Source organism: Mixophyes fleayi, chromosome 2 (assembly GCF_038048845.1).
Source record: "Mixophyes fleayi isolate aMixFle1 chromosome 2, aMixFle1.hap1, whole genome shotgun sequence".
NCBI lineage: Eukaryota > Metazoa > Chordata > Amphibia > Anura > Limnodynastidae > Mixophyes > Mixophyes fleayi.
This window is the reverse complement of record NC_134403.1, coordinates 268,650,838-268,722,926: the sequence shown is the minus strand read 5'-3', so window position 1 is coordinate 268,722,926 and position 72,089 is coordinate 268,650,838. Positions and strand designations below refer to the sequence as shown.

Sequence of the window (72,089 nt, the reverse complement as noted above, 5' to 3'; positions counted from 1 at the left end):
GGGGAGAGACTGCAACACAGGATGTACACGGGCACCTTAAACACGATCCACAGTAATATGCACAATATATATAAATGACTGAACAGGTCTGCAAATGTAGAGAGTCTCTTGAAGCAATCCAGCACAAGATAACACAGTCAATGATGGCAATAGACTCAGCGGATTGCAGACTCCAGAGGAGAACCAATATAGTCCAGCAAGATATGCAATACACCAGCACAGTCAATGAGAAGTATGCATACCGTGGTTCAGAAGTAGGCAGTCAGATAGGAGTGCAGCGATACCTGAGCGGCAGGAGGCCGGCAGGATGAGAAGTCCCTGGATGTATGAGGCAAGGGTCTAGTAGGTGCAGGGCACAGGTAAGTAGACCAACAGGGACACGAATCCACAGGAATCAGTAAAACGTGGAACTGGACTCATGGAGGACCCAGGAGAATGGAGATGATCTAGCAGAGGAGTAGCTGATGAGATACGAATCCAATGCTGACAGGAGGGTAGAGACCAGCGGGACACAGGAAGGCGTGGAGAGCGGATCAGCAGTAGATGGACGATAGCGCTGGCAGCAGCAGCAGGACTCTGCGGACACACGGGAGAGATGAGATGAGGCTGACGTGCACAGGAGCAGCGGACAGGAATCAGCCAGCAGTCACGATGATGAACACAGGCGAGTTGCAAGCTGGAGACCGTAGCGCACGGAGGCAGCGGATAGGAATCAGCTCACAGTCACGATGATGAACACAGGCGAGTTGCAAGCTGGAGACTGTAGTGCACGGAGGCAGCGGATAGGAATCAGCTCACAGTCACGATGATGAACACAGGCGAGTTGCAAGCCGGAGACCGTAGTGCACGGAGGCAGCGGACAGGAACCAGCTCACAGACTTGATGATGAACAGGTGAGTGGATGTGGAGAGAAGGCTGTAGTGCACGGAGGCAGCGGATAGGAATCAGCAAACAGTCACAATGGAATATGATAGCGTTGAAGTGGTATAGAAGACTGTAGTGCACGGAGGCAGCGGATAGGAATCAGCAAACAGTCACAATGGAATATAATAGCGTTGAAGTGGTATAGAAGACTGTAGTGCACGGAGGCAGCGGATAGGAATCAGCTCACAGTCACGATGATACAGTTGATGGTAGAAGTGGTATGAGAACCACAGTAGTAGAAGTGGTTTGGAAACCACAGAGGTAGAAGTGGTTTGGAAACCACAGGAATCAGCAGCGCTGAATACACAAGGAAACACAGGAACACCTTCAGAGACTCATGGGGAATGAGACTCCAAGATCAGGCAACGTGGTGTTGACCACAGGTGCTTAATATAGGGAGTGTTGCCTGATCTGCCAATTGAGTTAAAGGGACATACACTGAAGTATAGGAAAGGGCTGCGCATGCGCAGACCCTCAGGATGGAGGACGGCCACGGTTCCTAAATGTCCGGGAAGAAGCACTCACAGTCCGGTGAGTGACAGAAGCTTCCAACTGCTCACTTAGTATTCTGGTTCCTCTTGAAGATGGGTGTAGGCTGTACCATTTGTATAGGCCCCTATCTTACCAGATGGCATGACTGTGGCCCATTAATCCAAATTTCTCCTCATAACACCACTTCTTTAGCCACACATTGAAATTGCTAATACAATGAGTTCAGTCTTCACCTCTGTGTACTGGCAATACTGCTGAAAAAGTTACAATGGTTGCCACCTGCTTTAGAGCAGTCCCTAACTTTCTAAATTCATCTTTTACTGCCATGGCTTCAGCATTAGCCAGGTCGTTTGTCCCTAGGTGGACAATGACATCCACCTCCCCATCTTTTCTTGCTGCTTTCACAATTCTTAACATGCGCTCTTTATCGCTTGAAGCTGTGGCTCCATGTTTGCACCTTACTTGTTTCTCTACTTCAGTAGCTTTTCCCAGATGTATGCCTCTTATGATGGAATCCCCCAAGAGAAGTGTAATCCTATTTGGAGATTTTATTTTCCTGTTCCTATAGCTAGTAGAAGTCCCCATATCCTCATATTGTGTATTTCCTATATTATTTATACATTCCAGCCCTGCAAGAGCAGCATGTGAGTTTTTCAATGTCACTGCTTGTGGAATGTTTTTGTGTCCCTCTGGATATTTCCCTCTTTCAGAGCTCACAGTAGTCCAGGCAGAATGTCTTCTGGGGGCTCTCTGAGGCAGTGGTGGTCTCAATGATACAGACATTCTACATACCTCAGCCTGCAGTTTGGCTATATCCTCCCGCAACAAAGAAAATTGCCTACAGATTGGACAGTAGCTGAGTTTCCAGAATATTTCCCACAAAGCCAAAGCATTGCATCCACTGCACTGCACTAGTCCAAACATTGTATCAGATGTATTGCAATATATGTGCACCTGTTTCTGTATTCTAACCCACCTGATTTTGTTTCAAACTCACAGTTCACTTAAGTTTGCAAGCTGTTTCCCTTTAGGGTGCAAGCTAGTACAATGACCCCGACGACAACCCAAATTTCAACACGTACCATGCCTTACACACACTAAACTGGGTGGTGCAGAATTTCTTAAAAAATGAGAGGTCGTCAAGAGGTAGTAACAAGGTAGATTTTCACAATTTATATGCTTCAGCGACTAGAGGTACAGCAACAAGCCATCAAGACCTACACATAAAGCCATGATACAGGAAGGGGCACATGTTATCTTACTCCAGGACACTGGAGAATTCTTACTGTTTTATGTAAGCTACTGAAACCATTTGAAATTGTAACAAATGAAGTGAGTTCAAACACTGCCACCCTGCGTCAAGTCATAAACCTAATCAAACTACTGGAAAAAGCAGCTGGAGAAGCTGAAGGAGGAGTTGAAACTTAGCAATTCTGCAATGTTTGTTTGCACCATCATGAAATTGGATCACTTAATTTGGCAACCATGCTTGATCCTAGGTTTAAGTAATCTATAATGCCTTTCTTTCCAACTGATACAAATTTTCACAGAAGCAAACTCCTTGTGATGAAGCCGTCTTTTCAAGTCACACATGACATGTCCTCTTCTTCAGCGTCTTCCAAAAATTCTGACAGAAAAAAATGTATTGTCACGCTTGTCATGGCTGGACTATGGATCCCCAGGCTCTGCTGGATACAGTAGGGCTCAGTCACTCACGGGCGAGTATAACAGGTTGGTGGTATTCACCAGGAACCCCCGCAAAGGAGTATGGTCTTAGCGACACCTAGCCTGCAGGTCGCGGTCCTGCGAGAGAGTAGGCAGCAGAGTGGTGTGGAGGAGAAAGGAGATACTAGGAGGCTGACACTGACACCAGAAGATAAGTGGTAGAGACACTGGAACAGTGGTGGTTCAACGCCGGCCACAGAGATGAGAGCAAGGTGATGTGGTGGTGGTAACTCGGGACAACAGATAAGGAATCACAGGAACAGTAGTAGCTCTGAGAGGCAGTGGAGAGAGAACCGATGCTGGCACAATGTAGTAACTCAGGAGATGGTAGCAGAGATACTTGGAACAGCGGTAGTTCAATACTGGTCACAGGGCTGAGAGCAGACTGGTGTAGTGGTGATAACTCGGGACAGCAGCTGAGGAGTATCAGGAACAGTAACTCAATGCGGCTGCGAGGCTTATCTTCCTTTCTCGCCGCTCCTCTTCTGCCTCCCCTCTCTGCCTTGCCCTTCACTGGCTCCCCTTCCCTTACAGAATCCTTTTTAAACTTCTTACCCTCACATACAAGGCTCTCTCCAACTCCACTGCCCCTTACATCTCCAATCTCCTCTCCATCCACACTCCCGCCCGGCCCCTGCGTTCAGCCAATGACCGTCGCCTCTCCTCCACTCTGATCACCTCATCCCACTCCAGAATTCAAGACTTCTCCCGAGCTGCCCCCCTGCACTGGAATGACCTCCCACGGTCCATCCGTTTGTCACCTAACCTGTGCTCCTTCAAACGGGCACTCAAAACTCATCTCTTCCGCATTGCCTACCAGCCTTCCACCTAACCCTCTCTCCATGCTCACTCTCCTCAGTAGAGGGGAGCGCTTGCTCCACTCCTCCGACATCCTCTGTGCCTGTCGTCTGTCTACCCTCCCTATAGGATGTAAGCTCGTATGAGCAGGGACCTCCCACCTCCTGTCTCGCTACCTTCTCTTCTGCTCCAACCTCCACTCACTTGCCTTGCCTGGAGCCTCTGAAGTTTTGGTACTACTCGTTTATTGTATTGTACTGTTATTCCCTGTACTGTCCATTGTTTGTATTGTGTACGGCGCTGCAGAAACCTTGTGGCGCCTTATAAATAAACGATAATAATAATAATAATAATAACAGTAGTAGCTCTGAGAGGTAGTGGAGAGAGAACCGAAGCTGACATAATGTGGTAACTCAGGAGATGGTAACAGAGATACTTGGAACAGCTGTAGTTCAATACTGGCCAAGGAGCTGAGAGCAGACTGATACAACCAAACGCAAACCACGATGAAGACAAGAACCAGAACCAGAGCTGCAGGAAGTGAGCTTGAAGAACAGGCATCAGACAGGTGAACACAGTGGGTTTAAATAGTGCTCCATAGTCCCATAGCCAATGAGGGAAGAGAGGAGGTCTCGAAGGAGAACAGACTCTGCACCTGTGCAGATCTAACTGCAGGATGGCGTATGGTGTGAACCTGATGCCAGGTTATGCTGGTATCATCGTCTGTGAGAGGCAGGTAATGAGACAGGAGCCCGTATATGGGACCGGAGCATTACAGTTATCTTTTCTAAGAGTCACACTGATGATGAGTCAACAGAGCATAACAATGTAAAAGGTTATTATCTGGTAAGGCTTAAAAGGAATGGCCACCTAATATATGTCTCAATCCGATGCACCTTGTATTAGTAGAATGGTGGAGGATTACTTTAATAATAATGTACAAATTAGCATCTCAGACAGTCCCTTTGAATTCTTGAAGGGAAAAAAAGGCCTTTTGGAGCCCCTTGTACAAACTAGCTATGGTGTACTTAAACTGCCCACCCACCAGTGTGTGTACTCTGAAAGGCACAGGTGGTAAAGTTGTGAGTGATCGTCGGAGGAGATTGCTCACCAAAAATGTAGGAAAACTGGTATTCATCAAAATGAACTACAAATTGTATGAGGAATAGCGTTCTTAATGCTAATTACAAATATGTAACTCCAGTGGGGTTTAACTAATATCGTGTGGTGAAGATCTTGATATCAGTATCAGGATGATGATAAGGGTGATGACATTGTCACCATAGAGGAAGATGACCACTGTTAGCCAAATTTCCATTAGTAATTTGTTAAAATCCCTATCTATTCTCCAGTTCACCAACCAACAATCAAATTGATCTCTTTTGTTGTGGCCCAAGCAAATCAAGCACTTCAGCCACAAAAGTGACAGTCCCTGTCGCTGATGTGCATGTACTTTTTAACATATGGGTGGGTGGGTGATCCCAAGGACAATTCCAACTTGCACTATTTTACATTACGGTCTTGGTCTATCATCTTGTGTAAAATGCTATGTGGTCAACATCTAGACATTCATTTGGTCAACATTCAGAAAGTTGACAATATTAGGTCGACAATTCAGGTATCGACAGTATTACTAGGTAAACAATTCACAGTATTATATAGTTAATTAGGGTTAGGGCTATGGTTAGGGCCAAGGCTAAGGAAAGGATTAGGGATAGGGTTAGGTATAAGGTCTATCTTTCTTTAAAATAATCTTGGTCACAAAAACCGATCTTCACTGCTCCACAAAAACTTACTTCTGTGAGATCACCTCTCCAATGCTTGTGTAAATGTCTGTTCTGCTGCAGTCATTTGGTTCCACAAACTTATGCAGCAGGGCATTCGTGAAAATCAAGGTGTACTACATTTTTAAAGTAGTATTTTTGCTTGTGAACAATTGTTCTGCCCTTCAGAAATGGTCTTCGTGAAGTCTAATGACAATATCTCCTTTCAAGGGGAATGGAGAGTTTGTCCATTTTGTCCAATTAGGTGTGAGGTGTGGTTGCATTTATTTGTAACTTATTCTGTACGTACAATGGACTGGGCTATTACTCTTCTTTTGTCTATTATGAATGGACTAGAGGCATGGAGGTCATTCATTGCTTGACCAAACACTTATTGCCCTGCGGGGTATGAAAAAGCCCCAGTGCATTCACTGAAAGACTGATAATGACTAGGAAGGGAGCAATGCCATTTTCTTACTCTCACTACTTCTAACAGAGGCAACAACACTGCACTTATTCTGGTTGCTGGCTATCATTATAAGTAATGCGGGGCCTCGTGCTTTATATGAATAATCCTCTCAGGCTGGATAGTACTAAATCTGATTTTTGAATCTATAGGAAACCTATTGTTTTCAAAACAAGCACTAACAACAATTAAAGGGTGGGCAGCATGACACCCCCTTACAAATTCTATAACCTATTCTAAACCTATAATACCAAAATCGGTGCGCACAAGTCAAATCAATAGGATAAAAAAGTCTCAGCGCATTTGTTCGTGAACAGCCTTTGTTTCACTGTTTGTCAAAACACCAGCAAGATAGAATCTGCGCGTCCTTCCCTTCTATTTCCCGATCTCCACGGGGGGAACAACCAGCACTCCTAAAACATCAAAAAAGAAGGGGCGCTTCCATGGTGTGTTAAAAGTTTTATTCCAAACAATAAAAATACACGTACCAGATGGTAGAAATATTCAGGCATAGATAATATAACGGCTCAAATCTGATATCCAATACGAACAGCTCAATCTGAAGTGGCTCGAAATCAGAGAGTCTCCACAGTCACCTCGTGAGGTGACTGTGGATACTCTCTGATTTCGAACCATATCCAAAATCATGGCCACAGCTCCCACACTACAAGCTGAAAATGAAACTACCTATTGTTCATAAATCTTGCTACATTCTTACAGGAGTTCTCTATGTCAGATTAACCTCAAGGCCGTGGGCTTACATCTTACAAAACTGCTTTTCAGCAGAAAAATGAATGATCTCTTTTAGCAAATAATATATCTATGTGAGTTACAAAAATGGCCAAACAAGGGCTTTATAAGGCCTTAACAAAAAATCATATTTAACACTATTAATATATTTATTCACACGGACATGCAGGTATAAGATTTTTTTTGTTTCATTTGTTGATAGTGTCTCTTTAACGCAAAAGTACTACTTTTACTATTTATTGTGACCTATTGTGGTCAGTTAGTTGGTATGACAGTTTATCATATATTTAGATTTTTTAATTTATAAAGTTTCAGTATTTTTGCAGTGCTATAGAACCTCTGTCTATCTTTAGACCATAAACTGTTTAACACTAGTTGACATACTGCAGGTGCTGCATAATCTATAGTTGAAAATATGCAACATTATTAAAAAATAAGTATTGGTTGTATATTGTGGGTGAAGTTCTCATCAGAGCAACACTTATTTTCTAGAGGTTTATCCCACCTTATACCATACTTGCCAACCTTTAATACATTTCTTCCGGGAGCTGCAAAGGGGGAGGTGGGCGTATAGGGGCGGGGCCTCAGAAATTGCGTCATTTTAGCCCGCCCCCGTGATGTAATGACGCAAATCGCATCATTTTACAGCAGGGGCGGGGCCAAACGCCACGATTCCTGGTGAATCGCGGCGTTTGAACCGATTTCTGCCCACTTCACTAGGAAGTGGGCAGATCAGGGAGATTGACAGACTCTCCCGGGAGTCCGGGAGACTCTCGCAAAATGCGGGAGTCTCCCGGACATTCCGGGAGAGTTGGCAAGCATGCCTTATACCCTTTCAATAAGCTACAATAACCTAATGGACTTCACCCACCAAATGTTATAGAGACACATTAGTCCTACACCCACTTAAGATCAAATCACCGACTGACAACTTTATTACTGAGGAACTTGTCCTTGTCATTGTCCTTCAACAGTCTAATGGTATGTAAAACAGTAAAACTGCAAGAGAAAAAAATGCCCCCCCCCCAGTGCAGTGTTCATGTTTAAACAGGAAATGGCCTTTAGAAGTGATTTGTAAATGTTCTGTATTAAGAAGACAATGTATTTTATTTACAGTGCAGTGTTTCCAATTCATTTTAGTCTACCTCGCCTTATCTTAATGCTGTACTCTAATACTCCACTATTATATAGCTATAGATGACATTGCTACATATCTTGCTGATTGCTTGCTTGCTGATGAGAGGTAAGTCTTTTGTGTGTTACCATCATTATAGAAAAATAGGATTGTTAGTTGATATTGAAATCCATGTCAATACAATTATTTGTCATTATCAAAATGCTGGGTTATTGTGATAATATATGGCTAATGTTGTCCAGATATCTGACAATAACCACCTAAAATATTGTTATAACATTTAAGATGTTCATATGCAAATAATGTATACAAAATGAAAGTTTGTTCTATTGGTACATATGAGCACATAGTCATCAGACCAGTTCTAGTGTGGCCAGAGTTTAAACAATTGTTAAAGTCAATTTATTAAAATTTTAAAACTTGTTTAACCAGTATCTCGGGTATGACCAGTTGGTTATCTACACAGTTACCATGGAGAAAGACCCAAGCTTCAAGAACAAAGAACTTAAATGCTGGCATATACCGTAGCTAACTTTGTTATTGGCCTTTGACCCATAGGAAAATGACCAGTGTAGCTGTGACTGAAACGCCTGTTATACAATCGACCTCCCTGCATCTTCTTGTGTATAATAAATAACTCAGTTCTGTCCCTTGGGCAGCAGAGCATTCTAGCAGAATGCTCAATGCTGGTACTAGCCGCGTTTGCGCACTATAAAGTCAATACTATTGTACTTCATTTTGAATTTAATTTGATGTACAATTGTTTGAATGTTCAGTTTGGATTACAAAATGGAATCTGGATTATAAAATGAAATCTAGCAGCCATTATTGTAACAATATGCTATAGTTTTAATGAAAGTAAATTTTGCAAGAAATGTTTATGATTTTCACGCTTCATGGAAATGTACCCTTTTGCACAAGGCCGTGCTGTTTTGTACTAGTGATTATTTAGAAACATTTATAAGATAATCAATGTCTCCAAAGCCTCAGAGACAAGGCCTTATGTTTTAACACAGTGTGGTTATGGATACACATTCTTTGAGTAGAGGTACATGTAATTAATAATTAACAAATCAGTGTAAATGCCAAGCTAAACGCTCCTCTGTGCAAGGGTGCCAAGATTATTGCTTACAAAACTTATGTAGAAATGTATTATCATTACCTTCCACACTAACCAGTTTAGAGGGCCGTGATTCACGCAAGCTTGAATAAACTTGATTTTTTTATTCTCAAATCATCTCCTGCTTTGAAAACAGCTATAACAAATTTTATTTGCAAAATAAACCTTTTGTGCTTAGGAACCACAACCTGATAGGACATCCACTTATTTACCTTTGTTACAATAATCCTGGTTTTTGTACTACTGATATTTTGGGCTATCACAGAAGTGTGGCTCATATCACTTATATGTACTAACATGTCTACCAAGAGACCAATGTGTTGTGAACAACAGACAGGCACTAGGTGAATACAATTGTTATTTCTATCAATGGTCCCAGTATACTGAACAAGAGTATCTAAGACCCCTGTCCATGTACCAAAATAACACAACTTTTAATTATTTTACAATAAACCTTAATTGAATAATAGAAACCTTTGTTCACCATTTTACTTAACAGTATATAAAACCTTATTTTCATATTTCTTGATCTTACAAGAAAAAAGACCCACCTGCTTTCTGAGAAATAAGAGCAGGATTTCCCGGGACTCTCTACTAAGCAACCAGGGTGGGAAACAACTTGTGATTGGCTGGCAGTGAAGTCAGTTTGTCATTTATGGGGATTTTTCCATTTCTCTTTCTTTTCTGATTTGGGCTACATCAAATCAAAAAAGAATAAAAGAAGATTTTTGCAATCTGACTGTGACAAATCAAGAAATAAAAAAAAATTAGATATTAATAAAGAGGTTAACAAGGGTTTTGTGGTATGATTTATGTAATGAAAGTTTATTTTAAGATCGTGCCTCTGTATTATCAATTTTTACTCTCTTGGAACCATTGGGGTGGCAAAGCTGCCACTACCAGGGGTACCTGGCGCTCGTGGACTCCATGTTATAGTGGAAATCAGCCCAGACTGTGTAACGCTGGGGCTGTGAAGATTTCAGGAGGGGGAATGCTGCCCATTTTTTATTATATATATTTAGTATTACAAAGTGCAGCTTCTGTGGTCTGAGTAGTGCTAGCTATCAATCACTTGCTGTTCTCTGCTTTTCAGCCTTCATTCAGACCACAGATTCTGCCAATTCATTAATTTAAGCAGGAACACAAACATAGTAATTTGATTCACAAAGCATGTTATGCATGCATTGCATACTTTTCTTTCATCTGATATATGTAGCAAGATTTTGTCAAGTGTTGTGCCATCTGGTGGTAGAAAACAATATTGCAGGAAATTTCAATACAAAGAATTGGATAACACCTTTGATGCAAAATGTGTTTCTTTAAAAAGTCAATGCTCCTTGCATAAATTAAGTCATTCTGTGTTAAATGCTAATGTAACACTTGCTACATTTGTCTGTTCTAGAGAAAATTTTCCTTTTTTTCTGCACATTAAATGGTATATTTATTAAACCTTCCCATAGCAATCAACCAGATTATAGCTATTATTTATCTAGTACATTCTATAAAATGTTAGTTAGAATGTGATTGATTTCTGAGGGTAACACCTCACGTTTCCTGTTTAAAAGGTGTGTTAAAACTACCCTAAGGATTTAAGTCAAACCCAATTGAGGGTGTTTGCATTTACTGAAAATGGCATTCCTGTACAGATTTATGAAGGACTGACTTTGCCAATGCCTTATTTATTAGAAAGTAATGAATAGAGATGCTCACTGACCCCCGTGTTTTGGTTTTGGTTTTGGTTCTGGATTACCTTCGTATTTTGGTTTTGGCAAAACCGCCCTTGTGTGTTTTGGTTTTGGTTTTGTTTGGTTTTGTTTTGCAATTTGTTAATTTTTTTGGGCTAAAATAACATAATTTAGTGCTCCACCTGTTTCTTGGATAAGTGAGATAATGCTACAGCTAATAAATGTCAACGAGCGCTGACCCCCCTGGGATGTGTGCTTTTATCAGACACACACCAATCCAGGGTGCCAGACAACGCACTAAAAAGAGCTATTGAAATCCATAGTAAAAAAGGCAGTTGGGTGTCTAACTGTATATTACACCCTACACTTATAGTTAAATATAAAAAATACAGCCTGCAAAGACTGTAGGATCAATAGAAATGTCCAAAGCAGATTTTCTGTTAGGGTCTAGATTATTCCCATACATTAAAATTGAAATAGAAAAAGAAGCGGCCTGCAAAGACTGTACCATAAATAGAAATGCCCAAAGCAGATGTTCTGTTTGGGTGTATATTACACCCAAACATTATTAGTGCAAATTATGAAAAAAACTGTTAAATCCGTGCTAGGCCCTCCTTAATTCTACAGCTAATAAATGTCAAAGAGCGCTGAGCCCACAGGGATGTGTGCTTTTATCAGACACAGACCAATCCAAGGTGCCAGACAACGCACTAAAAAGAGCGATCGAAATTCATAGCAAAAAAAGCAGTTTGGTGTCTATCTGTAAATTACACCCTACACTTATAGTTAAATATAAAAAAAACAGCCTGCAAAGACTGTACGATCAATAGAAATGCCCAAAGCAAATTTTCTGCTAGGGTCTAGATTATTCACATACATTAAAATTGAAATAGAAAAAGAAGCAGCCTGCAAAGACTGTACCATAAATAGAAATGCCCAAAGCAGATGTTCTGTTTGGGTGTATATTATTCCCAAACCTTATTAGTGAAAATAATGAAAAATACTGTTTAATCCCTGCTAGACCCTGCTTAATTCTACGGCTACACACACCAATCCAGGGTGGCAGACAGCAATCTAAAAGAGCTATTGAAATTCATAGCAAAAAAGGCAGCTGGGTGTCTGTCTGTATTTTACAACCTACACTTATAGTTAAATAGAAAAAGAAGCAGCCTCCAAAGACTGTAACATAAATAGAAATGCCTCAAGCCCCTTTTCTCTTTGGGGGTAGATTACACCCTACACTTATAGTGTAGGGTGTAGTCCGCCATTAGAAAAGTGTCAGTACTTGGATGTATTTGCCGGTAAAGGCCTTCCTCATGGAAGATGTAGTTCATTTTGATGAACATCATCTTTTCCACATTTTTCGGAAGTAACCTCCTACGTCGATCACTGACAATGTTCCCGGCTATGCTGCATTCTCTTTCTGAGTACACACTGGAGGGTGGGCAGCTTCTGTATTGCAAAGCAAGTTTGTACATGGGTTTCCAAATGGCTTGTTTTTCTTCCCAGTATGGAAAGGGACTGTCTGACATTTCCATATCAATTAACTCTTGAAAATAATACTCCACCATCCTTTGCATGTTAATAGTAGGATTGGATGGAGTTATGGGCAACATCACACATTTTTTGGTAAAATCTTTCAAACCAGCCCAAATGTCAAACCGTTGTGGTCTTCCACCTGCGTCATTCCTGCCTCTCTTTGGAAAGTGCAATTTTGTGTTAGACCCTCACGTGCTGCCACTGGTGCAGGACTTACACAAACAACTTCATCCTCATCAACATCCTCATTAGCGCCCTCGTCGGCTACACAAATCTCCCCCTCATCCTTTTCTAATTCCAAAGTGGCATCCTCAATTGGTGTATCATGGGCTACACTCTGGCTGTTCAGGCACACATCAGCAGAAATGCTGAAAGGGTCTTTCTTTATGGGTACACTATCAGAATGGTTACGATTACAGATACCACTCGTTGATGGACTCTCCTTAGGGATTGGTGTAATTTCTGATTCTGAGCATACATTTTCCTCTAATGCCTTACTGTTTTCTTGCAGCTCGGCTTTCACACGTAAAAGTAGTTGTGCACCACTTTTGGACTCCAAATTACTTGGTCTTGCTTGGTCACGAGTGACCTTACAAGAAGAAGGCTCAGTAACATTTTTAGATCTCGCACTAATAGAGAAAGGCGAAGGCCTCTTTCTTTCTTTGCCACTGCGTTTGTAGAATGTCATGTTGGCAATTTTTTTTTCTCAGCAGTTAACTTTTCATCAGTTACAGCTCTTTTTCTCTTCAACACGGTAAAAGGTTTTTTTGTGTGTGTTTTTTCCCCTGACTTAAAAAGACTATGTACTTTTACATAGGCTTTACCAGATGACGTACAGGGAAGACTACCATTAGGACTGGTGTCTGCAGCTGCTTGCTGATCTTGCTCATATGTGGACTGCTGTGAATCCATTTTAATGAGACCCAAAGCACTTGTAGTGCAAATACAGAAATATAGAGTGCTGGTATATTAGAATTTCAGCACCAGAAAGTTGCTTTTTTTCAAAGAGGGGGATATCTGACACTCCAAACACTTGTAGTGCAAATTCAGAAATATATAGTGCTGGTATTTAATAATTTCAGCACCAGAAAATAGCAGTTTTCAAAGAGGGGAATATCTGACATCCCAAACACTTGTAGTGCAAATTCAGAAATATATAGTGCTGGTATTTAATAATTTCAGCACCAGAAAATAGCAGTTTTCAAAGAGGGGAATATCTGACATCCCAAACACTTGTAGTGCAAATTCAGAAATATATAGTGCTGGTATATAATAATTTCAACACCAGAAAATAGATTTTTTAGAACAGGGGAATATGTCACACCCCAAACACTTGTAGTGTAAATTAAGAAGGATATAGTGCTGGTATATAATTATTTAAACACCAGAAAATAGCTTCTCTACAAGAGGGGAATATCTGACAGCCCAAACACGTGTACTGTAAATTAGGAAAATGTCTCCTACTACTCTCTTCCTGCTCTAATTACTCCTCCAATTACTGCTCCAATTACTGCGACCGTCACCTAACGCTTCCCTCTCCCTCTCTCAAATGGCGCTGAATGTCTGTGGAGGCGGCTATTTATTCATTCTAAAAATCGCGAGATCCGAGAACCGAGATCCGGCGATGTCACGATGACGTTTTTCCTTGTTTTGGAATCCGAATAGGCGGGAGAGTACCAAGTTAACTCAGCTCGGGACTCGCATTCCGGAAGTTTGGGCGGGTTCGGTTCTCGGGGAACTGAGCACGTCCATCTCTAGTAATGAAGGACTTCAGCTTCACTTTGTCAAAAAAAAATCAGTAGAGGAGCTGAAAACATAAAAATAATGTCAAAATAAAACTATAAATACACTAAAATAGAAAAATGCTCAATTTCAGGGCAATATGCCTGTTTCAACCTGACATGAACTGGAGCTGTGAAACTTGTTCCCTTACTATTTTGGCTTTAAACATTCTGTATTAAGAAGACAATAGTTTTTATTTACAGTGCAGGGCTTTTTGGATCCTTTTAGCCCACCTCACCCTAACCGCAATGATTGCTCTATTTGGATACATTATTTGTCATCTATGCTATAAGATATAGCTAAAGATATAATTATTATATTTCTTTCACTGATGAGAGATAGGCTTTTTGTGTGTTACCATCATTATAATAAATAACAGCATCAAAAATGCTGGGCTATTCTGAAAATAATTGCTAATGTCATCCACATTCCTGACAATAACCACCTAAAATATTGTTATAGCCAACATTTTAGATTTTCATTTGGCATATATTGTATGCAAGATTAAAGTCTGTTCCATTGACATTTATGTGTATGTAGTCACCAGACAGGTCCAGGTGTGGCAAGAGCTTAAACTGTAATCCTGGTTGCAGTATTACTGGTATTTTTGGTAATTACAGAAGTGTTCGATCACACTGCTATGTATTAACATGTTTACTAAGAGGCCAGTGGGTCCTGGACAAACATATAATCACTGGATGAATGCAATAGGTATTCTACCTTATGAGAATGCATACAATTATACAAAACAACTTCCTTGCCTAGATAATGAGATGCATCCTTTGTGGCAATACAGACTTGTTTTGCTCATTTCTTATTATAGCTACTTTATTCTATATATTATATTTGAGACCTACATATAGGACACCATTGAATGGGCATTTTCACCTAAAGTTTGCTTTATTCTTAATCATCCCAGTACTTACAATCAGGTTTGCCACCAGAAATTGCAGGGCCCAGGACAAATGTAATGTTTATTTACCTGTCTGCTTCTCCTTTTCTCTGCTTGTTCTTGCTGGCTCCTTTTGGCTCTTCTCCATGGACAGTTTCCTGATGTCATTAGTTTTGTGACGCCAGCGACACTGCAGAGAGCCTTTCTGCCTAGTCACGGCTCTCTGTCTGGGAGCTGGGCGCTTCTTTCTCTGGAAGATGTGCACATGGGGAGCTGGGACTGGAGCAGGTGGTGGCAGAGGGTGGGAGTGGATCAGGTGTGCTGCCTACAAGTGGGCCTGCTGTTGCATCCCTTAATTCAAAGCAGAGGTCACCCCACCACCTCACATCTTAGGGGCAGCTGCTGCCTTGAAAGAGAGCCTGCCAACTAACTTAATTCACTGCAGGAGCCCCCCTCCCCTAATAAATCTGTTTGGGCCCAGTTTTGGTTTGTCTCATATTGCTCTCCAGCCTCAAACTACTGTACTCCCTTAATGGCGGTCCTGCTTACAATTACTGGGGACTTAAACATTTCTAAGCCCTTGAGAATGTGACACATGGCTAGGATTGTTAGGAATGTTAGTCAGCCACATCCACTGTTGGTTTGGCTGCATTACTTTTCCAATCAGGAGCCTGCTCTCATGTCAAAGACTGTGTCAGGTTCCACCGATGAGTGATCAGAAATTATTAGGGAGTACCAGATGAAGAAATCAACACCTCATTGCAGTGTCGGAGAACACAAGTATTTGAAAACTCCCTATATGATCTGGCAATACTCTCTGGATATAAGGTTCTTAATTTATTTGCCGAGTGATCGCTTCCAACTACGAGACTGAGCAATCTTACAAAATATCTCGGTCTTCTTTTGGTGGAGCACAGAGGATCGAGTGCTCTTATTTGAGATCTCGCAGTCTCATTACGGATACCATCACACTGTATAATCATTTTTCAAGGGAGATTACACCTCAACACTATAGAAGAATACTATAAACGGGTGAGATCATACAGTTTTTTTTCATTTGGAATTAGGTCTTCTAATACAGACCTGTGTTTTATTTTGTCCTTATGGTGACTGGCCAGACACCTAATCAATAAGACTCTCGAGGAATGTGTTACACTTTGTATGATGAGCTCATTATACAATATATGCTATAAAATAGCTGCATTATATATACTTTAAGGTTGTATCTATAATATTTTATGTATATGAGATCTGCCTATTTTTTTTCTAATAAACCATTTTTATTTTTATCTCTTTGGGCGCACCCTGTTCTATTCGTTTATTTAAATGATTAGTACCAGAACCTTGCTGAATTTGTAAACAGTGGGAATCCGAGCAAAAGGGGCCCTCTATTAACAAACTAGTGCTGATCCCCTGGACCATCTTCCATGATTTTTGTCAGGCTCCGTACTCGCACTTTTCCTGCTGTGCGGGGACGGCCGCCTGTGCCTTTTGGTCGAGCATGTCCTGGCAATGGGAGGCAGCCTCTCACGGACAGTTTGGTGTCTCCTGGCTCATGCACACATGCGTGTCTCTCGCTGCTAGGCAATGGGATGCTTCTGGTGCTGCTGTCGGTGATCAGTGTCACCAGAGCCTTATCAGGTCTATCAGGCCCCTATTTATAGCAGGCTCTGGCACCATTAGGGTGCCAGAAAATCAGGTGTATACCTTGCTCCAGCGTTCTCCTCTGTCGCTTCTTCCAGTTCCAACTACCTGTTCCTTGCATCAATTTTCTCCCTGGATCCCGACTACTCTTTTGGATATCATTTGGTTTCATACACACTCTCCTGGTTTGACCTCTGGCATCCCCTGACCATTCTACGATTCTGTACCTTGCATCCCAGCTGGCCTTGAACTTTGACCATCTGACTATTCTCTGTTCACTATCTACTTCACTGGTAACTGACTTGTAGAACCATGACCTGCGCGTCCCTTCTAACAAAGCTCATACCTCCTTGCAGGGATCCCTGGTGTACACAGGAGGATCGTTAGACTTTGCACCCCCTATCTCAGTGTTGCTGATACTGTCAAGTAGCCACCATCCTTCACCTATTATTGTGACAATTTGACTTCTTAGCGGCAAAACAAAATTTAGACCCTAATGAATATCCAGATAATGAAGACAGTCCAGGGCTGGCGCTTCCATTAGGCAAATCTAGGGGCCGGAATGAAGTCACCAGTGATTTTAATTACCCTGCTGTCCCCCTACAAGGAGCGCTGGTAGTTAACATGAAGGAGAAGCAGCCTGCACCTTACATATTAAGCTTCTGACTGCTGCAACTCCGGGTCAGTGATACACTGAGACTGTGACTTTTGGCTCTGATATCATAAACAAGAGCCATACTTCCAGTATAAGGAGCTGAGGATGCCGCCGCTTACGTTTGTTGTTGTGAGGTGAACGTTGGGGTGCCGTTTAGGGTGCCCCAAGGGCTTATATAGTAAGTCATCTAACAAATTGTTATCGTCATGCAACTAAAAACTATCTGTTTTAAATCTGAAAATGTTTTGATCAGTTTACTTATCTCAAGTTTTAGTATGATAAAAAAAGACCAAGAAACATGAATGTGTGTATTGTGTACATATATTATTTTTTTTAAACCTGCATATACATTTAGAAAAGCAAAATACAACATGCATGTACGTACAAAGCATATTCTATTACAATAAATCAGCAAAATTTGTAACATTTTTATTAGTCTGGCTACAGATAGGCGAGCACCAGATTATTATCCTGATGGTGATCTTACTGACATAGATGTAATTGGTTGTTGTATCTAGATAGGTGGCAGCTTCTAATTGTAAGTAAATACAGCCACTTATTTAGATATCTCCCTGTTTAGGCTTTACTGTGGTAAGGTTGTTATTTATCAGGATATAAGTTAATAAACAGTAAAGATGTAGTAAAATTTATTACACTGAACTACACGCAGGGCCGGATTAACCCGAGGTCTAACTGGGCTATAGCCCAGGGGCCTCGGGCATCCAGGGGGCCCTTCAAAGTCCTCAGCAGCATTATTGATCGGTCCGGGGGCGGGGGCGCCCCCAGCCCGATCAATGCTGCTGAGCACTGTCATTTTAGTCCTCCATCCCCGGCGCCACTCAGTAATCTGCTTACTGAGGAGATTACTCCTCAGTAAGGAGCTTACAGCGCGCCGCGGAAGGAGGACTGCACTGACAGGTAAGTGCTTGGGGGGGGCCTCGCGGCAGGCGACTCACATTGGGGGCCTCGCGGGGGAATGGAGAGCCCCTTAGCCCAGGGGCCTCCATTCCCTTAATCCGGCCCTGACTACACGACAGGACACATAGTCTTTTTTGCAGTTTAGTTCATTTGTATTTTCTGAGCTCCTCACAACTAAACCAAGCAGATTTTCAAAGATTTTCCACTTTCCCTAATCATGGTGCATCCTTTATTGCAATGAACTCTGACTAATATACAGTATACTTAAAGGTGTACATTATACTTCATTATCTCAATCCCTGTCAGACATACAGATGGAATTAACAGAACTATTGAATACTATATAAAACTATGTCATCTTTAGATCACTTTTAGCTACTGCCTACCAAAACTAGTAAACCCATGGAAGATTGATATTTCAATGTTAATAGTACACAATATCAGAAAACAGATTTTAGAAAGTTTGCTCCAAATCAGGGCCACGCAGATAAATATTTCTTTGGACTCATTAGTGAAATAATCTTGAGTCTCTGAAAATAAAAATAATGCAAAACTTAATACACTGCACAATGTCAACAAACTAATAGATATGTTAAATTAAATTAACACCATTACCTCACTACAGATTCTTTACCACCACCAGTGAACAAGAATTAAAAACAATGTAGTGTAACAGCAAAAAGATCACAGCCATTTGTTTTATTGACTTTTGTGATTAAATCATATGTCGTACAACTATATAAGCAGAGACTAAAAAATTCTGGCGCTGATAGATGTAAATTCAGAATATTACAAGTGAAAGCCACAATCACAGCTGTGAAGGATTAGTGAAATCCTAAAGGGAAATACAATATACAATATAAAAACATGCTCACAGAGCGCTGAGAGTGGCATTCACTCTATATACATATATAATTCGTTGAATACAAAGTATCAAATAAATAAATGATTTAATATATAATGTTGCACAATATGATTAAAACAATGTTCAATGATATTGAATTAATAATTCTCATGATCAGTGCACTGATCAAACATATCAGTAAAACATACATACTACAACGTCTTTAGAAGCAATCTGGAGCTACTAAAATATTGAAAGAACAAACCAATATAGAGTGTGATGTAAATGAGAGGCATAAACCATGCACCCCTAAAGTGAAAAAGGTATGTAAATGCGAATAAACATCTCAATTCATCAGCCTCAAAATAAATGTCTCACAAATAGCCGTAGAATCCAACTCAGGTGTCGGCTTGAAAAAATCCACTAACTCGACGCTGACATGGGCGGTAATGAATAACCTCCGTTCAATATTATAAAAGACTTGTTCTTTCCTATTATGAACCAATGTGAGTGAAGGAGGCATGAAGAGGTAATACTAAAATGTAACTCCATGCTATCTCAACAGATTTCCTGAGCTTCCTGTTCCAACTGTAGTTTCTAAGTAAGCTTAGGCTTAATATGGTGTTAATTCAAAAAAGAGGAACTTAGAACTATGCATTTACGAGAAATAACTGTATAGGCGCTTTTACTGGAAATAGTAATATATAGATTCTATTGGCTTAGAAGAGGGCTGCTCCCTCTCACTACCGTTTGTCCTAATGTATATATATGTTTCTGTGACCTAATAAAGGTAGAGCTTTTATATGTAACTCTCAGGCCTGGCCTAATAACTTCTCCTTGGGTGATTTATACCAGAATACGTGTGAACAAGAATTTAATAGGACTTTAATGAAGTCCAGTGGTAGGATACCACTGACATTTCTTGGTGCTGAAATCCCGGGAGCCTGATGACCAGTTAAGGGGACATCTGGAACCATCCAACGGCTGACAACTCCCAACTACGACAAATCCGTGCGGTAAGCTATTTTTGTCAAGCGATTTTAGCCAAAAATATGCTTCGTACTTGAGATTTGTCTGTCGCATGGTATGTTACCCCTTTTCTGAGTCTATACGGTCCCATAAACCCTGTCTGTTCACCTGGTATAAAATGTTTCAGTCTAATTTGTAAAATTATCAAACAGAATTGTTATAATTTACATTGCAATATTTGTCTGAATCCTCTAAATAAGAGATATCAACAGCATTTGTTTCTCACTCATTTTGGTTGTTTTTAGATGGATTGTTTTTAAGTACTTTGTTGAGGGTGAAAAATAGGGAAGTTTTGTTGTGGTGAAAATACTTGGTCTCTTACCTAGATTTAAATAATAAGACGTTATTATTTGTGATTGGGCAGAATAGAGGTTACTCTCATAAAATTGTGTTGAAGATTGTGATTTCTTCTTGATTATGGGGGGTTCTAGCTCAAAAGTCGTCATACCTGGCCCAAATCCAATTGAAAGGATGAGGGACAGGTTTGGCAAGCCGGCTGTGAAAGGTATAGAGAAAGTATTACGGAGAGATAGTTTTGAAAAAAATGGCTAATTTGATGTGAAGAAATGGAAGGATTTTAGATCCAATCATAAGGAATGTATTGATAAACATGGTTTTGGTTACATGGTTCATATGTGGATTGTAATGAGTGAGGAACAAGGGAAGATGAGGAACAAAAGAGGAAACAGGCGGAATTTGCAATGTATAATTCATCAACATGTTATTTGCCTCCCTTGTATGACCCCAACGAAAACATGAGCTCAGACATAGGCAGGAGTCAGCCTCAAGCCTCAATCCCAGAGGAACAGATGAAGGATTCTCCTTCAACCTCAGCTCAATCCCCATATAGTGATTTAAGTAAAAGTATATTGTATAAATGTTGTTCAAAATGCAAAAATGAATACAGCGGTACTTTTTTGTAGTGAATGTCTTGTGTCAGAAAGTAAACAAGGCAACCAGACCAAAAGGCATAAAAAAAAAAGAATTAGCCAATTTAGGACCTTACAATAAACATGGTCTTAAAGAGTTAAGTTTCAAACCTAACACAGATACTGATGCAGAATCCTCCGCTATGGTGGTAATGGCCCCAGTTAGGGATATACTGACAGAACATACCCATCCCGCAGCAGTAGAAAACCGTGGATAAGTGCGCAGTCTGGGATTTGTTTTGAGTGTGGGAAGAAGGGACACATGAGAAAAGACTGTCGCCAGTGGAAAAATAAGAGACAGATGCAAAATAGGGCTAGAGAGGCACAGCTGTCAAACTCCCTAAATACAACCTCAGATTGAAGTGCAGGCACCCCTGTTCTAATCTCCTCTGCCTCTGACCCTAGTCCCCATCGATCACAGAAAAATACGTCACATTCACATTGCCTGGGGGAAAGAAAGTTAATTGTTTAATAGATACAGGGGCAAGCCAATCTTTACTAAAGGAGGAGGATGTACTACCTTAAATGTTGTCCACAAAGAAGATTAAAGCTACAGCACTGACAGGGGCTCCTGTCACTTTAAGAAAAACTAGAACTTTACCCATGCAGATAGCAAATCATCCAGCAGAGATCCCAGTTGAGTTTATTGTCAGTTCTACTTGCCCTGTCAACTTGCTAGGTGCTGATGTATTGTCTAAATTACAAGCATCTATTAAATACACTCCAAATGGTATTATTTTCTCCACACCCCTATCAAATGATCAATGCTCCCAAATTGGTGGAGCGGTGCTTTTGTTTCTCAGTACAAAACAAGGAGAAAAAGAACAGACCTTCCAGAATCTGTCTGTGGAAGACTGGACTGAACTAGGGGTGCCGGAGAAACTCTGGGCAACGGAGAAAACAGATGTTGGACTTCTAAAGGTGCAACCGGTGAGTCTGCAAATGAAACCAAATCCACACACCCTCTTGAACAGCATATCTCCTCAGGCAGCATGGTTTACAGTAATAGACTTCGCAAATACATTCTTTTCTGTGCCCATTACAAAGACTCTCAGCTTTTTCTAGCCTTCACACATGAGAGACAGCAGTACTGTTGGACAAGATTTCTACAAGCCACCAGCTCATCTGAATTTACTGCTGCAATGTCTCAAGTCCTCAGAAGATGGCTACCTCTCTATCCAGATGAGACACAGCTACTCCAATATGTAGATGATCTACTGCTGGCATCAACCACAGAACAAACATGCAGAGACAAATCCATATCCCTACTCTGCTTTCTAGCACAGGAAGACTGCAGAGCCTCATTGAGCAAACTGCAATTCGTAAGTACAAAAGTTGTTTTTCTTGGACATTGTATTTCACAGGGCACCAGACATCTTACCAGTGACAGGACAAGAGCTATTATTGATGCTCCCACACCAAAGACGGTATCAGAAATCCGAGTATTCATCGGTCTCACTGGGTATGTGAGAGAGTGGGTGCCAGGAGCATCATTACTACTGCAATCCCTTTATGATGCTACCAAGAAAGATGCAGACAATAATGAAACAACACAACGGCTTCGTGAGGAAGCAGTGGAAAGGATCAAACAAGTCATCTGCTCAGCACCAGGGACTACCTGGTTATGGTAAGCCTTTCAATCTATTTTGTCATGAAACAAAGAACCACGCTCTGGGAGTGTTGTCCCAAGAATACGGTGACAAACAAAGACCCATCGCCTACTACTCCACACCATTAGACAATGTAATGAAAGGCTCACCTAACTGTGTCAAGTCTGTAGCAGCTGCAGCCATACTGAAGGAAAAGTGTGCAGACGTCGTTCTAGACCATCCATTCATAATACAGGTACCCCATGCTGTAACTGAAATTCTTCATCAGGCTTCTACTAAACATCTCTCTGCAGCACGCATCACCAAGTATGAAGCAGCTCTCCTCAGTGCCAGCAATGTGACAATAAAAAGATGCACTCTTCTGAACCCAGCCACACTTCTCCCAGTTGAATTTGTACCTGACGTTACAAAAGGAGGGAGTAATGAAGAAAACGAAAAGAGACATGAGAAGCATGATTGCCTATCCTTAATGGAACAAGAGGTATAAACCATCATGGAACCTGTCTGAAGAATCACTAAATAATCCAAATTTTAAATTTTTTATTTTTCGTTGATGGCTCAAGCTAGTTCATAGATGGCAAACATCACCCGGGTTATGTGGTGGTCACCCTGCAGGAAGTGATCGAAGCAGAACCTCTTCCATCCAGCTGTTCTGCACAAGCAGCAGAACTCATGGCAATACTGAAAGTGAAGGCACATACACAAGGAAAAAGTGAGGAAGAGAAAGGAAATGCGTTTGCAGATGAACAAGCAAAAAAGGCAGCTGTAAAGCAAATACCAACCATCTACACTCTCCTACCAGCGACACCAGAGCAACCAAATTTGGAAAAATTACAGAACATGCAGCAACAAGCATCCAGAGAAGAGAAAAAGGCCTGGCAGAAGATGGGAGCATTCAAATCATACACAGGACTCTGGCAGACAGGTGAACTGTTGTGTCTCCCTAGGGCTCTCCTTTCTCCTATGTTGCAGGTTGCTCATAGTCCGGACCACAAAGGAAAAGAACAGATGACTTCACAAGTCCAAGAACATTGGATAGCACCTGGATTCTATGTGGCAGCTAAGTTGTACTGTGATCAATGTTGGGTGTGTGCAGAAAACAATCCAGGTAGGAGAACTAGAACGTAGAAGGGTCATACACCCAAAGTGTTATTTCCCCCAAGAACTACAACACAAACATGGGAACATGACATCATATGTGAGGTCCCTTACTAAATACTTGTCTGACATTTAAACCCAGGTACAGATTTCTCAGCCTGAGAACGAAAGTGTGGAACCACGTGGGCTAGAGATCGGTGATTGGGTCTATCTGAAGGTACATGTAAGAAAGGCTTTAGAACCGCGGTACACAGGCCCTTACCAAGTGTTGTTGACCACGCCCACCTCAGTAAAACTTAAGGGAAAAGATTTCTGGGTACATGCATCCCACTGCAAGAAAATAAAGATAACCATCCAGACAGGCCAAAGCAATGGCTAAGGGAAGTACTGTTTTCATTTTAGTAATTGCTATACAAATAGCTGTATGTATCTATTCTTCACATGAGAAGGCAGATTGCAGGGGGAAGACAGGCTATGAAAAATGTGTATGCAATAATTGTGATGAACTAGATAATGAAGAATGTAAATACTGTGGGAAACCCTCTTAGAAAAGATGTATGGAATGGTGTAGCCTTCCAATGGAGAAATCCAACACCAATAGTAATAATGTAGATAGCAAAAGCAGACAGTTGCATGAGGTACTAAATGAACCATGGAGCAATGCCTTTGTCCAGATGCACTATACGGCAGCAAAAACGCTGAATTTGACTAACTGTTGGATCTGCACACATTCCCCTTTGTTGGCTAGATCCATGAATTGGATTGCGGTTCCCCTTAGTATCAAAGAAGCCAAGGTAAACCTGACCAAATTAAAGAGAGTAAATGTAGAGCAATATGTAACTCTCTCCGTAGCAATTCTAACTACACTTTATGCAAAACCAGTTGATTTTTGTTTAACAATTCCCCGGTTAACAAAATCTGAGTCTAGGACAATGACAGCCACGCTGGGGAGTGTAAGTATGGATCTGCGACCAAAAAAAATTCTTCTCTTGGAAATACACAATGTCACGCAGCTAACACAACATTTGGGGAGGCAGGAGGGTCCCTTATTCAGTGCAACGTTTGCGATAAGATAACAAAACAAGGCCATATGCATTGTCAAGGCACAAGCTACTCGGGGTAAAATTACAGAGATCATACCCTGAATGGTTAAACCAGTCGGAATGTTGAGGAAATGAGACTATGTTAGGTATCGATGGAACCAGGCATTAGGTCTGTTAAGATTAATTGGACTTCTGATTGGGAAGATTCCAGGTACCCATTATCTCCCAGGGAATATTTATTTCTTATGTGGAAAAAGAGCATATAAATGGTTGCCCTATGGGGTATATGGTAACTGCACAATAGGAAAGATCTTACCCAGCACATACTACATAGATAACATGATTCCAGGTTATTATGACCCCGCAAATTTAAAGGCAAATGATATAATAAAGAGGTCAGTGCCCTCAGCCCCGAAATCCAACACCGAGTTAATTAACCTCCCCTGGGTAAATAGATGTTGTTTGAAAAAGGCTTTCTCGTACATCACAGATGTAGCCAGTCTGATTGACAACATAACAGATTTGTATGATGAAACGTTCAAACTAATGATAAAGGAGATGCAAGTGATTGCTAAAGAGGTACAGGCCCACAGGCTAGTCTTGGATTATCTCACAGCAAAAGAAGGTGGCATGTGCATGATAGTAAAAGAAGCATGCTGTAACTACATTAATCAGACATATGATGTAGAAATCGCTATAGAAGAATATTTGAATGAGGTAAAAAGATTGAAGGAAGACTTTGCTAGTAATCATAAGGAAGAAGCATGGATTTCAGGGGGATGGTGGTCCTGGCTGAACCCTTCTTACTGGTTTTCTGGAATGTTTGGATGGGTGTCAGGCATTCTGTTAATCATAGCAAAACTTGCAGGATTTGGTCTATTGATATATGTACTAATCAGGTTGTTTCTCTGTTGTGTTCCATATGTGACTAAGAAAATACTGAGAATTGGAAAGCCCAAACACAAGGGTCCCAGGGCTGACACATACCGGCTCTGCGAACCACTAACAGAGACTCTTCTGATCAGCAGCAAAAGGCAAATGAGCGTACGGCTGCACTGCAAAAAGAAGCTGACAGACGTGCTGGAAAAGATCGAATTTCAGACTCCGAGACCCACCTGTAGGAAAGGGGTGTTTTAGTCCCCCAAGATAAACCAGGATCCTGTTGCACGGGACAGTCATTACCCCTCACCTGGTAGTTATGAACTCTAAAAATCAGATGATTAGCATCGACACGTGAGGTCAGACGTGCATGACATTAGCATCGCCTGCTACTCTCGGGGAAGGAATCCTGGGTTATCCTCTGGGGAATAGGAAGGAGTTAATTTAGTATTAAAAGGAGGGTCTGAAGGAGACATGAAGAGGTTAATACTAAAATGTAACTCCATGCTATCTCAACAGATTTCGTGTGCTTCCTGTTCCAACTGTAGTTTCTAAGTAAGCTTAGGCTAAATATGGTGTTAATTCAAAAAAGAGGAACTTAGAACTATGCATTTACGAGAAATAACTGTATAGGCGCTTTTACTGGAAATAGTATTTGATATATAGATTCTATTGGCTTAGAAGAGGGCTGCTCCCTCTCACTACCGTTTGTCCTAATGTATATATATGTTTCTGTGACCTAATAAAGGTAGAGCTTTTTTACAACTTGATACATACATTTCCTGTCTGTGTCATATGTAACTCTCAGGCCTGGCCTAATTACTTCTCCTTGGGTGATTTATACGTGTGAACAAGAAGTTAATAGGACTTTAATGAAGTCCAGTGGTAGGATACCTCTGACATGAGCAAATCTCCTATACGCAGTTTGTTCAAATATAAAGGTCTTCTTCACAAATGGGAAAAAATATATGTGCACATCTAAAAATATTGACCAAATTCCTCACTGTGATGAACACACCATGAATTCTCAGATGCCGGGATCTTTCTCCAGCAATATCTTACTGCGTGAAACACTCCTCTATGGGATCGCACCACACAGTTCAAATATTAGGACTAATCTCCAATACTCACGATACTGAAATGTTGCCAAGGTAAAAGTTCATGTGATATGGTTATCCAGCCTGGATATAGTCGCCGTCCTTAGGGCTGATTACCTACTCACTTCTTAGCGGCCAAACCACACGATTCCAACTGCTGAATATTAACCCAATATCGGCACTTTCACAAATACATACTTGTGGCAAATAAACACTTGGAGATCTAAATCTTAATGTACGTTCTTATTATTCCATCCTAACGCGTTTCATCACACAAAGTGATTTCTTTAGAGGATATTTCAAATAGTATACTATTTGAAATATTTTTATATGTGCACTGATCCTGAGATTTATTGATTCAATATCATTGAACATTGTTTTAATCATATTGTGCAACATTATATATTAAATCATTTATTTATTTGATACTTAGTATTCCTCAAATTATATATATTGAATGCCACTCTCAGCGCTATGTGCACGTTTTTTATAAACTATATAAACATGTTTACAAGAATTGATTAAATATATATTTTTTGTTTAAAGACTTATGTCAGAAACACATAATAAAGATATGGAATTAAACCCGTAAGGTCAGAAATGTATACATGTATAAGATGTAAAAAAGAATCTGTCTAAATTCTTAGGGAAAAAAGAGTGGGTCACTTACATTGGCACACAGGGGGGTTGCCATCCCAGACGCCATCAGCTGTACATTTTCTTTTTGAATTCCCAGTCAATTTGGTTCTGTAAGAAATTAATACATTGTCACTTCTAGAATACAAGAGAAGTAATCAATCCAAAATAAAAATATAATACTAATGGATATATTGAGAGACAGCAATTAAAATATACATTTAAATTTTGCTGCACCTAAATGATGGTTGCCATACAGGATTTCTTGATTTTTCTAAGTATACCTTAACAAGCGATGGATGAACATAAATTGCTGTGATTATGTAGTCATAATGTAAAGCAGTATATGTGGGTTAATGCACCGCCTATTACAGTGTTGGCTAACTACAAGTCCCAGCATGCTTTGTCAATATATAGAAGTTTATTGCTGGTAGGGTATGCTGGGACTTGTAGTTTACAAGAGGTTACAGAGGAGTTCTGTGACCATATAAAAGCAAGCAGCTTCAAATTCAATGTTTCTTATACAAGCATGTAACGTCTAGCTGACTAGCTAGCATCCTTAGTTTCCATAGTAGGGGTGCATTAATTCATTTTTTAGTAGTTTCCTACAAAAAAATTAAAAATTCGGGTATGTTTGTTACCAATTTATTAGGTAAAATTTTTTGTATATTTAAATTTTTATGTATTTCATTTTTTAATGATTGAAAGGAAAGCTGTCACAGCTTTGCTTTACACCAGGACTGTCTGTGATGGGGAAGTCTGGGTAGCCCCAAGGGCAGGGATAGTGCTGGCAAAATTGCAGGCAGTATATTTTTTGGGAAGAGGTAAATGTTATGGAGGAAGAAAGGTATGAAGATAAGAAGCAAAAACACAGTGTAGAAGATTTACTTTGTCACTCTGGCACAGATGGGGAATGTTCTAATATGGATTCTGCCCATTCCTCATCCATGCTAGAAAGTGTAAAATTATAATTATATACTCCTTCTCCACTTCATATTTCTCATCATTCATATTAGCTTCTTCAGTCAGGGATTACACTGTCTATATACATGATACCTAGCCCTGCTCCAGCTCTTGCCACATGTATACGTTTTCTATCACAGAATCAGGTTACAAACTATAGCTGTTTGACATAACATCTTTCATTTAATTCTTAATAAGAAAAAGGAAATACATATTGAAGCAAACCAGCAAAACTTCATTTAGTAAAATGGCAATTGAAATATGAAAGTGTTTAATTTATCTGTCAAAAGCTGCTACTCATTACTAGGTATGAAGAAAGCAGCGCATGATTAGTTGGCTGAATGCTCAATCACATGTCTCCCCATTGGCCAACAATATCTCACTCTTTTAAATTGTCATGTATGGAGAGCTGTTTTAACACCAGGGGGTATATTTAATAAACTGCGGGTTTGAGAAAGTGGAGATGTTGCCTATAGCAACCAATCAGATTCTAGTTATTATTTATTTAGTACATTCTACAAAATGACAGCTAGAATCTGATTGGTTGCTATAGGCAACATCTAAACTTTTTCAAACCTGCAGTTTAGTAAATATACTTCCCAGGAGATGTTCAATCACCGTAAATATATAGACGACAGTATAGACGTTATATTTTCAGAGTTGAATCATGGGTCAAGGAGTAATTTTGGCACTAGTTGCAGTAACCACTGCTATAATCTATATAAAGTCTAATTTTGTGGATTTCCACATTCATTTAATTTATATGGGTTTATTTTGAACTCACCCATCAGTGCAGTTGTAGACAGCTATTGAACCATAATCATTTCCTGTTATTTGTACATTTCCATTCCTGATCTGTTCAGGATCCCTGCAGGTTATTTCTAGAGAAAAAGTAGTTTTGTTTGTATGACATTACCATACATGTCAACATTACTCATTTTACTAAGAAGACACTTAGCTGGATTGTGATTTTACACATTGACTGAATTAACCTATACCCAGTTAATTGATTGATGTTAAAGGCATGTTAAAGGCAACGAATTCATTGAAGCCAGGTTAATACACTCAAAACCCTGAAGCAGACAAACAACTCTCTGATTAAATGGGTTATGTTAGGAATAAAGGAATAAGCAATCATCATTACTCAATCACCTGGGCAAGTCACTGCATTAGTAAGGAAATGTTAATTAAAGCCAAGGAGCTGCAGTTGAATCATGATGGCATGTCTGCATTGGCACATAACACTATGGTACTTTCCTATGGAATGGACAAACTACCTTGAACAGTATACGGTCTTTATTTTCTTCAGGAAATACAGTTTAAATCACCCTAAACTATATATATATATATATATATATATATATATATATATATATATATATATTTATATATATATTTATATTGTGACATGGGCACCTTTCTGGTGATGCACATATGAACAGCTTTTTGCTTTGTTCTTTGCTTTATTTCTCAGGATGGCAAAGTAATTCATAACATAAGTTACACACACTTTCTTGTGCTCCTTAATGCCAACTTATTTGGCATCGGTCACACTGAACAATAAACAACTCAGACTTAAATACTTTAAACTCCTCCCACAGCTCTAGCTTGATAGATAGGTGACATGCCCACCTTGTCTTTATAAAGGAGTTCTTATCAGGTGTTCTACTTGATCAGCCTCAATGCAGACACACCCCATCAGCTTGCTGTTAGCTTTGGAAAAAGACATTTTCAAACCACTTAAAAATATGTCTATCTATGTCACTCTATACTACTATATTGTCACACACATGTCCTCCTCCTGTGCATTTTTGAACTAGGTACACTGCTGTATAAGTTTGTAATATATATATATATATATATATATATATATATATATATATATATATATACATACATACATACAAACATATATATATATCTATATATATATATCTATATATATATATATACATATATATAAACACATATATTAACACACACACAGACATGCACACACACACACACACACACACACTATATGGCAAAAGTATTCGGACCTTTACACCACCTTTAATTACACCAACAGTGAAGAGATTGTAATGACATTATATCCAAAAACATATACTTTAATATGGAGCTGTTCCCCCTTTTGCAGCGATAACAGCTTTCCACAAGATGTTAGCGTGTTTCTGTGGGAATTTGGGCCCATTCATTCTGTAGAGCAATTACGAGGTTAGGCACTGATGTTGGACAAGAAGGCCTGGCTTACAATCTCCACTCCAGTTCATCCTAAAGGTGTTCGATGGGGTTGAGGTCAGGGCTCTGTGCGGGCCACGCAAGTTCTTCCACACTGAACTCATCAAACCATGTCTTTGTAGTCCTTGCTTTGTGCACTGGGACACAGTTATGTTGGAATAGAAAATGGCCTTCCCCAAACTGTTGCCACAAATTTGGAAGCAAAGCATTGTCCAAAATGACTTGGTATGCTGAAGCATTAAGATTGTCCTCCACAGAAGATAAGGGGCCTAGCCCAAACCCTGAAAAACAGCCCCATACCATTATTCTTCCTCCACCAAACTTCACAGTTGGCATAATGCAGTCAGGCAGGTAACGTTATCCTTGCATCCGCCAAACCCAGACTCGCCCATCTGACTGCTAAACAGAGAAGAGTGATTCATCACTCCACAGAACACATCTCCACTGCTCCATAGTCCAGTACTGGTGTGCTTTATACCACTCCATCCGACGTTTGGCATTGGTCATGGTGATATGAGACTTATATGCAGCTGCTCAGCCTTGGAAACCAATTCCATTAATTACATTAATGCCAGTGGAAGTTCGTAACTCTTCAACTATGGAATCAGAAGTGCATTGGTGACTTCTACGCAACACGCGCCTTAGCAGTTATTGACCCCACTCTGTGATTTTACATGGTCTTCCGCTTCATCGCTGATTTGCTGTTGTTCCTAAACGCTTCCACATTCTAATAAGATCACTTACATCTGACTGTGGAATATCCAGCAGGGATGAAATTTCATGAACCGTCTTATTGCAAAGGTGGCATCCTATCACAGTACCACACTTGGAGTCACTGAGCTGTTCAGAACAAGGGCCGGCACCACCATTAGCTATCTAGGGCGCCGGCTCTGAGGGGAGCGCCACTGTGGCCGCCTAAAAATACTAATAATGTTAGTTAATTTAACGCAACCGATGCAAGCGCCTGCCCGCTACTAGTCAAATCTGCAGACTGTCAGGTCTGCATTGTGGTTCTGCTACAGTGCAGCACCACATTTCACTGTGTGCCCCCGGCCGAATCCTGGCTCCTCTCACTGGCAGCGTTGAGACATCAGTGAGAGGAGCCCAGAGAAGTGAAAGCAGATATAACAAGCAGGAAGCAGAAAAGCAAGAAAACAAGAAGAGAAGGTAAGAACAGGCTACAGAAAACAGAGTGATGGAGGATACTGAAAATGATGGAGGCAGCTGTAAAAATGGGGAAGGGTGGAGTGAGAAAGTTGCAAAAAACAGGGGGGGGGGAGGAAAGGGAGCTGCAAAAATAAATGGGGGGGAGCTACAGAAAATGAGGGGGGAGGCTGGAAATATTGGGGAGATGTGGCGGGATAAAATAGAAGGGGTACGTTCAGAAATATCCATGAGTTACAGCCTATGGGGACCTATTAAGTCATGAACCATACGAAAATGACTTTTTCCACATGGTTTAGGTATTTTTAAGTAACCTAGCTACCTAACAAAAGCCTAATGCAGGAGGTATTATAGATATCTTCAGCATTAGGCTAAGTTTCTATTTAAACTGTAGTCCCCATAATTTTCAATAGGGTCTGCGGTCTGGGACAATTTAACATGCTCAAAAAAGCCTAGTTTTTTGCAGCTTGAGCATTGTGATCTTCGATGGGCAGGGGGGCATGTGAGTGAAGCTAGTGTTATGTGGGTAGTGACAAAATCTGATAGGCAAGGGGTGGCCTATGTGAGAATAGCTAGTGGGCAGATGGGCATGTGTGAGAAAAGTTGGTGGGCAGCGGTGGATATGTCAGTATGTAATAGGTGTGTGATATCAAGTTTTTTCTTTTGGTTTTGTTCTAAAATCTAACATTTGGAGCTTCCCCTCTAGGTATCCTGCGTTTGCTCCTGGACAGCAATAAAGTCTGGACAGAATTCTGCGACAGACTTCAGTACGTCTGGACATCAGTGCATCTGAACTGCAGCATTACCAGCCAGCCAGGGGGAAGTTAGAGCTATCATTTGTATCTTACAAATGTCAAGTGTGGGAAGGAAGTGGGAATTTGGGGGAGGAGGGGCGGTAGGCTGAAGTTTTACCTAGGCTGCCGAGAAACCTTTCACTGGTCCTGTTCAGAACGACCCAGTTTGTATCACAAATGTTTGCAAATAGAGACTGCATGATAGGTGATTGATTTTACACGCCCCTGACAAAGGGTCTAATTGAAGCATCTCAATTTAATAATTCACAGGTGTCGCCAAATACTTTTGTCCATGTAGTGTATATAGATAGATATATACAGACATATATATATATATATATATATATATATATATATATATATATATATATATATTGTACATATTTCCCCTAAGAGCAAATAAAACATTTACATTACCCTGCAGTACATATGCAAGTATGATTGACATTACTTTCTTAAATGCCAATCTCAGTATTATGACAGATATTGCGACTTCCTATTGGTCCTCCCACTCACATACCCTACCACAGAGGCACACAGCCTTGATATTTGGCCGTGGTTGTGAGATGAACAACAGAGTCCTAAACATACGACTGCATGGAGCATCTCCCATGGCTATAATAAATGGTGCAGATTGCTTTCCCTTTCCCTTTCATCTCTTTGCACATCGTTATATCTTTTTTATTGCCATGATTTTTCCTATTTTCCTATTGTCACTGTATTTTCTCTATATGTACTTGTATTTTATTCCTTTAATGTAACCCATTTGTAGGAACACAATTGGTTATCTCCATTTTCTATAAAGAGTGTTTGTCATGGCTATACAAGATTAGCAACATCTATATTACTAGTTATGAGTCTTCTATATAAGAAGTATGCAGAGATCCTGCTGATTACAATAGTGGCCAGTGAGAACTACTATTCATGCAATCCTACGCTTTCTACCTTAATAGTGACTTATAAACAAACATTCCACACTAATTGCTACAGATACAGCCAATGACAGAGCACATTTCTCCAATTTTTTGATTGGTGTGCATTATATCAAAGTCACTTGCAATCTTCACCTCTGACAGTCAACTTCACTGTCTGTGGGTGGAGATACTCACAGACAGTGGGTATCTCGACAAAAAAATATTAAATCATTTATTAAATAATTCAGTTCATTAATAGACATAATTACTTTTTAATGACCTTACATTTTAAATTCTATTACATTCCCTATATACATTGTTTATATTACTCTTGAACGCAGCTGGAATAACCTGACATTACCATAAACAGGCCTATACAGCAGGGATCTTTCTAATGCTAGGTCACAGCACAGGAAAATGAGTCACGCAATGAGTTACAATAAACAATTAAACTATACTTACATTTTTTTCGAAGATTCTATCTCTGCCATGCCACTCTGCTCATACTGTTTGACTTGTATGGAGCATTCCAAATAAGTCTGCCTTTTTCTTCAAATGTCCTCTTTGCATGGTAATTTTTTTTATTAGTATTATTTTGACTCGGTGAACTTACCCCAAATGAATTGCTTTAAGCTATTAACTTGCAATAATGACACATATGTGCAGAGTAAAATATTTTGGACATTACTGACTGATAAGTAGGAAGCTTAAGGCAGAAGTGGAAACTGATGTGTTGACTATTGACAGGAAGAATAGTATGTTTTCTTATGAGTTTCTTATGAGAAAGTGATTTAGAGGTCAAGGATAGTTTTGTGGGAACTAAGAAGAGTGTGTGGGTTTTGCAATTATGGTAAAATATGTCATAAGATATGTGTATATGAAATATGACATAATGATCTGCTTTAGTCTATTAAGAAAAGAAGAATGAATCTAGGTGGTGGATATAAGCTATGAACAGTGGCGGAACTGTTCATACTAGTGGTGCGGCAGGTGCAATACATCGGGGCCCATGGAGATAATGGGCTTCCGCTGCATGACAGATGCAGAGGATTGGAGGCCCTGGTTCCCTCCTTCCCACCGCTCTTCACCGGGGCCCACAGCTCGCTAGTTCCGCCTCTGGCTATGACTATCAAGTATCATATATCTCAGCAAGTAATCTATGCCTAGACTCCATAGGCCTGATTCATTAAGGAAAGTAAGGCAAAAAAATTAATAAATTTGCTCTTGGACAAACCATGTTAAAAAGCAAGGGGTGCAAATTAGTTTATTATTTTGCACATAAGTTAAATACCTGTTTTTTCATCTAACACACAAATACTTGATATCTTTATTTTTACACTGAAATTTAAAGTTGATCTAGGACATGTCCTACCCCAACTATAAATTTGTCCCCATATTTTAAATTCACCTCCCCTTCCAATGCCAAGGTCCAAAGTTATTCCTAATTTTTGCTTCCCTTTTCTTAATGAATCAGGCCCTATATCTTTATTGAAATAATTCCAATCCAAACATACCATCTAGATGACATTATATGCAGTTCTAAAAAGCTTGTCAAGTGTCCAGTATTTTATGCAAACATTTTTAACAGATGGTTTGTATACAGAAAACAATCCTTTCTCGAAATGTATACTCTTTTCTATTATTCTGCCTTATTCATATTCATCCAACTAGTGTAACCCCAGAAATAAACACCACGGGGTAAATGTATCAAGCTGAGAGTTTTCCAGCGGGTTTGAAAAGTGGAGATGTTGCCTATAGCAGCCAATCAGATTCTAGCTGTCATTTTGTAGAATGTACTAAATAAATGATAGCAAGAATCTGATTGGATTTTCAAACTCGCCGGAAAACTCTCAGTTTGATACATTTACCCCCACGTTTTCATTTGCGATTTTACATGTATATTTTGCTAAATTTTGGTGGAATGTACTAATAACGATAGAATGTGACAATGGCATAAACACCTGACTCTTACACTGATGGTGACATAAGATGTCGGAGTGTGCCATTTTCCCATTCTCTTCCATGATCTGTATAGAGATCAGAAGTGTGTGAGTACTTTCTTTGTACATACTTGACTAATTTTTGAACATTAACATTTAGAATTATTTTGATGTAGGTTAAGTTATCTTTTAACTTTTAAATGAAATCACATCAAACTTTTACAACTCAGTCAAAGCGTCTATCTCAGATGCAGCACCATAACAAACAATTGCAATACATTTTTGTTTGATTTGCAAGTTAATTAATATTCTCTTCTTCTTTGAGAAACTAGTAATAAAATCATTGTGGGTTTCCGAAGAAAACTGAAGTGCCTCAGTGCCTGTATTTGCCATAGTTTTATATTGTCCAGTGAAACATATAGGGCAGCACCGATTGTGAACATCCATCAATTTAAAGGTGCTTCACCTTGTATATAAATAAAAATACATTTATACATACTAGTATTTTGTTAGCAGTATCCAGATCTATTGATGCATTTTGGGCAGTATAATGTAATATTTTCTTCTTGTGTACCAGTATATAAACTGTGCTGCTAAAGAGGCATTCTGTCCTGCAAATTTACAAATAGTTTGTCAACTGACATTCCACAGATTGCTGAAAAGCCCATTCTGTATAAGTACCTGATTTCCACTAGATTTCACTCATCTCTACTGTCTACTCAGGATAATATGATGAACATTTTGCCCTGATTATCTTACAATTTGTAGTAATTTATTTTCTTGATTAGATTTCTTACAGCAGGATCAACTCACTTTTACAGAATTCAGTGATATCTGACCAAACAAAATTGTTTTGACATTGAATGCTTGGAGATATAAAGGGGTCATATCTATATCCTGTGACACACTTGTAGTTGATATATATTCCCACTGGAAAATACTGAAGATAAGGTATCTCGATAATTTCGGCAAAGACAGGAGTTGGGGGGTCCGGGCAGCTACCTGTCAGGAACGTTAAAAAAATAAATTAGAAATTAAAAGATGATAATTGAGAATTGATACCACAACATTACATATAATTACTAAAATGGTTAAATATTAAATCAGTAAACATGGATGAACAAGTGTTCAGTTGATTACCTTCCAAAACCATTAGAATTATAGCAATCGACTTGCTTAATATGTGATTTTCTGTTTATTTAATCATAATACATTGAACAATTACAACCATTTGATAACATAAATATCATATATGATTTCAAAGTGTTCCATAGCAAAGTTCTCCAGACTGTAAGCTCTCCCGAGCAGGACATTGTGGAATCTGTGGCACCTTACAGCAATACACAATAATGATGATGAATATAGATGTTACAATTGAATGCTATAATTAGATTACACATAGATAATTTCTTACATATGCAGTATTGTGTTTAGAAAAATATCTATGCATAATACAAAACTATTCTATAAATAAGCTCTATGTGCTTAAGCAGCTGCAAAAATAAATCAATATTGTTTCACTGTTGGGATTAATGTATTAACTGGCAAGCATATAGCTTGTTCATAAAGAGAGGCAATCTCGCTGTTTGCACTGTGATGGTGAGCTCAAGCGTGAAGCTCATTCATCATCATCATCATTTCATCATCACCATTTAATTATATAGCGCCACTGATTCCGCAGCGCTGAAATCATTCACATCAGTCCCTGCCCCATTGGAGCTTACAGTCTAAATTCCCTACATACAAACATACAGACAGACAGAGAGAGACTATGGTCAATTTTGATAGCAGCCAATTAACCTACTAGTATGTTTTTTGGAGTGTGGGAGGAAACCGGAGCACCCGGAGGAAACCCACGCAAACACATACACATACAAACTGCACACAGATAAGGCTATGGTTGGGACCCCAGCACTGTGAGGCAGAAGTGCTAATCACTTAGCCACCGTGCTGCCCAAGCTCATACAAAGATTACTAAATCATAAAGTTTCACTGTTTGATCTGTTAATAATACACAAGAGCAAAGGTGTAAGCAGGCCCGGCGCTCCCATTAGGCAACCTTAGGCAGTTGCCTAGGGCGCCGGGACCTGCAGGGCGCCGCTGACTAGATTTTCTAATCTAGTCAGCGGTTCAGCGGCTCGGGAACGTAGTGCAGCAGCGGCGGGGTGCCGCCGCTGTTTTTCAATGTCTGCGGCGCATCTCTCACATGATCACTGAGTGATCATGTGATAGTCTGTCCGGCGGCGCCTCTGAAGTATCACACTGTCTGTCACTGACAGACAGTGTGAATATAGTTGTTCCCGACGTCCCCCTCCCCTCCCCTCTCAGCATGCATCACGAGGAGCAGCTAGAGGAAGAAAAGGTAAGTAAAAATCTAATTCTTTTTTTATTTAGTGTGTTCGGGGGGCGGGGGTGCGGGCACGGGGGTCGCGGGGGCAGTGAAATTTTGCCTAGGGCGCCGCGAACCCTAGCACCGGCCCTGGGTGTAAGTAACACAGTAGCAATTGCTGTGGCTGCTATTGGGCCTCTCAGTTGAGGGGCTGTGTATCCCCAGTCAAATCCCCTATGTACATATATATGTTTTTTTCAAACTTGGATGGTGCATATGGGCCCTTACAAAATTTTGCTATGTAGCTCACAAATGTTTAGTTACGTCTCTGTTAAAAAGTAAAGCCCATTGCTAAGATTAACAATAGTGAGTTTGTGGGGGAGTTTATTAGGTGTGGCAATAATGTTATCCACAGTTAAAATCCAAATTATAATCTGTATTCTATTAATTGAACCCAATGTCTCCTCTTACATAGATTGCGGTAGAGAGATAATTAGGGGTTGTCCAAAGTAAATAACTACCTCCAGGCAGTAAGAGCAATAAAGCGGGTCCTCCTGTTTGTTTGGACCTGAGATCTCCTCTAGTTGTCGGCTATGGGGCATTTAGGGACAAACCCAACCCAAACAGATGATCACCCCAAGTGATAGGATTATAGATATTGTATCTATACACTCCTAGTTGAAACATAATCACATACGACATGAATGAGAAAGCAATCCCAGCAAAATGTTGGAAAACCTGTAGTGAATTTTAGATAATGCTAATATATTAAATTGCTTGATGGCAATGTTAAGATAATATACCTAACACATTTCTTCATGGACGGTGTATTATTTAGAAGTATGTTAATTATTTACTTGGTTTCTTATGACATTTAAATTTATGACGACCAATCAATACAGAGGTCTAATTATAAAGGCATCACTCTCTCTTAAACTTGTCTCATTCCCAGTCGGCTCTGTAAGTTTTATCCCTGTCAGTTTGAAATCTTTTGGATTGTTTTGGAGATGTAAACAGAAATGTTTTGATATACTGTGTGAGAAGCACTGTGAAAGTGGTAAATGGAACATACAATTCCAATGTTTCTGTCATCTGTTTTTTTTTAAAAAAAACCAGGAAGAGTGTGTATGTTTGGAAAGCAAGTTTACAAAAAGCGGTCCAGCTACAGTAAGAGCTGGTGTAATGGTCCCTCGGGTTATGAATGGAGAGAGAAGAGCGGGCTCCATTCATCAGGTCCATTCCAAGCCTTTAAACCTACCAGACACTCTGCTGATAATCAGAAGTTGCACCTGCGTGGTGCTGGTAAAAAACTGCTATGCGTTTCCTTCAGTCTCTCAATACCTGGGGAACAGGTCAGTTGCCCGTTGAGAGACACTGCAATTTGTTATCAGTAAGTGCTGTTGTTTTGTGTGTATGGAACAGTAGCTTGGGTAGCTGAATAAAACTAGCTGCGGCTACTTGAACCAAGGCACTGGATTGGTGTGATATTATTTGGCTGATGCATAGGAAGTGCAGCCGTTTACCCCAGGAAACGGCACCCCTAACCTGATTTTGTAATAGTATGTTAATAAAGATATTGCCTATGTTCCAAAAGTCATGTCTTCCGAGCATGCTGAGTACATCCCACATATTTCAAATGACAACTATCCTACATAAAGTAATTGTCATTTACACACAAGTACATAAATAATATAATCACTGTCACAATTAAATATAACATCTAATTCTATATTTTGTATTAGCCCCATTCAAATCAAAATCAGTTATCCTATTTGTATTATGTTTACAAGTCAAGCAATAAATTAGAACAATGATTATTGTGTTGTGAGTTACTTTTATTAACATAGCAAGTGACGTTGACATAAAAAAATTCAGTAGTTAATAAAGTCTAATCTTTCACCATTCCTAAATATTTAGATTGTGGGGAAACGTATTACTATTAGAATAAATAACCCAAACATAATGAAACTTTTGTGTATTGTTAATTGCTGTGAAATCTGTGCCCATTTCTGGAATGGGTTTTTTGCTGTATACCAGCAGTGAATTTATTTATGACAATAATTATAACAACATACACAAAACATTTAACTTAGTAGAACATTTAAATTCTACATATGATGATATTAATAATTTGGGTTAAATTGATTAATATGAGCACCCCAATATATCATTAAAATAATAGCAATTCTCATCATTTGCATATCATTAACTTAACCGCACTAAAATATTGACAATTTATGGTTTGTTTGTTTGTATGGTAAGTAACTGTATGGACAGACCAGTAATGCAGTTAGAAAAGGTGCTGGTGTGAGAAGACAGCCCCAAGAGCCCGTGAAGAGGGCGAAGGTACTTATTGAGTAAACAGGACGTGGCAGGTAAGATCCTCTTGCCCCCTGCAGGATTTTGGTGTTGGCGACAGCGAATCGGCGACAATTCACTGCCAGCCAATCAGTAGCTAGAGTGGCAAGTTCTGATTTGCTCGCTGCTGACCACTTGAATGTTTGGTGCCTCGATAAGTCAATCAGGACTTGCCACGTCACCGTGCTGCACCGACATGACAGCTAATATATAGCCACCCCGGACAGCTTCAATGGAAGAGAGATTGTCGAGGGACATACAGAGACACCACGAAAAAGTGCACCGCAGTGGACGACAGGGAGCCCGTGTCAGGTTAGGAGCGCCCCTGTCCGCAGGAGAAGAGAGAAGATTGATGGAGGAGGAAGCGTCTGTGGGTCCAATGAAGCAGCCAGACCAATGGCAACGGAGCAGTGAGGATCTCCATGGGAGCTGTTGTAGCAAGGTAAGGCCCTTCATGGACAGACCCCTTAAAGGTTTATGCCTGCACTCTATACCTCCTACATTATTTCTGTGGGCACAAGACCCTGGGGCATTTTTTGGGTACTAGGCCTGTGTGGAAACAGTGGACACAAGGCCCTGGATAATTACAACTGTTAGGGAATTGTTTATTCTGTTTGGCACAGTTTAGTTTAGGCTTTAGGCGGTTCCAAATGAGGTGCCAACTTCCGAGGCAGGACCCTTCATTTTACATTTGTGCTGTTCCTTTCTGGCTCTCTCTTCACTGGGGTCTTGATTGGTCCTTAGGAGATGGTGCGCATCTCATATTCAGTGGAGGGTTAGCTTCCACAGTAAGCACCAGGAACTAGGACACAGTCTCACCTGGTTACAGTGGGTTTGGTATCTTTGGTTTGTGTATTTGGGGTTGTGTGTATTGCAGACAACTGGTAGAGTAATACAATACACCCAGGTTCAGGCTAGTTTGCAACGCGGAGGTCAGTTACTTCTGAAGATGTTTTTGCTGTTAAAGTCTGATATACTGTAGCCTATGTTACTGGGGCTAGAGTTAGCCTGAGTTGTTGGGGAAGGCTGTTCTGCTTCATCCCATAGGTACCGAGTGGAACTGCAGTGTGCCAGATGGTTTCAGCGGTGATCAGGTGAGGACTTGTCTGAGTTCTGGTGGCCCTCACGTACTGAGTAACATGTTCACACAGAAGGGTTTCTGCGGCAACAGGGTAGTCCCCATCCCAATGCCAGAACAAATCCAGCAGTTGACTGGGGAGGTGGCTGCTGAGTCTCCCTTCTGATTGATAGTTGGATGGCATCTTTACTAGCTTATAACATGATGAATCACAAAATAATATATTTATGGCATGTAAACTCTATATTGTTTTGTTATAATTTTTAATAATTATTACTGTGAGAATATATATGCCTCACCATTAGCACTGTACTGAATGTAGTGTGCAGGAAACCAGTAACAATGGATTCTTCCCCATTCTCAGCAGAACTACTGATTACAGTCTGGGTTAAACTAATGGGACTACACTAATTGTGTTTATCAACTTCTTTAAAAAAAAAAGATATTTTTTTTCATTTTCTCTCTATACATTTCTTTTTTTCCTACATATTGCAATTAAAGTATTTATTATAACAAAAATTATATAATATTTGCAATCTAGAAACTAACTTCCTGATATACGAAACACATTGGGGCTGATGTGAGTAAATCACTCAAAAAAATAGCATATTGCCGCTCTTTATTCAGAGCCGTGAACATCTCGAGATGCATCCGCATCAGCAGTATATGCTTCTGGTGTTACGGCTAACGGCTACTGTCATAAGCTCCCAGAAGTTCAGATTGCCTCCCCTTAGTGGAGATGATATACCCCTGGAATGTAACTTGAATGACCTCAAACTCGCATTTTTTGAGCTTGGCATAGAGCTGATGTGGATGGAGTTTGAGGAGCACTTCTTAAACATGTTTATGGTGTTGTGCCAGAGACTGAGAATAGATTAATATGTCATCAAGGTTGGCTACTACAAATTTACCCAGAATCTCCCACAATACATCTGTCAGACGCCGTCCCTGCGCCTCCTCGCTGGCCGGGGACGGACGTCATCTCCCCACTGAGAGCCCCGTTGCTAGGCTTCCTGTCGGTGGTCAGCGCGTCTGACCGCCGCTCACTGTCCACCATGATCTCCTTCCTCCCACTATTTATTTCTGGCTCTGACACCATTAGGGTGCCAGAGCAACTAGTTCTTCTAGCCTCCAGCACACTCTATGTTTCTGAACATTCTGACTAATATCCTGTGTACCGACCCGGCTCTCCCTGACCTTGATTTGGATACCCCTCTGGATTTGTGCCGTATTCTCTGGATTGACCCTTAGCTTGCTGACTACTCTCTGTTTCCTGATTCTGTACCTTATTTGCCCGCACAGTTCCGGACCTCAGCCTGTACGACCACGATTTTCACCACCATCTCGCGGATAGCTTCCTGGGAAGGCCGTGACCTGCACGTCGTTTGCCACAAATTCCAAACTCCCTTGCGGGGGTCCCTGGTGAAGACCAGCAGCATGTTAGACTCCGTGTCTCCTAGTGTAGCAGTGTCAAAATCCGCAGCTTGCCACATTCCTACATCGTGACAACATAATTTATGAAATCCTGGAAAACTGCAGGGACGTTGCAGAGACCGAATGGCATAACCAAATATTCATAGTGTCTCGAGTGGGTATTAAAGGCGGTTTGCCACTCCTCCCCCTCTCTAATCCGGAGGAGATTGTAGGCCCCCATAAATCGATTTTAGAAAATATTGTGGCCTGCTTTAGCTGGTCAAAGAGGACCGAAATAAGAGGAAGCGGGTATGTATTTCTGACTGTTATCTTGTTTAGACCAAGGAAGTCAATACAGTGCCTCAGACTCCCGTCATTCTTAGAAACAAAAAATAAACAGGCTCCTACCAGTGACTTAGAGGGTCTGATAAACCATTTTTGCAAGTTTTCCTATACATATTCCTCCATGGTTTTAGTTTCAGGGATGAAACGTGCATACATTCTGCCTTTGGGTAACTTAGAAACAGGATTGATGTCAATTGCACAGTCATATTACCGATGAGGAGAAAGGGTATCCACCTTCATCTTGGAGAATACATCTTGAAAATCCCTGTAAGGATATGGACGCTGTTCCAGACAAGGCTGTATGACCCTGAGCAGTAAGATCAGACAGGTCGAGGAGCAGGCTACACTTCATCGTATGATCTCCCCCTTATTCCAACCAATATGGGGATTATGGCTCGGGAGCCAGGGGTGCCCCCGAATCAAGGGAACAGAAGGGCATGAGATCAAGTAAAAAAAGAGAGGGTTTCAGAGTGGAGGGTATCCACAAAGAGCTGCACAGGTGGGGAAATGGCAATGATTCTGCCCCAATTAAAGGGTTACCATCCAAACCACAGATGCTTGACTCCATTTTAACTGAGGAAATGCCCATGGTCAGGGCAAACTTCACAGAGGTGGTATGAATTCCATAGGTGAGCTGAGCAGGAATCAACATAGAATTCTTGGAAGAGACTATTTGAAGATCTAGGTGCACCTCTTCCTCAATGCCTAGGCCTAGTTTTTTCGCACCTTGTTAGGACAAGAGATAAGTAGATGACCGTTGTTGCCGCAGTACAGTCAGAGAGCCAAGGAGTGTCGCCTAAATCTTTTCTCTGGGGAGATGCGATAAGCTCCAAATTGAATGGGTTCAGAGGAGTCCAGGGATGCAGAATATGAGACCAGAGGGGAGCATGAGTATGAAGATATATCATTTTCAACCTTCCATTCTTTGATCCTATGGTCAATCTTAATTACCAACTGTGACAGGATGGGCCACCTATGCCACCCTTCCTGTTGTCGCTGGAAACCGGCCGGGCTTACTTTGCCACCGTCCCCTTTCGTTATTCTGAATACGCTCCTTCTGCTGCAGTAGGAGGAGCCTGCTGTCACCACTGGGCTCCTTTATGGCACCCAGAACCATGTTTCTTCTGAGTAACTGTCGCTGTTAGTGTCCCGTGCTGGTACACTTGGGTTGGTAACCGGGACCGCTTACTATGGATCAGGGTGCTGTGGATGGATCCCCCCTGGCCTATCACACTGGACAAAGCTGCGGGGTAGCGGCAGAGCGGTTGTACTGGAGAGCTGGGTCCAACCTCAGAAACAACTGGACAACAGATTAGATTTAGGGTCTAATCTGCAGGTCACAGGATTACAGTAATATTGAAGAAGTTGTCAAGCAGGGTCTTGAAGCAAAGAGTGATGTTTTATTTCGATCAGGTGCCCTGACAAGGACAGTTCCACTAATGAAAGGTATCAGTGGCCAGGTCAGATGGAACATCAGAATTATACATTTCAGTGTACAAAACAGTACCTTTTATACTGAGTTGGACACAGGCTATTTTTAGAATCAGGACGCAATGTGTTTACACAAACATGGAATTACATGCATTACAAAGCAACAATATTCCACTTATCTGTGACATCTTAAAACCTTGCTGTGACATCTTGCATCTTACAGTGGACAGCAAGTCCAATTACATCTTTCTATGACCCTCACACATCAAAGGGTCTAATTAGCACGAGATTAGCATGAGTCCTTTCATTCAACAGTTGCAGAATACACATTTCCTCCATAGAAATGAATTCCCCAGGAAAAGTTGTAAACCCCAAACAAGACATTTCCTTACACCAAGATATACAAAAGGCTTTCAAAACAAAGGCTTATTGTATCAGATATATACATCAGAAATAAGGCATTTCCTCTAGAAAGGTTTAAAGAGAAAAAAAAAGAATTTTCCCCCTGGTCTCATAAATAAAGATTTCCTATATTAAAATATGCACAATATCAAAAATAAGTGCACTGGCAATTATACAAATAAGTGCCCTGCCCTATTTCCTTTAAATAAATTTATACCATAAGTTATTTATAAGTGATCCAGTCACACCAACTGCATGAGATTCTCCAAGGTGAGGGGTACTGTACCAGGGAGTCTTTGATCTGTTCAGACAGATCGAAATGAAACTGACTCAGGATTGCAAGATCATACCTCCCACTATCAGTGGACCAACCCCTAAACTTGGCACAATACTCCTTGATAGTCCGCCGTCCTTTTCTCAGGGCCCTTAAATGTGATTCGGCCGAGGCCACCCAGTCAGATCATCATAGAGCAGGCCCAGGACATTGAAGAATGCATCCACAGACTGCAGAGTAGAACTAGCAGGGGCAAGACTGAATGCCCAGAAATGCCAGACACCTTGGAGAAGGAAGCCCAAGCGGCTGGGTCTCAGATGAAAATAGAGCTTGCAGCTCACCTTGTGAGATTGGAATTGGGATAGTTTAGACTGGGGTCCATCAGACAGAATCCTCCAATTTCTTTATGGCAGGTTATAATGTTACGGCTAACGGCTACTGATATAAACTTCCAGAACAGATGACAGAGGTCTTCGCCTATAGCAGCTGTCTTTCCCATAGAGCTAGTTGTGCTCACAGGTACTTGGATGCCCCCAGGTCTCAACTCTTAGCGTAGTGGAAGCTTATATACAATACCGCAGCAGGCAGATATGAGGTTGTAGCCAAGACAGGAGTAGATAGTCAGGAGCAGTCTGCGGTCAGGGGCCCATAGCAAACAGGGAAAGGCCAAAGGGTCAGAGATAGCAGCGAGCAGGGATATACAAATAACAAATAACAAAACCAAAGGTCAGGGCAATCAGACTACAAGCAGAGTTCAGAAGCAAGCCAGCGGTCACAACAGGAATCAATTAGCATATGAACAGAGTATACACTGGATAACAAGCGGGTTAGCAACTGAGAGTCTCAACATTATAAACAGCAGGAAGGCTAAGCCCTCCCTGCTTTAAATACTAGAATGGACCAATCAGGGACCAGCGTACAGAACTGCAGGTAGCCACAGCAGACTAATAATTAATTAATTATTTTGCACGTACCTGGCTCCCCCCTAATGCCGGGACGCGGAGCTGATTCAGAGAGCATCCCAGCTGTTGCCCTGTTGATGGCAAGGATGAGTTGGAAGTGGCGTACCGGTCATCATAACTACGATCAGGACGTGGCCCGCAAGTAAACGTCGAGCCGCCGCAGCTCTAGACGCCACCGCAGCTCATAACACCTGGTTTAGCTCAAGTCATCATCACTACCATGTATTTGCACCTTCCTTTTAGCAAATGCAAAAGATACACCTCCTAACATGAGTATATGTGTGTTTCTGCAAGTCTACAAGAGTTGCATTTCCATAAACATGCCCTTACTGTACTCAGTCTATGTTAGATCTCCCCTTCCCTCCTCTGTTCCGCCTCTCCAGTCATAAGGAAGCGCAAGTGCCAAATAGGTACAAGTCTGAATTGGTATCAATGTTTACATTTTCTTTGTGGGCATCTCTTTCTGTGAATTTGTGCCATTTATACTACGTACATTGGTGTAAGTTCAACTCAGCATTAGACTCATTACGTAAAAGGGATCTAGGTATTAATGTACACAATACTATCGATCATCAAGGAGTTAATAAAGGGAACAAAGAGGTTACATTATAAATAAATTTAGACATTGCAAAAAAAGTACCCCAAACTGTCCTTATTAGTATTTACTGATATGATAAGACTTAGGGTTTCCTGGATAAGGGGGTTTTCCATAATTTGATGCACCATGCCTAAAATTTCCTAGAACACATTTAAAATGCACTCTCTTAATTTCCCACAGTGTCAATGCATTCATCTCATAAATAAACAGTTTACAAGAGTTGATCATAGTGACTATAGGAAGAAATCCTGGGTGATCATGCATTTTTATGACAAAATCATCGAACAGCAGCAATAATTTACTTTTTGTCCTTTTTAGGTTATAGATTTTCTGGATAAAATGCTTCTAGACAATAGATCCCATACCTATTATACACGTATCCTATAAAAAGTTGGCTAACAAACTTTTTACACCAAGTACTGTGCAGGTGATAAATGAGTCACTCACTGTGACTGGAATACAGACATTTCCACCATAGAAAATGTTTTTTCACTATAGGTATAGTCATGTTGTGGAATTCTGTATCAAGGTTGGTGTTGCGGGTATATTCATTAAATGAATAGGAAACTCCCATCCACATTGCAATATTTATTGCAGTTCAGTAGGTGTACTCAGCAGTAGCAGGATATTCCAGGTCAATGAGGTTAATCTAGGAGAAGATGTGAGCTGATTATGTGCCACTCACAGACTGCTCTGGGATGACCATTTTGGCCTGGTACATCTGGCCACTGCCAAGATTCTTATCTATTTTGTTGGATTTAAAATGGATTTGTTTTCTTTTATCTTTAGCTATAATTTGTAGATAACTATGTTAGACTGAACAATGTAATTAATAAAAATGTTAAATTCTGACAAAAATTTATTTGATTTTCTCCTAACGAGATTAACTTGTCAGCTGCCTGGATGGGGGTTTTGTTTTGTCCTCCCTTTGATCAGTACAGTATAATTTCTTTTGAACCTATATGATATCTTACTGTTGCAAGTAGGAATACTGCCACTCCAGCGTCCATCTTCCATGCACTCTCTGTATGTATTTCCCACCAGCTTGTATCTAGAGAATGCAAAATAGCAAGGTACTAATGTTAATTTTATCTATATTGAGAATACAATAGTAATGTCATTACATTGAGAATGAACCTAAATTGTTTATGTTGTGCTCCCCCATCAAATGGGACCTCCAGTGTTATTTGAAGATGAGAGCTGGACCACTTGTTTAATCTGTATGCAGCCTCTGCAGCTCACAGTATAGGAGGACAGAATGCGTTTATTCTCATTCAATGCAGCTCTGTTGATTTGGGCTGGATGGATTGAGTCTTGGGGGTAAATGTATCAAATTGAGAGTTTTCCAGCTGGTTTGAAAAGTGGAGATGTTGTCTATAGCAACCAATCAGATTCTAGCTATCATTTTGTAGAATGTACTAAATAAATGATAGCTAGAATCTGATTGGTTTTTCAAACCCGCCGAAAAACTCTCAGCTTGATACATTTACCCCTGCTCTGCTGAGAACTGTGGTGGTTGCCATCAGGTAAGCAGCTCAGTCTGGCTCCAGGCTTCATGTAATACCGAAAGTACCAGGGGAGTTCGTCCTTATTAACTACGTAGGTGGCTCCCTATTTATTAAAAGGGGGGCTGAATTTAAACAGTTGGTTATGGGATTAGTAATTAGTAGTCAGAAGTGGACAACCTCTTTAAATTAATAACTAAGCAAAATTGTATTGTCTAAAATATCTTTTGTCATCATTGATTATCTAAATATGCCTCCAGGACTGTCCCTAACATGTACACAATCAGAAAACAACCTTGAATTGATTCTCTGGTCATTAGCCAATAGCAACACATCAATTTGTGGCTAGCACTTATATAGATATAGTTCACATATGAACATGTGCACAGCAGCATGTGTGGTACCTTTTGTGTGTCCCAAGACAAATGCAGAATAATGGTCAGTAGATAGTCCGACTGTCCTAGCAACTGCATAAGTCACACACTCAAAAATGTCTAATTTTACAATCAGAATTTACCCAATTACTTTCCCTATTTTTATATTCTTTTAGTTTCTTTTATTGTTCCCAATAAACATATATTTAAATTAGAGATGTTCACTGACTCCCGTGTTTTGGTTTTGGATCTGGATTAACTTTGTGTTTTGGTTTTCGTTTTGCAAAACCGCCCTTGCGTGTTTTGGTTTTCGTTTTGAATGCCTATTTTTTGCTAAAAATCACATAATTTGACTCTTTTTTATTCCTACATTATTAATAACCTCAATAAAATTAATTTACAGTCATTTCCAGTAAATTTTTGTCAAATGACAAGAACACTGCTACCCCTCCTGTTTCTGTATGAGCAATGGCACTGATCAATGTCACTGGAGACTGGAGAGTGACAAGAACATTGCTACCTCTGTTTCTGTGTGAGCAATGGCGTTGGCTCTCCTGGGGAGGGAGGTACTTATGGAATCCAAAACCCATGAGATCCGACAACGCAACAATGACGTTTTGCCTCGATTGAGATCCGAGGATGCGCGAAAGTACCGACCTGGCTCGCAAGTCTACTCGGATCCCCTAAGTTCGGGTGGGCTCAGTTTTCAGAAAACCGAGCCCGAGCATCTCTAATTTTAATATAGATCAGGGTTACCTACAATTACAAACCATTTTTACAGACAAATTATTCATGTAACACCTAAATGTCTAAAAAAAAAAAAGTAGAAGTTAATATGTAAAGGGGCTCAGTAATAGTGTATGTAGAGTTCACCACTGTGCTCTGTTCTATAACAGTTGGTGGGCGGCATACTAGGTGTAGTTTAGCATGATTTTTTTATATTTTCACTGGTTTTTATATTTCCTTTTTACTGGCAGCAAAGATTTGAGCTATTTTGTTTGATGGCTTCCAGTAAATTTACTGAGAGTTGACAAGTTAAAAACATAAAGGAGTAAAAGTGATTACAGAGTAAATAATATTCTCTTAAAGATTAATATAAGAGAACAAATAAAAAAATTGGTGTTTATCCTGTCTTCTAAGCTCACCCATCATTGCAGGAAAAGAATGCTTTGGATTTAAACTTGTTATCCTCCATTTTGATTTCTCCATTCTGCACTTCTCCTGGTGACCCACAAGACATTCCTGAAAAAGAAAAACACATGTAGGGCTTGTTTAATAATATGGTGATATGTGGATAAATGTGCATGTAACCTATTGCAGCCAATCACATGTTTGCTTTCATTGTCAAAATTAAAAATAGTTAGAATCTGATAGACAGTTGCATTTGAATTTTGTACACATAGCACAACAGCTAATGTAAAATCCTATTGACAAATGAGCAGAAAGCACAGCAATAAGAAAAATCATTGCAGTGTTTATTCTGTTATCACATATTTATATTGCTGCATGTGGTTTTGCATGGTAAGATAGTGTATTTGATTACTTATTATTACAAATGATTACTGTGAATGATCAGTGGGTTGTGATGTTTCTTAGTCATCACAAAAGTAGTTTGGTAGAGGTAAATTGCTTACTTTATTTTCATGAGCTATTTATAATTGGAAATCTCTGCTAAAAATCAATAGGATAAATATTGAGTGTTTGTCATCAGCAACAGACATGAGTCATTAAGGCTGGATTCCCTAGGGAGTTGGGGTAGTGATGCCAGGTCTGGCGTCTGTAATGCCGCCAGACCTGGCATCAAAACTTAGATGCCAGATGCTGGTGCAGGAGATTGAAAGGTTGAAATGAGCGCAAAGCTGGCTTGGAATTTCCCTGCACAGGCAGTTATTGTACATTGCCTATGTTAATCTGCCTATTGCCCACCTCGTTCACATCCCAAAAACGTAGGCTATAGTAAGCGCAGAATTATTTTACAGAGGATACACTAAAAACAGCCAGATAAATGTCTTAATGATCTAGGCCCAAAATGCGTATTTTTTGGTGCATTGACCAATGTATTTCAGTGGATTTTTTTTTATTTAACTATTTTTCACTTGTAGTCAAGGCAACCAAAATGTCTATTAAGATCAGGAGCCATATGAAAAATGAATGAGAGCCAAATGAGCAGTATTGTGGGACAACAATAAAAATGTTTACTTTGATGACCTTGTGTCACACATTCAAAACTAAGATGACTGCACATCTTAGATGCACAAATGTACAATTAACATGCTTATTGGGGGTTTGATCATATATAGATACGCTGCACCATGTAATTTTTTGTAAATTACCCCAAGTAAGAGAATTAACAAGGATACATGCAATGTCAAACATCTTAACTCCTATCATGTTATGGGAACTTTTACATATAAATATTTGAATGTTCCAAGATGCACTGCTATAATTGATCTGCTTGTAGACAGTGTAATATGTGATAGATAGGGACACAGCTCTTTATGTAGTCATATGTATTATATCATATGTATTATATTTTTAAAGTTATCATTTGGAAATTGTGTACTCACTAACACAGGATGCATTGACTTCTGACCAGGTGTAATCACTTTGGCATTTGATGGATAACGGCAGTGATTGTGGAGACTCATAGCCAGAAATACATTTGTATAAGATAGTAAATGTCTCTGGGTAATAGTGGTTATTTTCAATAGCATCTGCAATAACTGTGGAAAAATTTATCTCTGGTGGGTCAGGACAGGTCTCTGAAATAAAAAATATAAACATATTAACTTGCACAAGAATCATCATCATCATCAGCTATTTATATAGCATCACTAATTCTGCTGCGCTGCACAGAGAACTCACTCACACCAGTCCCTGCACCATTAGAGCTTACAGTTTAAATTCCCTAACATACACACACACAGAAAGAGAGACTAGGGTCAATTTGATAGCAGCCAATAAACCTAATAATATGTTTTTGGAGTATGGGAGGAAACCGATGCACCGGAGGAAACCTACACGAATATGGGTAAAACATGCAAACTCCACATAGATAAGGCCATGGTTGGGAATTGAACTCATGACCCCTGTGCCAACCACTAAGCCACCGTGCTGAGCCCATAATATTCCTTCACCATCAGAAAATGATATTCTAGAGACGAGTGAATACTCATTCTGCTTTTTGAAAAATTCGCTCATCTCTACTTTCTATCCTGCGGAAAAGTTGATATTGCTCCATTTGTTATATTTGATATATAGATGAATAAAGGAAAATATGCAATTTTAAGAAAGAACACATAAATATGTATCTCTTTTATATTAAGTCAGCTTACACTTACAACTATAATTGTGTTGTGTATTAGGAAAAAAGGGTACTAACGATTACAAGAAGGAACTTTTCCGTTCCATTGGCCATCAGCTGAACATTTCCTGTTGACATTCCCCAAAAGAATGTATCTGTAGGACACAGAACATAATAACAGGTTACTACCAAAATCTTGTTACTATAAGAATAGATTTGCGGAGACTTACCCATCATTACAACTGTATGTTGCTGTGGAATCAAACAGGGTATCAAAAAATTGAACTTCTCCATTGTCAACAAGATCTGGAGTTCCACAGGACACCTCTGATACAAAGAAGAATTATTCATTAATATTATGCAACAAAGCGTTTTATGTGGTGTGAAACTGACTAGCAGAAGCAAATACCAGTGGGTTTTGTTAAGTCACAATGCTTTTTATATGGTTTATTTCCAGCTGTGGATGCACCAGTACTTTTTTAAGTTTATTTATTGCTTTCACTATGCAGAAGTGACATTAATAACCGTATAAACTTCTTTAAATATGTTTAATTGGTGAGCAGTGACATCATCATGTATTATTGGGGATTAAGTGATGTTACCACTTCAGTATCAATATGGGTCATTATGTCCTTTTCCCATGCCCTATGAGTTTGATGTCTATGTTCTTTAATATCTTAAAGGTTGCCCCACAACTTTTTATGTTTACTTTCCTTTGTATAGAGTTCAAGTTCTGAATTTAATGGTAGGTCCATTCAAAAAATAATGTTAATTAAAATCAATGTGGGGGGTATCATGACTAACTATGAATAAATCCTAATACAAATAGGACATGTATTAGGACTCCCTGCTGATGCTGACTTTTAATTACTCAAATCACATTGTTGCTGCTATTTGACTGAAAAGATATCAATATTTGACCACAGTCAACAACTTCTGTAACCTTGCAAACAAAATTTGAAGCGCATTCCTGCATTTGGAGTGCACTGGTGTTTTCCAATTAGCAAAAAAAATATATTATGCTTGTTATAGTAGTGTGCAGCATTTGTTATGTTGCCTTTATTCAACTGAAAATAATTTTATTTCATATAAAGTCCATCATTTGTAGATATGTTAGATGCCTGCCAAAGAATATAACAAAATAACCCAATGTTGTCAATTGAAAATGGCTTTGTTTCTTTTTCCCTTATTTAACTTTTGTTTGGTGTATTATAAGCCATTTTACACATTTCAAAATTTGACACAAGTTTTGCTATCCAAAATATTAACATTTAATAATTATATAGTCTAATAATTTTTGGTGTATTTAATGTTATTATAATAATTTGGTAAGCCTCCTTTATAACATATATTTTTTAGCTTATAACGATTTTTATTGTATTTATAAAATAAAACAAAACCAACAAAACCATGTACTGTGGTCCCAGTCAATTATATCAGATATGCGTACCCTGTGTAACATATTTAAGATAGATAACCTTTCTTTCTTTTCTTTTTTGTACTTTTTATTATTTATGCACTTAATCATATTCAGACATTTGTAATATTTTCATATTCTTATTTTTTTATTAAAGAAAATCTAGCACCAATATAAATGCACACTAATTAATGAAAGATTCGTATTAACTATAAAATATTTATTTTTCTCTTCTTTTTAACAAAATTGTCAGAAATGAACAGTTCTTCTTTCATGAATATAATGGTACTAAGACAATTTTAACCCCACAGCCACACTTTTGTAAGTTCCACATTTTGGCCTATTAAAAAAAGTGAACGGAGAAAACCAATTTTAATGGCAGAATAATGAATATAATTTTTCCTTTTTGTCTTTTCTCTACTTTGGTATTAGCTATGCTTGTGACTTTTGGAGTCTTAGTGGTGTTCGTTAATTGTTCTGTGATGATATACCTTGCATGGTCTATTGTTTGTAATCTGTATGGCTCTGTGGACATTTTGCAGTGCCTTATAAATAAAGGATAATAACAATAATAATAATAATAATAATAATAATAATAATAATTTTCTTAAAAATGCAATCTGCTAAATACAAGATCAAGTAATCGTATAGAAAATTGAAAGGGTTACACTTGTACACACTTGGCTAATGCATTTTACTTCATAAGGAGACTCATTGTCAGTGCCCCTATGTAGTTTTAACCTATTACACTATTGATACTATTTATATAATTATATCTAATTCAAAGTTCCAACTGTCATCTTGTTCTCAGGCAAATGTGTGGACTTCTATATAACATATCAACCAATTATACAAAAGTAATATCACCTAATATATACTGTTAGCTTTTATATTGTAATATTAATTTTCAATTCTTGATTTCTAAACAACCATAATTAAAATGTTTTTAGTATTTACCAAAAATTATACTAATATAAATATATTAATTCTAGTTACTGTAAATAATGAAATATTTTAAATGGATTTTAGCATATCGAACTAGCAATTTTTTTTTTATTGTTTTACTATACTATGCATCATGCATCTTTCATACTGTATGTTTTCAGTTGGGAGAAATGCTGTCTCCTCTTCTCCATAAGAGTCGCTGAGTGATGATCTGTTATACTTTTTAAAAGATTTTCAATACAATCTCCTTAATACACTTTATAAGTGTTGATAAAATTAATTCAAGTGGATTGACCAATGTGACAATATATATTTTTCTAGGGTGCTCAGGGTGTTTGTTAGTTAGTTAATTAGTTAGTTAGTTAGTTAAACTGTTTAGTAAACTTTATAAGAAAACAGCATCAGTTTGTCATTTGCATTGTATATGTTTACATAACAGTTATGAAATAGTAGATAGGATAAATAAAATAACTGCAAGCTCCCATTGATTTTAACATACTTACTACGACAGAAGTCATCCTCAATTGTTGACCATGTGTTGTCTTTCTGACAGGTAGTAACATTATTCATGGGAGAAATGTAAAGGTACCCTGGTATACAGGAATATATGAGATTAGTTCCCTCTTCATAGGAGTCCAAAACAGGTTCCTTGAGCACAGCATGTGTTAGATTCAAGGGCATTGTACAACCACCTGTATAGTGAAATAGTCAGAACAGTTTAGAAATCTAAACAACTTACTATGAGAAAAGAGTTCTCACATATTTCTTTTTTTATCTAAACCAGTGGTTCCCAAACTTTTGCAGTTTGTGGCACCCTTAGAGTCTCCATAATTTTTTCATGGCACCCCTCCAAAATAATTACCGAGCAGTCCCGTTGTATAAGTAGTTGGGTCAAAAAAACCATAATAAGTATTTAGGTCAGGACAGAAATGCTTATTTAGTTGTATGGAAAAATAATACACATAAATCCAAGGGAAAAGAATATTTTTATATTTTTTTTTAAATGATATTTCTGTCAAAGAATAATTTACAGCTAACTCACACTGTGCCCCTTCAACCACACACTGCCCTCCTTCATCTCCACACACTCTCTGCCCTCCTCCATATCCACACACTCTGTGCCCTCCTTCATAGCCACACATTCTGTACCCTCCTTCATATCCACACACTCTGTGCCCTCCTTCATTTCCACACACTCTGTGTGCCTGCACCCACTCACTCTGCCCCCTCTGCATCCACTCACTCTGCCCGCTCTGCATCCTCTCACTCTGACCCCTCTGCCTCCTCTCACTCTGCCCCCTCTGTATCCCCTCACTCTGCCTCCTCTGTATCCCCTCACTCTTCCCCCTCTGCATCCCCTCACTCTTCCCCCTCTGCATCCACTCACTCTGCCCCCTCTGCATCCCGGGGGCCAGGAAGTGAAAAAACAAAAACAAAAAAAACTTACCAATCTGGTGAGGCCCAGCACCCAGCATCCTTCTTTCTCCTGCCGCTTGTCACTGAATGTTGGGCGTGATGACGGATTGGTAAGTTTTTTTTGTGTTTTCTCTTCCTGGCCGTGGCACCCCTGTGACAGCGCCACGGCACCCCTGGGAGACACGGCTCACACTTTGGGAACCGCTGATCTAAACTGTTCTTTGCTTGGAATCTTGAAATTATTTCGGACAAACAAACAATTGCTTGTGCAAAATCAATTTTTCGCAATCGAAACAACAGAGAAAAAAGTGTACAATAGAGCAGAATCTCAAAAATCGGAAAAATACAACATTGGGCAGTTCTACTTACCAAACTTTACAGTGTAGGCTCATACACAACCATTATCAGATATGGGTTGGTAAGCATGGAAATTTACATTTATGAGTCCACTGTCTGCTAAAGTCAGAAGGACAAGGTTCGCAGTGTAGTAGGTAGTAAAGTGTTGACTGTTGGTCTGTCCCCACTACTTTACTTTTCAACCCTATATTTTTGTTCAGTAACTTGAGGTGCTGCCCTGTTCTGCATTTCTCTCTCCATTTTTTTGCCAGATCACCAGTATCTGTATTTAAAGTGGCATACAGGGGCACAGGGACAGCCTTCATGTTAACTTACTTGAATCTAACAAGCAACCAAAATAAATGAGGAATGACTGCTAATATGAGCAGCTAGCACAGGTTGTCCATGGAAATTAGTTCTGCCTTTCTCACAGAAACCAGGCTCGGGCATATTTAAGTTCCTGCTCAGCAATATCCAATGGTCAGCACTGGTTCCAATACACTGTAGGAGGCATTTAAATTTCATTCTAAATTATGATGATACATTAAAGTATTCAAGAGGTTTAAAGTGGTATTATCATTCAAATGTGTCTTTCTAAATGTTGTGTAAATGATTACTACTTATAGGGCTTGAAACATCTTTTATTTAAGCCAGGGATAGTCAACCCCTTTTAAACTTAAAAATGTATACTTTTAGAGCCCTACCCCCAAAACAAATTGATTTCATGTATGGTTTTTCTCCTCTTCAGTGTGGTCTTTTAAAGGAGTTGAATGTTGTATTTTAGCCTACAGATTTAACATTTGCATTTTTTAAGTATGCTGGGGAACAGCTAGTCCTCAGGTAATAATGGTAATTTCTTACAACGTTATTCTTTAGATGTATCATGGAACAATAAAAATACACTTGTTTTAATCAGCATTATTTTTCTTTATTATTAAAACAGTGATATAGTCACTTTAACCCCTCATGGCTGCAGGGTTATTGCCTCTTTATTCCACCGACCAATGCCCAAGCAATGACTATTAGGTAATGAATGGTGGTGTTTCTATATTAAGTACTTACAAAATACATACATTAGAAATACTTATAACATCAGACTTACCATAAATAGAAGCAACCAGAGCAGAGAATAACATGATTCTTAAGTTCCATAGATTGGTGTATAAGTAAGACATGGTGGCTTGCAAGCAGCTTGTTTGGAAAAACCGACCTTTCTTGGCCTAGGCAATATAAGTAAAATAATACACAAGTGACATATAAGGAGAAACCTCTGTAACATATATCCTTATATTAAGGTAAATAGTGATGTAATCATTTGTAATTGGTCAGTAGTGATGTCATTTGTATTATAACTCATTTTGAAACCGTACAGTGATGAAATGTGCAAGTGAAGGAAAAATACACATGTAACTATCAAAAGACAATTGTCAAAATTATCAATTGTTTTGTTGCAAATTGAAAAAGTGTAATAGAAGAAATTATTATCAGCAACAGCTATTTATATAGTGCCACTAATTCTGCAGCGCTGTACAGAGAACTCATTCACATCAGACATCAGTCCCAGCCCCACTGGAGCTTACAGTCTAAATTCCCTAACATATACACACACAGACAGAGAGAGAGAGAGAGAGAGAGACTAGGGTCAATTTGATATCAGCCAATTAACTTACTAGTGTGTTTTTGAAGGGTGGGAGGAAACCGGAGCACCTGGGGGAAACCCACACAAACACGGGGAGAACATACAAAGTCCACACAGATAAGGCCATGGTCAGGAATCGAATTTATGACCCCAGTGCTGTGAGACAGAGATGCTAGCCCCTAAGCCGCCGTGCTGCAAATTATGCGCTCCTTATGTAAAATAACAAGATCAGTGTTTGAGATTTGTTTTACTAGAGGAGCATTTGACGTTACAATCATTCTGTATTAATTTAATAGAAGCCTTACATCATTACTCCTCATCATTACTCCTCTTTTCTGATGGGTGTCCTGCTCCTTCCACTCTCTCTCAATCTGTGAATTCCTATGTGCCTCCATTTCCGTCCCCACATTATGACACTGCCCCATCGCATGCTACACTGCCCTCACTAACATAATCAGATAAATGGGCAGGTCACAGTCTCCCACAAGATCAGAATACTGTACTCATATCCTGAAATACTCTGGCTCCTGAGACCATCTGATGATTTGAGTGGCTACAGATAGATGAGCAGGAGGCGAAAATTCATAACACATATGTTCTCCGACCCTAGTAAATACACCTTTAAATGATGCTAAAAGTTTCCTTTGAGTTCTGTTATCTGGCCACAGAAATTCTCTGTGACTAATAATGTCTTTTTGATACAGATGTGTTAATATTTGTTTAGACAACTTTAAGATATAGCCTTGTCTTTGGTTACTCGTGATGTTACAGAGTGAAAAAATAGCAATATTTTTCACAACACTGTCCATTTTAGGACATTCAAAAAAGACTCAGGGCTAGTTTTACTAAGCTGCGGGTTTGAAAAAGTGGGGATGTTGCCTATAGCAACCAATCAGATTCTAGCTATCATTTTGTAGAAGGTACTAAATAAATGAAAGCTAGAATCTGATTGGTTGCTATAGGCAACATCCCCACTTTTTGAAACCCGCAGCTTAGTAAATCTAGCCCTCAGTCTCTGGCGCTAATATGTACCATATATATCCAGTAGTGTCTATAAATCCTAGGTATCAGATGCAGCAACTCAAAAGGAGGCAGTGTTAAACCTCCATACAGATATAGCGAAAAAAGAGAGATACAGAGATGCGCAAAATCACCTAATTCAACATTTATTACAATTGTAGCAGATGTATATATATATTGCATCAAAACAATAATAGATTTTTTGGAATGATTTCATTTCAGTGGATAATATCCACTAGCCGTGATTGCGGTAAAGAAGCTTATTTTGTTTCTTTATCATATGGGATCATCACCCAATCTTTAGAGCAACATATTTGAAGAATACCTCTCTATATACACGGATGTTCAGAATTTTCAAAGAGATATCCCCATCTTTAACATCAATTAATCAGGATATTCTGACATCTATATTCTATAAGTTGGACATCTTTGCATGAATTGAGGCTCAAGTGCATATATATTATATTATTTTATATACCCAAATCGGGTTCATGAGATGTTTCTATTGGAGTACATGTTATAGTCTCTATACATATATGGAAGACTAGTTTTTTAGCTATTTTTACATATGTCATATACTGTGTGAAATTTATTTTAAAGCAATATATATCCAAAAAATCTTGTATTGTTTTGATGCAATATATATATACATCTGCTACAATTGTAATAAATGTTGAATTAGGTGATTTTGCGCAACTCTGTATCTCTCTTTTTTTGCCATTTTAGGACATACCTCTTACTTTCCAGACAGTAGAAATGAGAAGATATGTCAAAATTTTGCCCGTATCTAACTTTTTCAGAGCATATCTATTTAAAAAGTGGAACAAGCCGCTTTGTAGAGGTGCAACATTCAAGTTCAGCGTTTTCTTTGCCATTTTGCTGAATAGCATGCCACACTGTACTTAGAAAATCTGCATTCTGCCATTTGTGCAGTTTAGTCTATAACAGTGTTGAGACGATGAAGGTAAAAATGCATTGTGGTAACTTCTAACTTCTATTAACTTTAGGTAATAACAAGTCATTTACATCCTATTAATCATTTTAATGTTTTAAATTAAAATAAAATCATGTATCCCTATACTGTACAATCGTGAATGTTTCAAAAATGCATGAGTCATTTGTTATTGTTTTAGTTATTGCTTTTTTTTGTGTAAATTAACTTTGTAGTGATCAGAGGTACTTCAAACTACAAGAACCAGACCAATTTTGTCATATGTAAGATAAGTCAGCCCAACAGCGAATAGCTTTAACATTTATTTTTATTATACCTAAATTAATTTTATAATGTTATATTTCTAGGTCAAATGGTGCTTTTCCCCTTCTGGCATATGTATGTAGAAAATAAAAAAACATGTCACCAAATGCTTAAATAAATTAGCACAGGATTACTGCATTATACTTAATTGTAGTGAGTTGTCTCATACCAAAAAGGCTCTTATTTCTGAAGTTCCACTAAAGGTTGGCAGACTTTTGTCATGTGTTGTTCCCTTGCAATTTTTTAACAAAATAGAGATTTACACATACATCAAGTATCTAGATGAACAGGATGGAAAAATTCCCAGAGTCTTTTGCTTCACAAGGACTCCAGGAATATTCTCCTTCACAGGATGCACATGTATTTGATGTACACCTATTTCATTACTTTAGTAAATCATTAAATCATTTACTTATATACTACACTGTATATGCTACAAAAGCCTACCAACCTCTGATGGAGGAACTCTGGGAATTTCAGAAATAGTATAGAGAAGACCTTTATATCTATCAGGTGCTAACTATCATCATTATCAGCTAGCTTAGGGCGTCATATAACCTTATTTTCTAGAGGTTCCAACATATGGGAGACAACAGTTATATTAAGGACATATATATATATATATATATATATATATATATATATATATATATTAACTGTCCAGCGTAGCAGGTCGGCTGTAAAATCATTAAAACGGTGCATGCGGACTGCTTGTGTGTCAAGTCCGATACATGCGTACTTTGTCCGCGCTGGTTGTGATGGCATTGCTTGGCTTGTGGCGCTGCTCAGCTAGTGATTGGTCGTGTGGTTGCATGCTGAGTGCTTACTGCGGGCGGCTGCCGTTATGTTTCGTTACACAACTGACGCATGTGGGTATGTGTACAGTGATTGACTATGTGATGTCAATTCTGGCACCCTTTTTCTTACAAAAAAGCACTGTATATATATATATATATATATATATATATATATATATATATATATACAAACGATATGGTGGAGAGCATATGTGAAAAGGTATATATTCAAATTTGCCATTGCCAGAAAACAAAATGTCAAGTAAAGCTAAATGGTTGTGTGCTAATGCAAAACAAATGCTTTACATAAAATAAAATACTCTTTCTTTACTGGGAATGATAACAGCGTCTTCTATCAAATAGAAAATCGACCAGTTTGATCTCTCTCATATTATCCTTTCATTGCCTTTCTAATTTTGTTGAATAAAGTTAAGATATTATATATATATATATATATATATATATATATACGTACACACACACAGTGATCACAGTGGGCTGGCACTCTAAATTTCCACTTCACCCACTATATATATATATATATATATATATATATATATATATATATATATATATATATAAGTTAACCCATGCATGATACTCATGCATTCTAGTCAAATCAAGCTACTTAAGGTGTTAAAAAGGTTCTTGTCATGCATTTGGGGCTAGGCCAGGCCTCCTCAGGGGAAGAGCGTTACTTCCTGACGTAAGCGCCCTTTTTTAACGTGGTTTTGTCCACATGTCACCACCTCATCATTCTTCTCCATCACCTCATCCTTCATCTTCATCGCCACATCATTAATCTCCATCGTCTTACTGTTCTAAAACCTCTCGATACACAACGTTTCTGCTAAACACCTTATCGCTGTGCTCAATCAGTCTTCTTTGAAGGGCAGTATTCATAACCTGCACTTTCACATCACTGCTTCTCTGTACTCGTGAAAATTCGACATACAATTGTCCATTACCAAACATAGGCTCTGGTAAATAAATACCCACACGGTCAAGAGTTTGAGCACTCAACTGGTAAATTAAGCCTTTACTACCCCTCCCACGGGGGAAAGGGGGGATGATGGAAGTTAACTGACTTCACTATTAGAATTTTTTTGTCAAATAATGTCAGTATACCAAATTTCAGGTCAATTGGATGAGCCCTTTCTGAGAAAATAGTTTTTTACACACACATACACACTAACACACGCCGCTAGGCTTATATATATTATATATATATATATATATATATATATATATATATCTATATATATATATATATATATATGTAGTATATTTCTCTGCTGTATTAGATTCAACCACCTGTGATGGGAGATTATTCCACTTATCCACTACCCTTTCTGTGAAAGAACTTTAAAAATAGAATTTGCACGTTCAGAATGTTTCTAATTTCTAATGCTATAAAAGGTTTGTCCTCACACTGCATTTCCAAGCATTTTGTGATCAAACTTAAAAAAAGATCTGTCTGCCTTTATATTGTTTTTAATAGGCAAAATTAAGATGCATTGCAAATAGGGAAATCTGAACAATTTATCTAAATGCATTTTTGAGACTTTGCCTTTAATCCATGTTTGGGTATTGATTACTCCAGCGGAGCTATTCTATTTACTATGTTGTATACTTTACACCAAGTTGCCAAGGGCAATTTATTTATGCATCTTTTAATTAATAATTAAATACATATTTATTAGGACTTTTGTTTGTAAGTGAATGCTAGCATTTTCTAATTGTGACAGGGGAATAGTTATTTCTTCAGGTAGTCAATATTGTAGCACATTTAATCTTGAAGTTAGAATTCAAAAAAGATAAGGATGGCGAAATTTAAGGTTGAAGAAATATAAAAAAGTACAGTAAATGGAATCCTATTTTTTTAAAAAAAATACTTTACAAATTGAATATATATTTGCACAAAACAAAAATGTAATAGGACCGACTGTTAATGCAGGTAATTCATATAGTAAATTTATGGAAACATTGGAAATTACATTATTTCACTGCTTCCATCAAAACATTATCAGAATATGCCCCTTCCTCACTCAGGACATTAACAAAACCCTTTCCATTCTCTCATTATCGCCTGCCTTGAACACTGAAACTTTCTACTATATGGACTTTCCCTCACCCACCTTTCCCCTATATCATTGGCCTTAAATGTTGTGTTGAGACTAATCTTCCTCTCTCCAGATAGAAACATAGAATATGACGGTAGATAAGTACCACCTGGCCCATCTGCTGCACCACACTGCATATCCTGGCACTGACTTCCTATCCCCTCCAGAATTAAATTCAAGCATCTTACCCTCACTTTCAAAGCCCTCATCATCTCCTCCCCTTCAGACTTTATTGATCTCATCATGAGATACAATCCCTCTCACTCACTGCGATCTGCCTCTGACATTGCCTCTCCTCCTCTCTGGTAGCCACCTGTGACTCTGTTTTAATTATTAAATAAATACATATTTATGAGGACTTGTTTGGTTAGAGGCAAATGCTAGCATTTTCTAATTGTGTCAGGGGAATAGTTATTTCCTTACAGGCAGTCAACATTGTCGTACATTTAAATTTGAAGCATTCAAAAAAGATAAGGATGGCGAAAGTTAAGGTTGAAGAAATATAAAAATGTACAGTAAATGGAATCCTATTTTGTTTTAAAAAATGCTATACAAATGCAAAATATATTTGCACAAGACAAAAATGTAATAGGACTGAATGTTAATGCAGGTAATTCATATAATAAATTTAAGGAAACATTGGAAATTACATTATTAGAATTTTGCCTTCCTTTCTGCCAAAGCAATAATTTTTGTGTCAATTATACATTAGCAATTATAATATGTTAACAATATTAGCGACCGATATTTTCTTCTTTTATGTGTTCTTACCTCTTTGTCCACTCAAAACTGGATGCAGTCTTAGTGTAGATAGAGCCCCAAATGGGAGTAAATAAAGCTTTTACCTACTTACAATTCCAGCCTCCGCCCAGATATCATGATGACATTTTATTGCTTGGGCCTGGCTAACTTAAAGTCACATAAAATATGAACCTGTAGCACAGTTACTCCAGTATCACATTTTCCTGTACACCAAACAAATACTGTTTACTGAAAATGTACTAAATTATAGGTGTGGTGAAATCATGCGGATTATTCTATCTTCTTAACATAAAAAAAAAAAATAGTTTTTTTTATTTTGTTTTTTCTTCAATAAAGTTTTTTTTTACCATCCTTACAGTGTAAAGTTTGACCACTTTTATTGACAGCCTTTGGGTGATGAGAAATTTGATGGTGGCCTTTACCCCACACCTACCATCTCCACTCACCTACTACTTTCAGATGTTTCTCTCCTGCTATACTGAAGACAAGATTTTCACAGTCATCTCTTCCTATTCCCCATGGTTCACATAATATCTTCCTAAACATTCCTGCAGTATCTCTCTAGTTTGTCCCAATGCTATCTAAAGCTCAATATATTTAAAACAAAAGTCAACATCTTTCCCCTTTATAGTGTTACAAATCCTCCTTCAGTCTCCTTCAGAGTTGATACTATCCCCTGTTCCCTAAGTAATTCCACACATCCAGTCCTCTGCTTTGTCCTGTCACTGCTTCCATCAAAATATGCCCCTTCCTCACTCAGAAAATTACCAAAACCCTTGTCCATTCTCTCATTATCTCCTGCCTTGAACACTGAAACTTCCTACTATATGTACTTTCCCTCACCCATCTTTCCCCTTTATCATTGGCCCTACATGTTGTGTTGAGACTAATCTTCCTCTCTCCAGATAGAAACATAGAATATGATGACAGATAAGAACCACCTGGCCCATCCGCTGCACCACTCTGCATATCCTTGCACTGACTCCCTATTCCCTCCAGTATTAAATTCAAGCTTCATAACCACACTTTCAGAGCCCTCATCATCTCCTCCCCTTCATGCTTTTCTGATCTCATCATCATCATCACCATTTAATTATATAGCATCACTGATTCCGCAGCGCTGTACAGAGAACTCATTCACATCAGTCCCTGCCCCATTGGAGCTTACATTCTAAATTCCCTAACATTCGCACAGAGAGACTAGTATGTTTTTGGAGATAATATCTCTCTCACTCACTGCGATCTGCCTCTGACCTTGCCTTTCCTCCTCTCTGGTGGCCACCTCTGACTCTGGCCTCCAAGATTACTACCCATGTTGTTACCCACTTGTTACTCCCTACCCAGACTCACCAGACCTTCCTCCAATCTTCAATATTTAAACAGCTCTCTCAAAACCCACCTCTTCACTGTAGCGTATCCAACTCCCACCTGATACTATTCCACCTGCATGTTTTACCAGATTCCGTCCAATGCCCACTTCTGTCTCACCAGCTCCTATTGTCTCAACAGTACCCTCTCTCTATAGAATGCAATTTCTCATGAAAAGGGCACTCTCTACCCTTTGTCTCACAACTGTGCTCCCTTCATCAATAATTTATAACTCTGACTGTCTGGTGCTGCAGAGTTTTGGTGAAAGGGTTGATTGGGAGGTTGATGAAGTAGCTTAAGGGGCGAAATGGCTGAATGAATCTAACAAAATCGCTGAACGGGCCTGAAGAAAAAACTGAAGGGGGATGAAGAGACTGCTGAAGGGGGTTGATGAAGTTCCTGAAGGGGGCTGGTGAAATGGCTCAAGGGGGGTGATTAGGTGGTTGAAAGGGTTGATGAAAATGCTGAGGGGGCTAATGAAATGGCTGAAGGGGTTGATGAAACGGCTGAAGGGGGTTAATGAAGTGACTGAGGGGATAATGATATTGCTATGGGGGCATTTATAAAATTGACCAGCTTTGCTTATGGGGAGGCATGATCTCTCTATTGTGTGGTGGTCAGAAAGCTTTTCTCCGTATTGTGTGGCAGTTACAAGAATGCTCTCTGTGTTCTCTGCATTCACTAGAATGCTAAATACTGGTCAGATGGGGCGGGTAGAATTTTGTATTTGATTATAGCTCTTTGACAATCTCATCCGCATCTCCCCTCTTCCCTCCCTCCCTTTCTCTTGTGCCCTCTGGAACTCCAAACTTTCCTCCATCCATGACCTCTTCATCTCCAACTCTCTTAATCTTCTTGCCATCACTGAAACCTGGCTTAATTCTTCTGATACCATTTCACCCGCCGCTCTCTCCTACGGTGGCCTCTCCTTCACCCACTCCACCAGACCAGACGAGCGTCCAGGAGGCGGAGTGGGCCTCCTCCTATCCCCTAACTGCACTTTTCGTGTCATTCCTACTTTATCTTCCCTCTCCTTCTTCTCCTTTTAAGTACACTCCATCCATCTCTTCTCCCCATCCACCTCCGTGTCTCCGTCATATACCGTTCCCCAGGCCCCTCCTCCCTTTTCCTTGACAACTTCGCTGCCTGGCTCCCCCACTACCTTTCCTCTGACCTTCCCTCCATCATACTTAGCGACTTTAATATCCCTATTGACAACTATTCTGACCCCGCCACCATTAAAATTCTCGCCCTTTCCTCCTCCCTAAGCCTTACTCAGTGGACCTCTTCCACCACCCACTGTCTTGGTCACTCCCTTGACCTTGTCTTCTCTCATCTCTGTGATCTCTCTGACTTCTCCAACTCTCCCTTCCCACTATCTGACCACAACCTCCTCTCCTTCACTCTGTCCTCCTCCTCTGCTCCTGCCTCGCCTAAAGCCACCCTCACTAGACGTAACCTGGATGCTATTGACCCCACCTCCTTCTCCTCCTCTCTCGAAACTCTACTTTCACCCCTTCCCTCCCTGGCCTGTCTCGCCCAGGCCTCCTCTTTCTACAATCACTCCCTCACCACTGCCCTGGACGCTGTTGCCCCGGCCTCTTCTATCCGCCGACGCCGCATTATTCCGCAACCCTGGCACTCAAAACTCCCCCGCTTCCTCCAAAGATGCTCTCGCACTGCTGAACGCCTCTGGAGGAAATCTCGCTCCCTGGCTGACTTCCTCCACTTTAAATTCATACTCTCTTCTTTCTCCACTGCCCTCTCCCTCGCTAAACAATCCTTCATTAAGTCCCTCATTTCTTCTCAGTCCTCCAATCCCCGCCGCCTCTTTGCCACCTTCAGCTCCCTCCTCTCTCCCCCTCTGTCCCGCCTAACCTCTCCGCTTCTGACTTCGCCACTTTCTTCTCTTCCAAAATTGAGGCCATCAGACTGAACATCTCCTCCTCCCCTTCTCCCGCCACCCTCATCGCTTCACCTCCCCCATCAACCAACTCTGGTGCTCCTTCAGCCCTACAATCGGTGAAGAAGTTCACTCCCTTATTCTTTCCTCTCCACCCTCTACCTGCCCTCTCGATCCCATCCCCTCCCACCTCCTTCGCTCTCTCTCTCCAATGGCCTGTTCTTACCTAGCACACCTTTTCAACCTATCACTCTCCTCTGGTGTAGTACCCTCCTCTTTTAAACACGCTCTTATCTCTCCTATCCTCAAAAAAACCAATCTTGACCCCACCTCTCTTGCTAATTATCGCCCTATCTCTCTTCTGCCCTATGCCTCCAAATTACTTGAGCGGATTGTCTGCAGCCGCCTAACCAGGCACCTCGCGGACAATTCCTTCCTTGACCCTCTCCAATCTGGCTACCGCCCCCTTCATTCTACCAAAACTGCCCTGGCCAAGGTTACAAATGATCTCCTATAAGCCAAATCCAAGGGTCACTTCTCCGTACTCATCCTTCTTGACCTCTCTGCAGCCTTTGACACCGTGGACCACCCCCTCCTGCTGCAAACTCTTCTCTCTCTCAGCCTCTCTGGTTCTGTCCATGCCTGGTTCGCCTCATACCTTGCTAATCGCTCCTTCTCTGTATCCATGTCTGGTTCTTCCTCCTCCCCCTACTCTCTCCCCGTAGGAGTCCCGCAGGGCTCTGTTCTTGGCCCTCTACTCTTTTCGCTCTACACTTCCTCCCTTGGTGCTCTCATCTCCTCCTTCGGTCTTCAGTATCACCTTTATGCTGACGACATTCAACTCTATATCTCCTCTCCTGATCTTTCCTCCACCCTCCTCGCTAAGGTATCCGACTGCCTCTCAGCCATCTCCTCCTAGATGTCCGAGCGCTTTCTCAAAATCAATATCTCTAAAACTGAAATCATTGTCTTTCCTCCGCCCAGACTATCATCCCACCATGACCTCTCTATTGTCGTCAATAACACCACCATCTCCTCTGTCACCCAACTTCGCTGCCTGGGTGTCACCCTTGACTTCTCTCTCTCTTTTGCCCCCCACATTCATTCCCTTGCTCAAGCCTGTCGCTTCCAACTACGCAACATCGCCCGCATCCGTCCTTTTCTCTCTCAGGGTGTCACCAAAACTTTCATCCACGCACTCATCAACTCCCGCCTCGATTATTGTAACCTCCTCCTCACTGGTATCCCCCACTCCCGTCTCTCCCCCCTCCGCTCTATACTCAATGTGGCCGCAAGACTCATCTTCCTCTCACGCCGCTCCTCCTCTGCCTCCCCTCTCTGCCTTGCCTTACACTGGCTCCCCTTCCCCTACAGAATCCTTTTCAAACTCCTCACCACCACTTACAAGGCTCTCTCCAACTCTACTGCCCCTTATATCTCTAACCTCCTCTCCATTCACACTCCTGCCCGCTCACTGCACTCTGCCAACGACCACCGCCTCTCCTCCACTCTTATCACCTCTTCCCACTCCAGAATCCAAGACTTTTCCTGTGCAGCCCCCCTTCTCTGGAACGACTTCCCTCGTTCCATCCGTCTCTCTCCTACTCTGTGCTCCTTCAAACATGCACTCAAAACTAACCTCTTCCTCAAAGCCTACCAACCATCTACTTAACCCCCATCTCCTCCGTTTAGCTCGTCCCCCCTTCTCTCCTCTTGCCTCAACTGGCTCCTCTTGTGTCTGGTCTGTTTACCCTCCCTTAGGATGTAAGCTCGTATGAGCAGGGCCCCCTCCCCTCCTGTCTCCATACCTGTTCTTCCGCTCCGTCTTTACTGCATATGACTGGCCGGAGTTTCTGAAGTATTGGTACTTTTTGTTCATTGTTCTGTATGGTTTCACCCTGTATAGTCTACTGTTAGTACTGTGTGCGGCGCTGCGGATACCTTGTGGCGCCTAACAAATAACTGATAATAATAATAATTTGACAATATTTTTTCATATATTTTATTGTATATATTTGTCTGTGCTATGGGGTAGTTTTGTCTGGACATAATGGAGTATTGTGTTTGAAATAAAGAGCTTAATCATTCAGGAATTTGTTAACATTTTCATTATAATACATTTTTTGCATATTATCAAAAGAGACCCTCAACTTTATAGAAGCCAACAAGGCTGCAAACAAGAGAGAACAGCAGATAGTCAAAGCTGCAAAGAGAGGTAAGAGCAAACAGCACAGTCAGTCTAAATTTGAATGCTGGAGAATACTTCTAAATATTCATATTCAGAAGAATTCCTATATGCCTGAATATTTATTAATGAGTTTCAGACGAATGCCTTATATATGTTCCTTGCCAGTCAACGTATTCAGGAAATGCTTATGCTTTCTATTGTGTATTATACTTAATCACTGATGGCATCATGGAAAACATCAATTGGGTGAGCCAAAGAGGACCAAAAAAGAAATTGCCAGCATACTTAAGCTGAAATCGAGCAAGCCCACTGGTTCTTATCGTCGTTTGAGACCAACTGTTTCCATCGATACATCATTTTTTATAAAGATATTTTAAATGTGATGTTTGGCGTTTTTATTCAAGGGGAACATGTAAACTCACATTACTCTTCTCTCAATGCACACCTATTTCTGTGTCCTATCTCATTGAAATAGTGCAACCTTTGCTGGTTACTACTAACCCTTGCTATTAGCAGCGTACTTTACTTCTGATATATTTTTTAAACCACTAACAACTATACTTTAGCAACTTTCACCAAAGTACAAGGAGCAAATGGTTTGTATGAAAAGTATCTTCCCAATTTGTCATTGTACTGTTAACAGAAGGGGGGAGCCATCAAGTCCTTTTTTATGAATAATAAGAGCTCTGCTAGCAGAACCGCACCACTCTGCTTGATGATGCTGAGTGACAAAAATATTTTTTTTAAATATTGCTAATACCTTTTTTATTGATTGGTCAATGTCAGATCAATTTTATTTAATTTTCCTATAATAACTTTTGTCATTTCTTAGGTCCATCTCCAGATTAAAACAGTTCCTCTCAGTTATTTTTAAGTAATTTGAGAACAGGTGATAAATAAAATGTGGTAATACTCCAGTTACGATTTCCTGCTTCCAGTCTCCTTGGTGTGACACCATCATAAATAAACAATAGTTCTATTGTTACAACATAAGACTAGCATTAGAACTAGTTTCAAAACAAATTGGAAAGCTATGACCTGGGTGTGTGAAAGATAAGGTGTGTAAATTCCAGCTCACACTGGTCTGCAAAAACTTTGAGATGTGATTTTCTTGACGGAATCCAGGGACATCATAAATCAATCACCAGTTTACAAAAATCCCCAAACACCTTGCAGGTTTTTACAGGTAATTATATAAAAAAGGACCCACCAATTTTGTCATAGTAAAAAAAAAATCACTTATGGTTTACACCAATGTTATTTGAAGACATTTTATTGATTATTATTATGTATTACTGTTTTTGTATTAAATATGAGCTATTTTATCATTTTTATTGTTTATTTTCATTATTTGTTTTAGGGACAATTTTTTATGCAAGTATTGATACTGCTATGCATTGCAAAAACATACTAATATGTAATTGGCTACTATTAAATTGTTCTTAGTCTCATGCGGTCTGTGTGTATGTTAGGGAACTTAGACTGTAAGTTCCTATGGGGCAGGGACTGATGTGAGTGAGTTCTCTGTACAGACTGCAGAAATAGTGTCTTTTTATAAATAGCTGATGATGATCATGATGATGATGAATATGGAACATTTTTCCAAAATGAGTGATATCATTGTGGACTTTTTTTTACAGATGAAAAAAGCTAGTGGCTTTGGAAAACACAATGACATATAGGGTCGCAATTACAGTTGGACGTAAGATCATTTGCGCGGAGTAAATATGCTTTTTCTTGTAATGTGCATGCTTACAAAGATTTGTATATAATTAGATTTGAGTGCATCTTAGACTACTGCCAACTTACGTCAGATGGGCAGAATGGGGGCAAGCAAGTAATAGTTAGGCACATCTCTAGATGCGTTACTTAGGAGGCTTGTCTTTTATATATAACTGAGGCTTGTTGTAAAGATATGTAATGATGACACTAGCAACACTATCAAGTTGCTTCTGAATGGCCGTTTACGCATTGATCTTTCCAGCTTATGATACTTTATTCATTAGTTCATGGATACAGTCATGGCCAAAAGTTTTGAGAATGACACAAGTTTTGGTTTTCACAAAGTTTGCTGTTTCAGTGTTTTTAGACCTTTTTGTCAAATGTTGCTATGGTATACTGAAATAAAATTACAAGCATTTCATAAGTGTCAAAGGCTTTTATTGACAATTACATTAAGTTTATGCAAAGAGTCAATATTTGCAGTGTTGACCCTTCTTTTTGAAGACCTCTGCAATTCGCTCTGGCATGCTGTCAATCAACTTCTAGGCCACATACTGACTGTTGGCTGCCCATTCTTGCCTAATCAATGCTTGGAGTTTGTCAGAATTTGTGGATGTTTGTTTGTCCACCTGCCTCTTGAGGATTGACCACAAATTCTTAATGGGATTAAGGTCTGGGCACTTTTGCCTCATGGAAAGGTGCTCCATCATGCTGGGAAAGGCATTGTTCATCACCAGCTGTTCTTAGATGGTTGGGAGAAGTTCCTCTTGGGCAGGCGTGGGCTGGCAGATTTCAGACGGGGGGCACACAGGCGGCCGCATCACATGACACGGGAGGTGGCCGCATCATTGATGATGCGGCCGCATCACGTGTCATGTGATGCGGCCGCCTGTGCGATGACGCGGCCGCATATCGTGTGATGAGATGCGGCCGCTGGTAAAAATCCTGTAAAATTGAATCCGGAGGGCGGCCGGCCCTAATAGCGGTGAGTCTGAGCGGCCCGGGGGGGCGATGACCCCCTGCCCCCCGACCCAGCCCGCCCCTGCTCTTGGGGGATGTTTTGATACCATTCTTTATTCATGGCTGTGTTCTCAGGCAAAATTGTGAGTGAGCCCACTCCCTTGGCTGAGAAGGTGAATGGTATTAGGGTGCTTTATTGTTGGCATGACACAGGACTGATGGTAACGTTCACCATTCCTTCTCCGGACAAGTGTTTTTCCAGATGCCCCATATAATCAGAGAAAATGACTTTACCCAAGTCCTCAGCAGTCCAATGCCTCTACCTTTTGCAGAATATCACTTTGTCCCTGATGTTTCTCCTGGAGAAAAGTGGCTTTTTTGCTGACCTTCTTGACACCA

General features: G+C 39.7%; 1 protein-coding gene across 1 annotated transcript; it reads right to left on the bottom strand.

Moving 5' to 3' along the window:
• Nucleotides 1-18,242: 18,242 nt before the first annotated feature.
• On the bottom strand, nucleotides 18,243-63,647 carry LOC142138992 (zona pellucida sperm-binding protein 3 receptor-like). Its single transcript, XM_075196192.1, has 12 exons — nucleotides 63,559-63,647; nucleotides 57,056-57,173; nucleotides 54,705-54,893; nucleotides 52,070-52,166; nucleotides 51,918-51,994; nucleotides 51,103-51,297; nucleotides 49,681-49,777; nucleotides 47,631-47,707; nucleotides 36,280-36,468; nucleotides 29,201-29,297; nucleotides 27,488-27,564; nucleotides 18,243-18,818 (listed from the first exon to the last, which is right to left on the bottom strand). Coding segments are annotated over exons 2-12 (1,170 nt in total). The 5' UTR covers nucleotides 57,129-57,173; nucleotides 63,559-63,647; the 3' UTR covers nucleotides 18,243-18,816.
• Nucleotides 63,648-72,089: the final 8,442 nt, after the last annotated feature.

What these genes read in the sequence shown, in the direction of transcription:
- LOC142138992 (XM_075196192.1), bottom strand. Translation starts at nt 57,128, where the DNA reads ATGTCTTACTTATACACCAATCTATGGAACTTAAGAATCATGTTATTC. An exon ending in TCTGGTTGCTTCTATTTATG is followed by an intron (nt 54,894 to 57,055) that starts GTAAGTCTGATG and finishes TTCACTATACAG; the next exon opens with GTGGTTGTACAATGCCCTTG. An exon ending in AGTCAATGCATCCTGTGTTA is followed by an intron (nt 49,778 to 51,102) that starts GTGAGTACACAA and finishes TTTCTTTTTCAG; the next exon opens with GAATGTCTTGTGGGTCACCA.